At 35.1% G+C, this 72,089-nt stretch overlaps 1 protein-coding gene across 2 annotated transcripts; it reads left to right on the plus strand.

The window, feature by feature from the left end:
• Positions 1–24,236: 24,236 nt before the first annotated feature.
• Positions 24,237–50,075, plus strand: SULT1E1 (sulfotransferase family 1E member 1). 2 transcript variants are annotated; one of them, XM_007193558.2, is made up of 9 exons: positions 24,250–24,341; positions 24,964–25,033; positions 28,207–28,368; positions 30,414–30,539; positions 31,534–31,631; positions 41,499–41,625; positions 43,544–43,638; positions 46,829–47,009; positions 49,240–50,075. In XM_007193558.2, coding segments are annotated over exons 2-9 (903 nt in total). In that variant the 5' UTR covers positions 24,250–24,341; positions 24,964–25,032; the 3' UTR covers positions 49,353–50,075. The 2 variants fall into 2 exon arrangements, with proteins under 2 accessions (XP_007193621.1, XP_007193620.1); XM_007193559.2 differs by lacking the exon at positions 24,964–25,033 and having other exon boundaries at positions 24,237–24,341.
• Positions 50,076–72,089: the final 22,014 nt, after the last annotated feature.

Here is a 72,089-nt window from a genome sequence, read left to right on the forward strand (position 1 = left end):
ATAATCAAAACTGTATGATACTGGTAAGAAAATAGACACATAGATTGGAGGAACAGTATAGAGAGCCCAGGAAAAAACCCATGCTTATATGGTCAATTAATTTTTGACAAAGGAGCCAAGAATATACAGCAAGGAAAAGACAGTTATTAATCTGTTCATGTGAAAAGAAACCCCCAGCTTTGCAGTAGTTAAACTTTTTGTAATACTCAAATTCCATAAACTGAATTGTACCATAGGGAAAGATTTGAATTATAATTGCATCATTCTCTTTATACAATCCTAAGTCCTGCCTTTTGTAGAACAGCTCACAGCACATAAAATGCCAACAAGGCATGCAGCCAGTAGATGCCTGTAGCATTACAGGAGGAGCCGCCAATGGGGAGCTGAAGTTGCCAGGCACAAACCAAGGCCATGGTTACAGGGCGCCTACCACTTAACAGCCTGGGGTGTAGTGCAGGGCTGGCTTCTGGTGCTCCCTGCAATTTTTCCATGTCATTGATGTGCTGAAAAAAACCCTAGTCTTTCTGAATTTTGAAATCTTGCATTCTAAAAACTGCATTCTATTTGCTTCCTGGTAATGTTAAATTGTTCTTTTATCTCCCACTTATCTTGTAGACTAGAAGTTAGATCTAAAGTTTAAATTCAAGTTTATTATTTTTTTCAATAATACTTCATACATAATTATGTATGTCAAATTGTACCACATCAGATGACTAATATTATCTGGTTCTCTCACATTTGGTGATACTATTGATAGTGGGTTCAGGGGATGACAGATATTCTGTTTACATAATGGTGTTGCTTTCCTCTTAGCCTTAGAAAAATCTTAGCCTTGATTTAGGCTGATTTGAGAAATATTGATTTTTCTTATTCCACCATTCATACTGCATTTATTATGAAAAATTTCCTGTAAAGACAAACTTTCCCTCATGTGCTAAGTCTTTAGAGACTCTGAAATCCAGTTCACATCGAAAAGACAGGATACATGCAAGCGACCAAAGCTGTTCCCCTTTCTGAAGTGCTTAGAACAATTTGGTAGAAATTGAGATCAAAGGCTAGAAGAAAACACAGGAAATTATTTGACTAAGCTACGAGTTAAAAGCCATTAATATTTTAAATCAAATGCAAATTAATTCTATCATCTTACACTGTTTATGACCAAGTTATGAATTTTAAGACAATGTGATCTTGGATTGAGTACCAGTTGGACGAGAAAAAGAGGAGTGTGTATAGGAAGTATTGAGATAGGTTTGAGCAATTTGAATCTTGGTATTTTTTGAACTAGCTTGAGATAAAACTAAAGAACCTTCTTATTTCCTTTTTTAGTAACCTTTTTCTTCTTTATGGAGCAGTGTCTTTCCATATTTCCACAAGTCCACATATAGATTTTCATATATTTTATGCCCTTATGCTATCCTAAATTGTCTTAATTCTTATGTTTCTTTTCCTTCTTTGGACGTGTCCTAAGCTCAGAATGTGTGTTTTCTCCACTTTTTCAATCTCAGTCTTCTCCAGTAATTACTCACAGATATCTATCTATGAAATTAAGTAAAATCTCCTGAGTCAAGCAAAAAAAGCCATTCAGGGACTTCCCTGGTGATGCAGTGGTTAAAAATCCACCTGTGTGCCACAACTGCTGAGCCTGTGCTCTAGAGCCCTTGAGCCACAACTACTGAAGCCCTCATGCCTAGAGCCCATGCTCTGCAACAAGAGAAGCCGTCACAATGAGAAGCCCGTGCACCGCAATGAAGAGTAGCCCCCGCTCGCCGCAGCTAAAGAAAGCCCGTGCGTAGCAATGAAGACCTAACGCAGCCAAAAATAAATAAATAAAAATAAATAAATTTATTTTAAAAAAGCCATTCACAATAAGTTTCCATTTATCTCTCAAATCTTATCTCCTCCTACTACTAGTATTACTAGTAGTAATACTACTACTATACTATTACTAGTACTAGTATACTAATACTAGTACTAGTAATACTACTAGTATTTAGCAGCTTGTATTCTATGATACTCTACTGATTATTGTTTTAGGAAAATGCCCTTGATTTTTTATTTCCTTGCAGGATGTTTGGTCCTGTCCAAAATGTCTGTAAGACATTTGGTCCATAAGACATTTGGTCTACTGCAAAAGGTCCTTGATATTTGGTTCTATCCAAAACATCCATGAGCATATTTGGTTCCTGCCAAATGGTTTTGGATAGGACCAAATGTCTGCTAACCTTTCATTTCTGCAGTTGTTCATACTGTTTTCTTTGGCTGTAATTATTTTTCTACTCTTCTTGTCCTGTCAAAGTTCTACCCATCTATCAAGGGCATTTCAAGTTTATTTTTTCACAATAGTTTTTGCATGTCTTATACCTATAACTCTCAGAGCTCTGTTTTATATTTCCCTTCTTGTTTTATGTTCCTTCATATTGCAAAATATTTATATAATTCCCAGATATATTCATTCATTTGTTTGTCAATTATAGAATAAATTAATAAATTATACTGCTAGGGGAAGTGAAGCTGAATGTACATGGATTCTTTGTTGAACATGGAATGATTTACAAAATAGTAAGTATTCTTTTCAGAACTAAATAAAACAGACACCAAAGGCAGTCAGGCTAGAAAACACTATCAAAGTTGTTTTGTTTTTCCTTTTAGTGTATCAGGGTGCCTGACATGGCCATGAAAATGTTGCAGGGAGAATGATCATGGTATCTTTTTTCTGCTCTATGAGGATATCCAAGAGATGATGATAATCCTTAAAATGAGAGAAAAAACACAGGAAACTGTGAGGAGTACTTTCCAAAAGTAATGATAGGAAATGAATTCAGTTTATACTACTTTGCGGCAGTGGGATCTGAAGCTGGAGTTGATAGGAAATTATCAAGCAAGTGGTAGCTCTTCAACTTATAGAGTCAATAGTTTGAAGATAATTAAACACACAGCAAGAAGAAAAATGTTTTAGGAATTAAACATACATTACACATTATACATTACAAAGTATAATCAGATGCTTAAGGGATTCAGAATTCTACAGACATGGGCCAACAGACCAAGTCCTCCAATGGACATTGAAACCAGCTGCATTTTACTTCTTCATCATGTATTCAAAAGATTCTGTAACCAATAGGTCACTTCCCAACGCATTGAATCCAAGGTCGAAGCTCTCTTCTTTTGAGTCCTCAGGCAGAACAAAACTTTCCATAATTTTTGTGGCTGGATGGATTCGGATACAGGCAGAATTTATGCCAGAAAAGTTTCTTTGGTAGATGATAAGGAGTGAGGCAGTAAGTGTTAAAAACAGCTACTGATCCACTGTTCTACCTCCCGAGTAATTCAGTAATTATTCTTGTAAAAATGATTTACTAAAAGGCACAATGTAGTTTTTAGTTTATTGACTCCCTGAAAAATCAAGCTTTTATCTCTTTTTCAGTAAGATCCAAAGCAACAGGAACTTTCATTCATTGCTAGTGAGAATGCAAAATAATATGGACATTTTGAAAAACAGCCTGCAATTTCTTACAAAACTAAACATTGTCTTACCATATGACCCAGCAGTCATGCTCCTAGAGATTTACCTAAATAAGTTAAAGATGTGTAGCCTACTATCTCAACTGATGAATTCAAGTGCATTTTCCCTCTACCTAATCTCTAACCACTTGCAACAGCAATGTTTTATTGCACAAAATCAATATGGGGCATCTAGCTAATACCGAAAGAATGTTCCTTTTTTGATAGGAGGCCACAAGAGCCTTCTACCACCACAGATATTTAACTACACTCAAAGTTTCCATTGTTCTGGCTCTTCTATTTTTCAGTGTATAGGTTAAGTTGTAGTGTTGGGTCAGAGACCATGTTCTGGGCTCCCTTTCCAGGGACACATGTTTTGTCTGAATGAGCAATCATCAACAGGACTGTCCTCTGAGCAACAGTGACAAGGTCAAAGACAAAGTGGCTAAGAAATGCGGTTTTCTAAATGTCCAGGAAGGAGAGGAACACCAGGTATAAGGAAGTACCTGTATAGCCTACATAATCTCTCACTCAGAATACTCAGAAAGCTCTCTCTGTTTGACAGCCCCCCTAAACTTTTAGCATCCTTACCTACCAATATGCAAAATAAGCTGTTAAAATAAAATTGTATTAAATAAAAGTCAATGACGAATCATTCAGTTCTTTATTTACTAATTAAATAAATAGTTTAATACTTAATAATGTTAGACGCCTGGGTAGGTGTTTTGGGGAAAAAATATGAATAATTACAATTATTTTACTCAAAAAATAGTAACATATGAAACATATAAGTATCAAAATGAACATTATTTATGCTTTGATTCAAAAGTATTTATTGATCAATATTATGTGCTAGGTAATTACCAGAGAAACTGCTATGACTAATATATCTTCTACTTTCATGAAGCCTATATTTTATTCTGATGGAGGGAGAGAGAAAGCAAGCAAACAAACAAACATATTCCTACAAATGTGTAATATGCCATGTGGAGATAAATCCTATGAATTATCATAATGAAGAGTAAAGGACTAAAGTTTGGGGGAAGGTTGCTATTTGATATAAACTGATCTAGAAATGCCTATGAAAGTGATACTTGAGCAAAAAACTGAATGAAAGTTATACTTCATGAAGAACAGGATAATTATGTATATTATTATGAATAATAATTATGTATGCACATTTATAGGGTATAGAGTGTTATCTCTATGCTGGAATTCTCCCCTAAAAATCAACATTTACTACCCATCTCCATGTAGATATCTATTTGACCTCTCAAAATTAATGAGTCCAAAACTGAACTCTTATCCTCCCTTTCCTGTAGCTTGTATCCAAAGGAGTGAATTCCAAATAAAACATTCTTTGACTTGCTCAGCCCCCAAACCTTGGAATCATCCTTTACTTTACTCTCTCACTTAACCATTCCCAAATCCTGTAGAGTCTATGGCTACTTCTTACCAAATCCATCACTTTCATTTTCATCCAAGTCAGCATGGGCCATTGCCTGGATAGCTGCAAAAGCTCCTGCCAACTAAAGAATGTTGTTGGCCATCCAGCTCTACAAGGATTAGGTCATTAGCCACTGTGATTGCTGACCTTTAACACACCCTGAAAGGAGTTCAGGGTGGAGATTAGGAATGAGACACTCTGTGCTCTGGGAAAACTGGCAGAACAAATCTTCAGATAGTTAGGTACCTTCAGGAGAAATTCTTGAACCCCAAATCTTGCATCTTCTCATACCCAGAGAGGTACTAAAATCATTAATGGAGACATCTGCTCCCTGTGACTAGCAGCAACCTTCTACAGAGATGTGGACTTGGTTTCACGTACCCTCTTCATGAAAATCATGTATATATACTGACCTCCCCACTACCTCTTCAGAGAAGTTCCTCACAGCTATCTGAGAGGCTGTCTCCCAAGCTATAGTCCTCAGTAAGCCCCAAATAAAACTGAACTCACAGCTCTCACACTGTTGTGTGTGTATGTTTTTTAGTTGAAACCCCAACTATTCTTTCTGCTCTACTCTTGTCTGCACCTTCAACCTCACATTTATTTTCAGCGCAGTCACCAGGGTAAATCTTTTAAAATAGAAATCAGATCTCTCAATCCTCTGCTCAGATCTCTGTGATGAGTTCTCCCAGAACAACCAAAGATGTTACAGTAGACTGCAAACCCCTCTGTAATCTGGCTCTCCACTGCTGTTAACCTCTTCTCCTCCTACTTATCCCTTTTTCTCCTCCTTCCATACTAACAGCCTTACTATTCCCCAAACATACTTGGCACATTTGCACCTGCTGTGCCCTTTTTTCTGGAATGCTCTTCCCTAAAATATCTTTATGGCTCACTCACTTTTCTTATTCAGATCTCTGTTCAAATGCTACCTACTCAGAAATGAATTTCCTGATCACCATATTTAAAATAAACTACTCCTTACCCTATCATCCTGCTTTACTTATTAGAAATTAATGCTAATCACTATTTGGAATTCTATATGTCTCATTTATTTTGTCTATTGCCTGCTTCATCTCAACAGATTGTGGGGAATTATATCTGCTGTTATCCACTGTTGTACTTTGGTGCCTACTAGGCCCTCAATAAATACGTGTGAAACGAAAAAAGGAAAAATAATGTCTTTCAATCTCTGTTCTGAAAATGATGGGATTTAAAAAAAAAAACACCAGGGAGACAGACACCTTCAACCCTGCCACAAAAGTATGACGCTCGATGAAATTGAATAACAGTGCTGTGGTCAGTTTTTAATACCTATATTTGTTCATATTATCTGAAAGTAAACATAAAATTTCTGGAGCAGAGATCAGAGGTATTATTACTCACCGTCATAACTTTATTAATTCCTTTTTACCCTAATTCTTTCTCTGAAGTAATGTGATAACCAGATGGACACGCCTGCAAGTACAAATGCTGTTTTTGCATTACAGGAGTGGAACCTGAAAAATATAAATACGAGTTTATATACATGTTGCCTTCCTCTGGTCCAGAGAGAGGAAGGAAAGCTTAATTTCCCTAATTTAAACAAATTATAATTGGGAAATGAAGGAGAGGGTTTCAAGGTTCTTATCCTTTGGAATGTAAATGAATGTCTCCAGGGGTGTTGGAATGTGTCAAATACCTCCAGTTTTGCAAGCCCAGGAAAGTTTCCTGGATTCCAAATGTAAATGAATATGTCCCAGATAGTAAATCTCAGTCATCTTTTAACTGCCAAGGTTTGTTTCTTAACCTAGGTCCCAGATTTCTTTGTTCAGAAAGACTTAACTATACAAAAATTTAAAAATATTTTCTCTGCAGTCCTGCCATCCAGTCACCTTTTTATCTATGCTCTTTTTCTTCTACTGAGCATTCTTATTCTTTCTTCTCAACAAGTTTTTAATTTCCCAAGTAATACACGAATATACACACATACACACAATCCTACACCATCACATTTTATAAATTCAAATGATTAGAGAAAGCAAAGTCACTCTTTTGTACCACCCAATTTCATATTCTTTTTCAGAGATTCTTCCAAATCAGTTTGCAAGCATTTTGCCTGTATATATATATACAATCAGATATGTATACATATATTAAGAACTATATAATTGTTCATTTTACATTAGAGAGATGACACTTTATGAATTGTTTTTCTACCAGTTTTTATCACTCAAGAATGTCTTAGAGATAATTTCATATCAATATATCCACATCATTATTTTTAAGTACTAAATGATTAGATGTCTTACACCTGCTCTTCTCTCTAATTAGAATGTTATTTCTTCTCTTCCATTTTGTTCTTAAGAGAAATTTGACTCATCCTTTAAAACCTAGCTCAAGTATTGCCTCTTGTATGAAACATTTGCTTACCATTCAGGGTACGTTAACTTCTGTTCTAATGGCCCGAAAGGCTGGGAGGAGAAGAGGAATAACCCCTGAATTAAAGGACCTGACCCATGTGTAGGGTTCATCCCCTTGGAGGGGTATCATAAATTAAAGCACAAGGTCCAGTGGAGAGGGATAAACTGGAGTGTAATTGTGGACAGTATTCATATCTATGGGCAAAAAGAGTAATATTTACAAATCAGTGGGCAAGAGGGGGAAGGTTTGTACTGGGGTTCTAGATATTTTCCTTGTTTGAAATAGAATTTTTTTCTACTAACTAAAGTGACCAAGGAAAGCATCTGATCCTAAAGGAGATAGAATTGGGGTCTGTGTCAGGATCTCTTCCAGTTTGTCTGAAGTTCAGCATAGAATTCCAGTCCCACTAAGGGACTGTGGAAGAAATGGTTTCATGTGGATTAGTACACTTTTGAAATTAATGGAAAAGGTTGTAATAACACCATGAATAAAGAACTTTTCTGAGGAATGATCTTAAAATAAGAAAAATAATTTTAAATCCTTCTTTCCTAGCAGGCTCTATCAGGTTTGGTTCAAGAACTTGAGGGAATGACACTAGAAAAAAATGTTTTTTCTGAAATTGATTATGGATGGGAGAGTGAAGGCAAATACTCTTTCTCTCTGTACTACCTTTGTATGTTACTGTTATCTTTAATGACACTTTCTGATAGTTAATATAGTGTGAATTCCTTGAAAGTAAGATTTACCTATGATTGAACTATGTGTGTTCAATGACTAACATAATACCTGGCACTTAGTTGATGCTAAGACATTGTTTCTCGAATTAATTTCTAAATCACTAACTATTTGAATCGCTTCAAAAAATGAAACAAAAATTTATTTACTCTTAAAGAACTTAATAAAACAGCAGAAAATTAGTAGAATTGATTCTCTTTAAACTTTCTGATCATCTTTGATATTCACTGTGCTCCAAGCCAGAAATCTAAAAATGAACTAATGCTGCAGTCAGTCTAGCAGCAGATATTGATATGTGCCAATAGAGAGCAGCATGACCCTTTACTGCTAGTAGCACAAGGATTCTTTCCAGGACAAAACTTTAGTCGGGCTTCTCCGAGCCCTCTGCTCAACTAGGCCTGATCTTGGGATTATCTTAATACTTGTAGAGTCTAGTTTTGGCAGAATCCTGCTAAGTCGATTTAGCCAGAATCCCCCATGATTAATATCTGATCACCCTCAATATCTGCCCAAATTCCTTTATCCTCTACTATCCCCCAGGTAATATCTGATCATCCTGGCCTACCTTCAGCAAGAATCTTGTTAGGTCAGTTTAGCAAGAATAACACCTTTCCCTCTTACTAATTTTCCATTTATTTCCACCATGCCCCCTCTTATTTGCTCCTTGACTATAAATTTCCACATTTCCTTGCTGTATTCAAAGCTGAGCCAAATAGCTCTCCCCTACTGCACAATTCCATTGCAATAATCCCTATACGAAGTGCAGCAGTCCTGAATAAAGTCTACCTTCACATCTCTAAGAAGTGTCATGAATAATGTTTTCTTTAACACAAGCATAGTCTAAAACCTCAGAAAATTCTGGGGTTGATCAGCTGGTATAAAGTCTTCTACAGAAAGTTACTCTACTTCTTTATATAGAAATGTACTTTATAAATAAACAATTCAAATAATTAAAAGATATAGATTTTGCCCTCAAAGGGCTGATATTTCTACAATTAATAAGTGAAATTTTCTTTTTGTATTGACATTGCATCAATTTTGCTCAAACATTTCCCAGATAATGAGATTTAAACAAGAACCTTGGATATCTAAAGTTTGAAAGGACTTATATTTATTTATTCATATGCCTTCTTTTTCTACAATATATTTGAGACTACTCTAAAATAAACAAATATATGCATATACCACAAAAAAAAGAAAATTAATGTGATTATTTCTAGGAAGTGTAACTGATACTTAATATTCATTTCATCTATTACAATATTTTTGGTTTTATGGTTTGTTTTTTTCTTGGTACAATGGCTATATATGTCTTTTTAAATTAAAATGTAAATGTGGGGAAAACACTTAAGGTATTTGGTGTCAACTTGTTCCCTTGAGTTGAGATTGGCCAAATCTGATAGTGAAGAAGTGAAAAGAAGAAGGGCAGGAAGAGTACTAACTAGTGACCACCGTCAAAGTGGTGAAAAGCTCACTCTGAAATGCAACTCCAAGAGCTTGCAATTAATAAGGGAATCACCTGATAGAAGAGATAATGAAGAAAACTATTTACAAAAGCAGCAGTAATAACAAGAACAGCAATAACAGCAACAAAGATGAAACACCCTTCCCCATAAAGCTGGATTCATGTAAGACTTAAATGAAAAAAATCATGAAACCTACAGAAGGATGTAAACTAAGACCTGAGTAATTGAAAGATTCTGTGATTTTACATAGACACAAATTCATACAGTTAAGAATTCTTCCTAAGTTTGTTAATAAAACAAAAGTGATAAAAATACAGAGTTTGTTTTATATTTTAATTAGATATGCTGAATCTAAGGAAAGTCGTATAGAAAAGTCAACTCCTGTGAGGTGGCCTCTTCTCCAGCTCTCACTGGGTTCTCGTAATATCCTTTTCTCTAGCCCCTTCAGGCCAAGAGTGGTGATCGCTTTCTACTGAAGCCAGTCTCTGGGTTCCTCATTATTCCTTATCAGTTCAGGTCCCTTAATCTTGCCTGCATCTTTGGAAATAGCCTCATGAAACTCACTTTAGTCAAATCCTCTTGAGTGGAATTATTCTTCCTTAGCTACAATCCAGTTTTCTGAGTGATTAGGTGGTAAAACAAAACTTGCCACCCCAAAATGTGTCTCTTTGGCTTGACAGTTAGTTTGAGCTGATAGTTTTTAAGAATCAAAAGGCTCAGGAAGTCTTTCTTTTTTCCTCCCCCTTAACTGCCTAAAATAATTTAGATAAGGGGCCCTGTCCAGGAAGAGCCCTCTCACCAGAGATATCTGCAGAGAACATGGGCTACTGTGGTAGGGAAACTCAGCAGGGCCTGGAGACCAAAGTCCACTCTGTGTCCCACTGTCTCTATGGCATAGCAAACATTTGTTTACCAAAAATTTGTTTTTCCATCTCCATGTGAATTGACTTCCTCCCCTCTGAAGCCTCAAACCCCTACCCCCTTCTTCTCTCAGATGGCATATAAGCCTTGATTGCCTAACTTGTCCTTGGGCCTCATAGTCTTATGGAAACTCTATGCATATGCAGTTAAATTTGGTTTTTCTTCTGTTAATGTTTCATGTCAATTTAAGTGTTAGTCCAGTCAGAAGAACCTAGAAGAATAAAGTTTTTTCCTTCCCCAACAATTATAAATTGACTTCTGCAATTAGAGATTTTTTCAAATGAGGGTTCAACTTGTGTTGATGCGTTTACGCTGGATGAGAACAAACTATCGAGAGAATATTTAAATTTAGTAATAATTGAGTATGTCTTGATTTCCATTTAAATTAATTAAATACTAAAGCAGTATAGGATGCTGGTTTCATCAATAAAGTACACTCCTTACATGGATGCACGGATAATATATATAATCTCTCCTTTTCATTTAATCTTATTCTGATCCAATTTTCAATTTTCCTTTCTAAAAATAAAAAAAGGGGACTTCCCTGGTGGTCCACTGGTAAAGAATCTGCCTTACAATGCAGGGGATGTGGGTTTGATCCCCGGTCAGGGAACTGAAATCCCACATGCCGTGGGGCAACTAAGCCCACGTGACACAACTACTGAGCTCACGTGCCTCAACTAGAGAACCTGAGTGCTGCAAACTACAGAGCCCATGTGCTCTGGAACCCGTGAGCCACAACTACAGAGCCCACGCACCCTGGAGCCTGAACACCACAACTAGGGAGAAGCCCACACTCTGCAAGGAAGAGCCCGTGTGCCACAACTAAGACCCAATGCAGCCAAAAATAAATAAAATAAGTAAATAAATAATGTCTTTAAAAAATAAAAAATAAAAATGGAATAAATAATTGAAGAAGTTTGTTATAGAAATATACAGCTTCTGAAACTAGACACACAGTTTTCCCATGAAGGTAATCTTGGATCCTAAGGCCAGGGGTGCAGCCTTTAGAAAGACACTTGAGACCAAAGAGAAAAGCTCCCAAGGATTTATCTTTTTCTCACATCTGCTCTTTTCTTCTCTCCCTGTATGGCTCTATCTACTCTTCAATTTGCAATGCAAACAGAACTTTGCTGCTCTGGTGTCATAACTGAATTGTGTAAGAGCCCAACCCCAAATCCTACAGAACCTCTAGGTTTAGATTCCTGGTCATAATCTGATTGGCCCTACCTGGGGGAATATCTAATTCCTTCTTGATCATCTGTGACCAAAACGGTCACTTTTACAAAATTGACTTTTTTTTTTTTTTTAATTTTATTTTTATTTTTATTTATTTATGGCTGTGTTGGGTCTTCGTTTCTGTGTGAGGGCTTTCTCTAGTTGTGGCAAGCGGGGGCCACTCTTCATCGCGGTGCGCGGGCCTCTCACTATCACGGCCTCTCTCGTTGCGGAGCACAGGCTCCAGACGCGCAGGCTCAGTAGTTGTGGCTCACGGGCCCAGTTGCTCCGCGGCATGTGGGATCTTCCCAGACCAAGGCTTGAACCCGTGTCCCCTGCATTGGCAGGCAGATTCTCAACCACTGCGCCACCAGGGAAGCCCCTACAAAATTGACTTTTGAGGTTCTAAAGCTGTAGAGTTCAGAACATCATTTTTAGCTGGAAACATACCCAAAAAGGTTTATTATTTCCAGAAATGGTGATCATCTTTTTGAACATATAATTTCATATACTCTTCCAGAAACCCTGTACGGAAGTTACTATATGAACATAATTTATAGATAAACCTCAAGAAGCGTCAATCAATTGTTCGAGGTCACAACAATTAAGTGACAGAACTGTTATTTAAATTCAGGTCTGCCCCAAGTCTAGAGTTGGAGCTCTAAGCCACTCCATGAAACTCCTGTATCGAGTCTTGGCTCAATGAAATTATTCTGTGAGAAGACAAAATAAGCGAGTGTAAGTACATAGCTCTTTGATGGCCTGTCTTAATCCAAAAGTAACATTTTAAAATATCCAGAGAAACAGAATTCACTCCCTCAAACAGCTCTCTATAAATATTGCTTTTCATAACCTGGCTTTTGATATGTACTGGACAGCATAGAATTCAAAGTTGCTATCTCTGGCAAGCTAGACCTAATTTACTCTTTCCTGCTTAAGCAAGATGTGGAGGCAAGCTAGGGCGGAGGGAGCAGTATGTTCTAACAAACTAGCAGAGAGAACACTGGGCTCTTCCTGTCCCCTTGCACCTCTGCACCCACTCATTTGTTCAGCCAATATTCATTTTACACATATTAAACTCATGTCTGATGTTTTGCAGTTTACAAAGCGTTTCCAAAGATTTTCGTATTTGCCCCATTCCTTATAGTAAGAGAAGATGTGTTATTCTCTTTTATATTAAGAAATAGTTAAAATAATTCCCTTGTATTGCTCAGTTCATCACAAGGAGACCAGGTAGCCTCACTATCAGGTCTATTATCATTCATTATCTTGTTTGATATTCTATGGAGGGCACCATGAACTTCAAGGGAAAAAATTACATTTGATTTCTCAGTGAATTTATAATTTATAAATTATAATTTATAATTACATATTATATAATTTAATATATAATATAATATATATATAAATTATAATTTATAATTTTAATTTATAATTTATAATTTTATATAATATATATAAATTATAATTTATAATTTATATATTATATAATTTATATAATATATTCTTTATATTTAGAATTTATAATATCTCAGTGAATTTATAATTATGCTGACAATATTGAACTTTACCTGTTGTTCTCTGGAAAAAGGATTATTGCAAAGAAACACCCTTTCCTATATGACTTTGGTAAGAGTCACGGATGCCCCCTTGTTTACCGGTAACACAGACACAGTTACCCTCCACATTTACATTCTTGCCTTGTAAATGATTAACTGAACAAAATGTTTGTTGACTAAACTTTGGTTTTGATTCTTTCCTTCCCCCAGGAGCCTGAACTTTGTCCTACCATCTGCCTGAATCAATATACAACCCCATTTTATAAAATTTATTTTTTTTTTGAGATAACATTGGTTTAGAACATTATATAAGTTTCATGTGTACAACATTATATTTCTACTTCTGTATAGACTACACCATGCTCACCACCAAAAATTTAGTTTCCATCTATTACCATGCAGTTGCCTCTTTACCCATTTTCCCCTCTTCCCCCACTTATTCCCCTTTGGTAACCATTACTCTGTCCTCTGTATCTGTGTTCATTTCCGTTTGGTTTGGTTTGTTCATTTATTTTGTGTTTTTGTTAGTTTGTTTTTTAGATTCCACATATGAATGAAATCATACAGTATTTGTCTTTCTCTGTCTGACTTATTTCACTTATCATAATATCCTTAAGATCTATCTATGTTGTTGCAAATGGCAATATTTCATCTTTTTACATGGCTGAGTAGTAACAACCCCTTATTAACAACCTATCTGAGAATAGGCTGGCTTCAGGGTGAGACATTCTCTGATCGTCTATTCCATCACACCACCCTTCATCCCACTTCTCTACTCATGGTTCTTTCTAGCCTTGTTGACTTCTCCATATGAAAGAAAAAACCTTTTGCCTATCTCTCCCACCCCCAGCTTTCCTGAGGTATAACTGACAAATAAAAATTGTGTACATTTAAGTTGTGCAATGTGATGATTTGATATAAGCATGCACTGTGAAATGATTACCATGATCAAGTTAAATAACATGTCTATCATCTCTTACAGTTAACTTTGTCTGTGTGGTGAGAACACTGAAGATGTACTCTCAGCAAATTTCAAGTATACAATAGAGTATTATTAACTATAGTCACCATGCTGTACATTAGATGCCCAGAACTTATTCATCTTATAGCTTGAAGTTTGTACCCTTTAACCAACATCTCCCCATTCTCCCCACTAGCTCCCTGGTAACCACCTTTCTACTCTCTGCTTCTACAAGTTTGACTTTTTAGATTCCACACATAAGTGAGATCACATAATATATACCTTGCCTGACTCTTAAGATGCTTGCTGATCTATCAGTCAGAATGTTCTCCCTATTGCAGTGGTTCTTCCTCCACCCACCCCAATCCCCTGTCATCTTGAAATAGCTTTATTCTTTTAAATAAAGTTTCTTTCTACTAAGTCCAGATTTGTGTTTTCTGAAACTACAATATTACAATCTATAAGGGACATTCTCCATTTCACTGTCAGAGTAAATGTTCTTTTGAAACAGTAATCTGACCTTATCCTTATCAAAGGTCAGATATTCCCATGTTCTTAGCTCTAGGTATTGTCCAAGTCTCTTCATAATACCAACCCTAATTTTTAAAGCCTTTTATAGCTCTTCACTTCTAATTACATATGCCTTATGTCCTAGATAAAACAAGACACCTTTATTGTATTACAAAACCATATTTTTTTCCTTAAATCTGTGCAAAGGCCCATAATACTAGATTACTGTGCTCTGTAATATTTTTCTAAAATGCAGTATACTTCCCTTATATTAATCAGTATCATATATAGTATCATATATATCATGGCATGAATTAATTTGACCATTATTTGTTTAATCAGATTGGTTCATTTAGAAAGATACAGCTTTATTTTCTAGGATTTGCTCATTTGGCATTTATTGAAAGAACAGACAACTGCAAAACATCAGTGACTTATAATGAGAAAAATTAATTTCTTGCTCATGCCACTTGAAGGCTACAACTCAGTTATGGTGTAGTTGGGCTCTGCTGAGCTTCATTTTTCTTCTCGTTCAAAGACTGAAGATGAAGGAGGAGGTATTATCTGGTACATTATGTTCTCTTGGTGGAGGATAACAGAATCACAGCCAAAACACACAAAGACATTCCAAGCTTTTGCTCAGACATGGCCTATGTCATGTCTTATCATATTCTATTGGACAAAGCAAGTTACATGGTCAATTGTAAGATTATTGTAGTAAAGAACTATACTTCACCTTCAGGTAACAATGGCTGTGCATCTGTTTCCTAAGGCTGCCACAGTACCACAAATAGGAGGCTTAAAACAACAGAAATTTATTCTCTCATAGTTCTGGAGGTTAGAAGTCCAAAATCAAGATGTCAGCAGAGCCATATTTCCTTTGAGACTGTAGGTAGGATCCTTCCTTGCTTCTTCCTAGGTTTGATGGTGTCTGTCAGTCCTTGGTGTTCCTTGGATTGTAGATGCATAACTCCAATCTCTACCTCCATCTTCACGTGGAGTTTTTCCCTTATATCTTTACACTGTCATCTATAAGGACATCATTATATTGGATTAAGGCTCCTCCCTACTACAGTAAGATCTTAACTAATATTCTGAGGTACCAGGGGTTAAGATTTTAACATATATTTTGAGGGGACATAATTCAACCCATAACAAGCAAAGAGGGAACTCATTCTTACAAATTATAAATCTGCCACCATTTTTCTTCCTTTCTCCCTGTTCGTAACCTTTCAAGAATATACACTATAACAGTTACCTCAGTTACCTCCGAAATTGAGGAAATAGAGGAATGGATCAAGATTCAAGATGGAATTCTTTCTTAGAAGATGGCCAAAATAGTAGAAAGTAGACTGACTACAGAGTGGAGATCAGAGCAGAAACCCACAGTTGCAGTGGACCCGCATAGGTGCAAGCTATTTCTGTGGCTTCAGATCTTCAGGAATTGCCCCAGTTCACCAGTCCCCTGGTGTAGTTGACTATGAGATTCCTGCGAGCAAAAGGAATATGGAAATTACACCTGAGTATAATGCACAGAGGCAGAAGCCCTTAGGTAGGTTAGAATGATTATCCCTTTCAGAACTGGCTCAACTCTAGCTAGGCAGTCTTATCAGAGACAGAACTATTAGGAGCTAGTGAAAAAAAAGATGAAAATAAAGTAGGAATTCAATATGCTGATTAAAGATTAGAGAATTACTGTACTTGACTAAGCAATTGGGGGATATCTAAAAAACCGTCTCTTCTCACTCCCCCAAAATCTTTCTGGTTTCCACAGCTGTGGCATCTCCTCATACCCTGAAGCCAATCCTGCTAAGAATGAGGATGAAGTGAGAAGATGAAGCTAGAGGTGGTGCAGGGAAGTGAGGGGTACTTAACTGCTACAGTCCTTTGCCACAGGGTTCTTTGAATGAGCTTTTGAATCAGTTGGCTTGGGTTCAAATCCCAAGTCAGCCACTTAGTGGCTGTAAATTTTTGCTACTTACCTAACCTAACTGAACTTCTCTTCTTTTGTCTTAAAATGAGGATAAAAGCACTAATTGATGTGAGGAGAAAAAGAGATAATCTATGAAAAGCACTCAGCATAGTTCCTGGGATGAAATAAGCCCTCATGAAATTTGAGATAATTTTAGCAGTTTTACAAATCAGGTGAGGAACTCTGTCTTATGATAAAACCTGCATTATATCCCATTATATCCCAGGTTTCTCACTTTTCTTCCACATCTGAATCTTTATCTGGGTACCTTAAGTTCCTCTCATATAGGATTCAGACTTGTTTTTTTCTATCTCTCTGGGAATTAGTGCTGCTCCTGAGCTCCAGGTTTATAGCAACACCTCTATCATCTGCTCAGCTCTTTCTGACCCTGTTCTCCAATTCCTGACTCTTAATACTCACCTTTCTGTTACCTACTACCCCATGTTCCCTGAATTCCATTGTCCTAGCACTTTCTGCCTATCTGTTCTGTGATAACGTGGTTTGTTTTTTTTTTTTGATCAAGAAATCTAATTCAATTCTGAATCATTTTAAAGAAGAAGACCATGACTTCTGGAAAGAGTTTAAGATTAGCCTAGGTTTCTCTCACTCTCTCTTCACCATGATGCGTCTTTGTGTAGTTGGTTTCCAGTATCACAGGTGTGTCCTCCCACCTGCATATCTCAGGACATAGTTGTAGGACATACTTCCATTGGATAAATGTGACGATCACAGATAACTGTACACAAACTGAGTGGCATATAAATTCTGTAAATTTTACTATGTCCTCTTCTTATTGTCATTGTTGCTGCTGCAGACACATGAGTAGAGAAAGAACCCAATTACTAGATACAGGCTAGCAGTGGACCAGTAACAGGGCTGACTTACCATAAAAGAAATATAGTATTAATATTTTTTCAAAGTAATTTTTAATTTGCCAAGAATTGGGAGTAGAATGTTCAGGAATGGTAAAATGACGAAACTTGAACCTGCATATTGATATCATGTTTGAGAATTAGAGCCATCAAGAGGAATGGAATCAAAACAGTAAGAGGAACATATGATTTCACAATCTTCCTGGAAGCTGATACTTGCTTGAACTTAAGGTAAAAAATCCCTACAAAATAAAGAAATCCATGAAAAATAGGACTATAATGTAAGGATTTAAAAAGTATTTACCAAATTACCAGTGCCGTATTTAAAGTACAGCAATATTACACTAATAATGTCATGACCCATGTAGCAAAATACTATGAATTATAGTCTATTTTATATGTAGTTTATTACTTTCAAATGTACAACATTGTTAAGATAATTGGATAAGGCTCATTTGGAATTCACAGTACAATTTAGAGGCCAACAACTACTGTTTGAGCTTTAAAGGTAACTGTATCAAGTGGATAGCAGGTATATATCTGATAGGAATGAAAAATAAAGTACGAAATTTGATGTTGAAAAAACCTGAGTTCAAAAAGATTTTCTTTTACTAAGATAAACAAAGATGTCGAGTTTTGTAAGTCATTTAAAAATTTCTGGCATTCCAAGTATCAGGCATTTCAAAGAAGCTATCCGCTCTAATGAACGCTACTGAAAAGTTAGTGGTGATGTCTTTTTTCCCTGATAAGACTCTCAGGGGACTTTTCTCAAGTGGGAGAAGACTGTAGTCACTTTACATTTTTAGGCTCACAGAATATCAAAAAGTGAAGCCACATAGATGCATTAAAGTGCTGTCAGACTACTGGATTTGCTCTGACATATAAAGAGCATGTAAATAGTCAATCATATCCTCACAACAAGAAAAAAAAACCCCAAAAAAACTGAACTGGAAATCAACAATGCGTCTTAGATCCATCAGAGAAATGAGGTCACAGGGCAAACTGCAGCCCCCAAAACTGGAGAGACAGGAGAATACATAGAATGAGAGTCAGTGAAACTGAAAGCCAGTGGAGCCAGTAACTGGTAAGAACTGATGAAATGCTGGAGGCTCAGTGTGGATTAGTTTAAGACTTAAAAACTCCTGAGGGCCCAGTCAGAGAGAAGCCCCAGGCTTTTGTGAGTTTTACTTCCAAGAGTCTCACCAGGTTATCATGTTGAAGAACAAATGGAGAAAAATCCCCTGGGTTCAGGCAGAGAGAGGGGAAAAATAACCATCTAAAAAAAAAAAAAAACCTAAAGGGAAAAAATGAGAATGCAAATTTCAAAAGTACCTGAAATTAGAAGGCTTTGAAAAGTGTCTATAGTCATTAGTATCTTAATATAAACAGATGAAAGTAAAAATTCTAGTCATAGAGATACGGATGATAAATTGAACTTTGGGTCATTTATTTAGATGTTTGATATTGGGTAAATCCAGCCACATATTAAAGGAACTCTTATCCTTTGTTCTGCCTTCTTAATATTACAGTTACACAGATTTTCCAAGAGGAACATTATTTCATCAATATTTTGTTTACTTTCTACGCAAAGCTGACAATGTCTTCATGATTAATATGTACAGAGACAATGTCAAGGTATTTGATTTGTGTCTGTGTTTATTTTTAAAATACATTTAGGCCTAGTTCAAATATGAGAAGTCTCTTCAAACTTGAGGGTCATGGAAAAAAAGCATAGATGCATCTACTTAATAAAGTCTTCCTGAATGTTAGAGGATATTTTGAAACCTAAATCTGCTTATAAATAAAAGTTCCATCTGTGAGGAAGAATTGGAGATAAACAAAAAGAAAAATGTAGCTAAATATTCTGTCTAGTATTTGTACTGTTGAAAGATAATTGTCTTATTTTCTTCACCCTTCAAAATTCATTGAAAAATTTAAATATTTAAGGAAGTGTTTCCTAGAGTTATTCTTTTCAGAATTTCCATGGCTATTTTTGCTCTGTGTCTTTCAAATAAACTTTATAACCAACATGTTTTGCCGAAGAAAAGAAAAATAATAATAAAATAAACCTAGAGTGTCCTCCACAATAAGGGTCTACTCGTTAAAGAAAAAGATCTTACCATAATCTTATCTCACCCGGGGGAAGGGAAATACTCAATTACAGCCCCCTCTGGGCTTCCTGTCTCATAAAGGGGAGGAAAAAGACAGCAGAGGAGACCAAAGCAAGGACACTAGAGGAAATTCAAGTATGTGACACTATAGCAAACATTAAATACAGCCTAACTCTTAGATAATATCCAAAATTCTTACAATACCAAATGATGGCGAGGATGTGGAGCAGTAGGAACTCTGATTCACTGCTGGTGGGAGTGCAAAATGGTACAGCAACGGTGACAGTTTCCTACAAAGTTAAACATAGTCTTAACCATTCAATCTCACAATAACACTTCTACATATTTACTCAAATGAGGTGCAAACTTATTTCCACACAAAAACCTGCACATGAATTTTTTTTTTTAATCTTTATTGGAATATAATTGCTTTACAATGGTGTGTTAGTTTCTGCTTTATAACAAAGTGAATCAGTTATGCATATACATATGTTTCCATATCTCTTTCCTCTTGCATCTCCCTCCCACCCTCCCTATCCCACCCCTCTAGGTGGTCACAAAGCACTGAGCTGATCTCCCTGTGCTATGAGGCTGCTTCCCACTAGCTATCTATTTTACATTTGGTAGTGTATATATGTCCGTGCCACTCTCTCACTTTGTCACAGCTTACCCTTCCCCCTCCCCATATCCTCAAGTCCAGTCTCTAGTAGGTCTGTGTCTTTATTCCCGTCTTGCCCCAAGGTTCTTCATGACCTTTTTTTTTTTTTTCTTAGATTCCATATATATGTGTTAGCATACGGTATTTGTTTTTCTCTTTCTGACTTACTTCACTCTGTATGACAGACTCTAGGTCCATCCACCTCACTACAAATAACTCAATTTCGTTTCTTTTTATGGCTGAGTAATATTCCATTGTATATATGTGCCACATCTTCTTTAGGGTGTTTCCGTAGTGTAGTAGTTATCACGTTTGCCCCGCACATGAATCTTAATAGCAGCTTTATAGATACTCGTGAAAATTGGAAGCAGCCAAGAAGTCTCTTGATAGGTGAATGGATAAACAAATTTTGGTACCTTCAGACAATAGGATTACCTTCAGACAATAGGATATCATTCAGCAATTAAAATAAATCAGCTATCAAAGCACCAAAAGACATGGAGGAACTTTGAATGTACATCGTTAAGTCAAAGAAGCTGATCTAAAAAGGTTACACAAGCTGTATGACTTCAACTACATGGCATTCTGGAAAAGACAAAACTACAGATACAGTAAAAGAATCAGTGACTGTCAGTTCACAGGAGGGGAATCAGGATGAATAGATATTCTTGTGTGTCGGGGGGGAGGGGGTGGCATTGAAACTATTCTGTATGACACCATAATGGTGGATGCTTGACATTAAGCATTTGTCAACACCCACAGAAATGTGCAATACAAAAAATTGAACCTTAGTGTAACCTATGGACTTCATTTAATACTAATGTTTCAACAACGGTTCTTCAATTATAACGCATATACCACATTGATGCAAGATGTTAATAAATAGGAGAAAGCAAACAGGGGATAAGAGATATATCAGACCTCTCTGTACTATCTGCTCATTTTTGTAAACCCAAAACTGTTCTGAAAAATAAAGTCTGCTACTAATAATAACAATAAAAACCACTCCGTCACACAGCCACAGTTTTTCACTATAAATATCGAAATCTTGTCATTTATGAAACAAGTGTTAGGACCCTCAAATTAGATCTAAAAGAAGTAAGTGTGTCATACAGAAGGAAAAGAAAAAGCTAAACGCTCACAAATAAGGAAAAACCATTGTCTTGGGAGTATTTTGTCACACGGACATGCCAGTGCCACATTTGTTTTCAGTGTTGTAGAGTTTGACAGCGGTATGCTATCACATCTGCCCAAACTCTAAGAATCAAAATAAACATTTTAAAAATAGTTCCTTATTAGGGATTTATTTTCCTAGATCAAATGTACAAAGGAGGAAAGATCAAAACATGGACTCAAATGTTTTCTAACTTCCTCTATACTCACTGCTCATGGAGAAAGATGAAGGTTAACGTGGTCATTTTGCCTGTTGCTTTATTTTTATCAGCAAGTGAATCCTCATCATTTGAAAGATTTGTCAAGGCTAAATGTGTTTTGGACTTCAGTGGCTGCCAGCATCACATGGTTTAGAAACATTTGTAGTATCCTTGCAGCCAATTGCTTATAAGTGAAAGACAAGAGAGATGGCCTGAAAGAAAAGAGAGAAGGTTAAATCTGTTCAGATTAGCCTTTGCTCATACCCTGACTTTTTAGATGAAAGAATATCTTGGTAAACAATGAAGGAAACATCACAGATCCTTATCATTAAATAATGATAATTTAAAAATTAAATTAAACTACACAATAGTGTTAAATATTACAGTCCATATTAAATTTGTATATTTAACAATTAAATGTTTTAACACATTTTATTCAACTCAAATAAATATAAAAAATAAAATGACCAACTACATAAGACCAAATAATATACAATCTAAAAATAAGCCCCTGGTTAAGCCTGCTCTACTTTGATTTTCTATCATGAAGAATTACCATTTTTCAAAAACCACCTAACTGTTCATTTACTTTTATTTTTTTGTTTGTTTGGGTTTTTTTTGGTTTTATTTTTTGTTTGTTTTTGTTTTTTTGCTTTTTTTTAATTGGAGTAAAATTGCTTTACAGTGTTGTGTTAGTTTCTGCTGTACAATGAAGTGAATCAGCTGTGTGTATACCTATATCCCCTCTCTCTTGGACCTCCCTCCCATCCCCCCCACCAACCCACCCATCTAGGTCATCACAGAGCACCGAGCTGAGCTACCTGTGCTATACAGCAGGTTCCCACTAACTATTTATTTCACACACGGTAGTGTATTTATGTCGTAGGGCTGGATATTAATGCCTTTTACAATTAAAAACCACAGTTCTCTTAACTCCTTTTTTTTCTTGAACACATGAGCCACTTTCATTCAGTTAATATGTATTCAATGCCCAGCCTGCTAAATGCCATCCAGTGAGCTAATTACGGAATAGCACTCTGTTTTAAATGTATACACAGACTAATAAGGGAGTTGGACAAGTAAATTTTAATTACGGCACAATGAGATAAATGCTAAATAGGTTGCGGTGCAAGGTTTCAAAGGTCACTTGGAGGAATATTCAGTCTCGCAAGAGTCAGTAAAAGCCTTTCAAAGAAAGTGCAATCAAATTAGAGTCAAGAGACAAAGGAGAACCAATCAGGCTTTGAACTAACTGGGTTGGAGGTATTGATGGGGGTATAACGTGGGAGCAAAGGAGAATATCCTCAGCTGAAGACAGAGTAGGTGCAGAGACATGAAAAGAAAAAAATGTGAAGGATTCATGCATTCCAAAACCCTTGGACTTTTTTTGAATTGAAGTATAGTTGAGGTAAATATTATATAAGTACAGGTGTACAATATAGTGAGTTACAATTTTTAAGGGTTTTACTCCATTTATAGTTACCATAAAATATTGGCAATATTCCTGGTGTTGTACAATATATCCTTGTAGCTTATTTTATACCTAACAATTCATAACTCTTAATCTTCTATGCCTATCTTTCACCTCCCTCCTTCTCTCTCCCCACTGGTAACAGCTAGTTTGTTCTCTATATCTGTGAGTCTGCTGTTTTTTGTTATATTCACTAGTTTGTTGTATTTCTTTAGATTCCACATATAAGTGATGTCATATAGGATTTGTCTTTCTGTCTGACTTACTTTACTTAGCATAATGCACTCCAAGTCCATTTTTCTCATTCTCTTATCGAAATTCCAATGGTGCCAATGGTGCCAATGGTTAACTTTACCTGGAAATTTCACACTATCATTGAACATGTGATTGGGAGCAGAGAGAAGTGAGATTTTAAAAATAATAATCCAAAGGTGAAGTGCTGTTTACATTCTTTCCTTAGCTGTCACCTGTTTTTGATTTTCAGAGATGCTTAAGAGTTAAAGGCAAAGATTTTTAAATAGAAGGTGTTTTCCAAGTGACTTAGGACACAAGCAAGTACTACAATGCCTTCTTTGACAGGTCTCCCTAAACTAATCTAGATCTCCTGATCCAGGGTCCTCGATGCCCTCCTGTTTCTTCTCTGTTTCTTACTCCCCTAGTAAGTTTATTCTCTCAAAGGTCAAGCCCGCCCATTTGATTATTCATCAGTGAATGAGTAAGGGACGCTGTCTTCCAAGCTCTCTTATGTTCTGTTGCATCATGTTTACATTTTTCTCCCTCTTCTTTGCCTTCACTTCCTCTCCCTCCTTCTCCTCAACCCACAGATGGCTATTGGCAGATTTAGAAATTTGATCATGAACCAAGAATGAAAAATAACAGGAGAATTTCTACATCCCTGTATGAATAAACATGACTCTGTGTGGCTCACTGCATCTGCAGGTATGATTCCATATTTGTATTACTCCTTTGCAACACAAACTCCAGAAAGCCTAGCCCTGCAGATTAATCTCCGCCTCCTTCTCTGGAATTCAGAATAAAAGCTCACCAGAAACATTCCAAATGCACAGTAGTTCTCATCTTTTATTGCAGCTTGAAACCTGAGTGGAGATTTGAAGAAAACTGGATTGGATCACCAAGTTTCTTTCACAGGACCGTCTGGACAGGTTTTATCTCATTATTGCTGACATTAATATTTAGATTTTAGATATAGGAAATACAGAATGCAAATTATTTATTACAAAGCTGTTTTAAAAAGGAAATATAGAGATAATGAAGTTTTAATCAATACTTTAGTCACTTAATAATGTACATGTAAAGCTTTATTAAATCACTTATTTATCATTAAAAATAATATCTTGTATTTATATAATGCTTTGCTGTTTAAAGAGTTTTAACATAAAACTACAGTATCCTAATGGCCTTGTAAGTCCTGCATGTTGGACATGTTCTCTATTTTACTGATAAGAAAACAAAGCAACAGAGTAGAAAAGTTAGAGGGGAGACTGAATTCTAGTCAGGTGTTTACTTCTGTGAAATATGTCAGAAGCAGTCTATTACCACCAGAGACCTTGAAAATATTACTATCACTTTTAAGTGAGAGATATGAGATACACAAGAGCAGAAATCGAAGTCCTTGGTAAGTCGTTGACAGGTAGACCGTTGTCAGGATGGTACCTATTTTATCTAGGAGACTTTAGTGGAACCTAGAGAGCCTGAAGAGATTTGATCTAACAATTAAATAATTGAATTTAATGAGGATTTTTTAGCATCTATTTTGTGACACAGTGCTGAGGTTCTGGATAGAATGATGTACAAGAGGATATTCTCTACTTTCAGCCACCTTGCTCAAATCCAAGTAAGTCAAAGAAGGTGAGGCTGAAGTGAGGTCTTTGCATCTACACTCACCCTGGTATTCAGCACTTATCACTGTGCTTGGTAACAACAGAGGAACTCAGACAGAGAGTACTTGCTGAATGAAAGGCAGATTGGGAGTGGAGGAGGTGAGGATGGAGAAACACAGAAAGAAAAAGAGGAAGGAAAGAAGAAATAAAGAGAAAGAAGAAATATTTCTTCCTTCAACTGAATTTATGAATCACAGTTTTAATAATTTTTGTTGGTGTTTCTAGACAACAGTAACCTACATACTCAGGAAATGAAATTGACAATTTCTAACTGAAATAGGTCTTTTGAGAAAGAAAAAAGCAGCTAGAGGTGAATCTATACATTGTGACGTGAGATAATTTACTAAAAGAAGTTAAGTAAACAAAGCAAGAGATTTTATTATATGCCACCTAGTTTAACTCTGAGATTCAAATTGACCATGAAGGGTCAGCCAGAAGTCAGTCAACTGTTTGATAATAAATCAGCTACTCCCGATTGACTATAAGCCAATTCTTACAAACTTGGCAGAACATCAAGAAAGTTGTTCACATGAATAAACAAATCAACAGACAGGGCAAGGGATGCCTTCCGCACACATTTTTTTCTGGTGATTGTATGAAGAATAAACTTCTATGCAAACCATTAAGAAAGTTAAAGACAACTGGAAATACATGATGGGAAAACTACAGATATCTTCAATTTATAAATAAATAATAAATTACTAGCTGTACATCAGTTAGAACAAAACAACACTCTGATGGGCAAAATTGATCAAAATGATTAAAAGAACCAATAAATTTATGAAATATGAAAACATGAAAAATTATAAAATATCTATGAAATACAGATTTTAAATAATATATATTCTATTATGAAAGATTGCAACAAATAAATTTCCAATACTGATGATGCAGTGAGAAAATAGGCAATTTCATATACCGCGCAAATGTGCACACTCTTTTAGTGATTTGTTAAAGACAATTGCCAATTTCTTACGTGTGTATACCTTTTACTTTGGCAATTCCAACGTCACTGCAAAGATAAGTGTGAAAAGACATATGCTCGAAGAAATTTGTTGCAGTACTACTTATATTGGAAAAAAGGAAAAACAGGGATTCCCAACAATAAAGAGTTGTATCATCTATGTTACATCCATACTATGGATTGCTATGTGTTATTTATAAGAATAAAAACAGATTTTGTGTACCAGCACCAAAATATGTTCACATCATACAGTTCAGTGTAAAAATAGATTACAAATGAATGTAAAATAGAATACAAATTAAACTACATTCATAAGTGTATAGATTTTATATATATTTAAATATTTAGAAACATAAAAACAGCATTATTAGGAATGGTCATTTCTTATGTGTAGAATAAAGGGAGCACTATCATTTTCTCTATATCATGTAATGTTTTCAACGTGTCAAAAATAAGGATATTTATATGTGCATGTTTACATGAATGCATGAATATGTGCGAATTCATCCTTCCTTGTGTAAGACGGATATGGTTCGATCCTCAAAAAGTCTCCTGCAGGACAAACTTAACCTAATCTATAATGATGTCTGCTTTTTCATAAAACCTTATGACATATGCATAAGGTTTTAAAATAAAACTTTTCAGGTCTGGCAAAAAGTGTCTAATAAATAACATCCATTTTCTTTCCTAGGGTGGTTGTAGAAAGAAAATAGGCACTTCTAACAGTGAGGCCATATGGAAGGCTATTTTCATATTCAGTCAATGTTGAGCTTCCTAACTAGGGCAGTGACCATGAAGATAGAAAAGAGAAGAAAATAATGGAGATGGAAGCAATGGGTTTGAGTGCCTGGTGCTAGTGAGGGAGAGATAGGAGGTAACATCTGGAAGTTTTCATCTCTACTGTTTAGCCTGAAATGTAGTAGGGGAAATGCTACCAGAAGGAGCTTTCAGTGTAAGTCAGTGGTCTAAATACTTGGTTTGATTTGTAGGTCACATCTTTCTAAAATTTTACCATCAGTTATTTCTTCCTTTGGGTTAATGCATTTGTTACAATATCTGCTAGTTTCACTTCCTCTTTAGAGTGTACTTCTCATAGTTTGGGATGCTCTGTATTAAAGGAAACACATTAGGTGACTAAAAGAACTACTGCCTCCAAGAGGCTCCTGTTATGGTATGAACTTTCTGAAAAAGACAGTAAAAGCCACAGCAGTCACAAATGTATAGGGGTATAACAATTTATCTGGCAGTTTTTTGGGCAAGGGTGGATATTAGCTGTAATGCTAATATCAAAGAAGGACATTTGTTGAGATGCTATATCACAAACTCAGAACGGGGTAAGTTTGGGGAGTAAAAATGTAGTGAAAGAAGTTGAAAGCCAGTAAAGGAAAGTGTGCTTAATTAAAAATTTTAAGACTAACTCTGAACATGAAATGATTTAACATGGGATCAGGAGAGGAACTGTCAATGATAACCATGTTGTTTAACCTTATAATTGTCACACAAGTCACTCAATGGGAGTGTTGACTTCTTTACTGATCAAATGAGAGAGAAAAGTATAAGTAATGCTAGGGGTCACACAGGAATCTTCTCTACCCTCAAGAATCTGTGTCTTAGACATATCCATTACAGTGTCATTAATTTCATCTTCTTTTTAATACACTCAACTAGCATTTGATTTTTTTTCATTAAATGAAACATATTCAGGAACTAAGGAAGCTCTGACTTTGATATCTGGCAATAGCTATCAAATGTGACCATCAATCTTTATTGTTATTTAATGTATACAGAATTAATCAAAGTGATTCTTTGCCAAAGTATTGTTGTATTTTCTCAATATCTTAGCTTTTTTATATGCCCCATCAATTTTGACAGAGAAATCAAAGGCTCTGTTGAATGTATCACACATTTTGTACATAGTTTTGAAACATCTTACTTTATTGTGCTTTGTACTTATTCCTTCATATGTTAGACTTATTAATAGGATTAGAAACTCTTAAAACACCAAAGCTATGTTATATCCTTCTTTAATATGCCTTTATCCCATATGCTCAACAGCTAAGAAACGCTAGACATCCAAGAGAAACTCAATGTACTGGGCTATTATTAATGTTAAAACATTTTAAAGTACATACAAAGTGGAAAGCATACCTTTTTTTCTTTCAGTGTACCACTCTATGATGAATTCTTCCAAACCTGCCTATTTAGATTACTTTGGCAGAATCCATGGAATTCTACTGTATAAAGAATTTATCCAATATTGGCATGATGTGGAGGCATTTGAGGCAAGGCCAGATGACCTTGTCATTGTCACCTATCCCAAATCTGGTAAGTCTCTTTGTTATGTCAAAGTCGTTCCCTTTTCACCTAGAAATGACAAACCCACCTTGACTGGTAAATATTGACCCTTTCACCCCTCCCATACTCACTCTCTATATTAAATAAGGACAGATATAGCAGTTTTGGTATAGACATAGAAAAAGTGGCATACGCTAGCTCTATTCTAAGACCACAATCTGTACCTATAATTTGAGCAACACATTGACAAATGGGTATTGTTGGCCACTTTAGAAAATCACATAATATAGGTGGATGAATATGGAACCATAACTAAAATTTAAAACTACCCACTGTGTTTACCTTATGTCATTATTGTCATTGTTGTATAGACAAAGTATAAGCAATTTTCACAGATTTTTTAAAAATTAACACTTTTTCAGCTAACCAGCTCCTCTTTATAAAGTCCATCTCTGAAACTCTATTTGCAAGCAACGTCTTTTTTCTTGAAATTAGCTTGTTAGTCATAACTCCGGAGTCTTACAATCCTAGACCTTTAGAAATTAGAAAGGTCCAGTACAGACTTCTTCTCTATCTTCTCTATCTCTATCTTCTCTAACTCTAACTGTTCCAATTAGCACTTAAGTACGTCAAACACTAAATATATCTTTGGCTACTCTGACTGTAAAGGGCTCCTGCATTTCTCTTCCTTGTCTAGATCTATGTCAGCACAAAACCAGTCACATGAAGAGGACACCTGAGAGCTATTCCAGAGTCAATTTCTCTTACTCCTGCATCTCCCATATTCAGTCAATGTGTTTTGCCCATTTAGTCTCTTAGATATGACTCACAGTCAGTCTCCTACAGGTCTCTTGTCACCTTTCTTATTGACCCCTCACTCCATTGTTTTATTTACTTTGGCTCTAGAGGAGTTCTTCCAAAATATAACCATGATAATCTTGCTTTCTTGCTTAATGTATGCCAATGCCTTTGAAAAACTTTTAGAAAACAACTTGAACTCTAGAATGAACTACAAGGATTTTTAGGCTCAGTATCTGGTTGCTGCTGTAGGCTCATCTCCACCCATCCCTTCAGGTAGCCTCTGATTTAGTCTTTATAATCTACATCCAATTTGTTTCCTTGCCACTTTACTATTTGTAAGTATCTGGTCTTTGATTATAAAAAACAAACAAACAGATCTTCTCTCTGGTAGACCACTTTCCTACCTTACAAAACTTGTGAATTTATGCCAATAATTTGTTAAAGCTAAGCTCAATTATCATGGTCTTTTTTTTTTTAACATCTTTATTGGAGTATAATTGCTTTACAATGGTGTGTTAGTTTCTGCTTTATAACAAAGTGAATCAGTTATATGTATATATATGTTCCCATATCTCTTCCCTCTTGCGTCTCCCTCCCTCCCACCCTCCCTATCCCACCCCTCTAGGTGGTCACAAACCACCGAGCTGATCTCCCTGTGCTATGCGGCTGCTTCCCACTATCATGGTCTCTTGAAGGCATTTCTTGTGGAAACATCACAGCAGCAGCAGAAGCACACAAAGTTCCTCCTTTACAGTCCTTTGAATCCCTGTGACCATCTGTATTACAACATCTTAAGGAAAAAGAAGTGTTGTAATTATTGAGCATTCTTTCTGACTTTTCAGAGGGCCTGTGAACATCACAGGGCAAGGACCAGATTTATTCTTTTCTATATACTCTGTACTAGGACTCAACCTGAGGCATAGAAGCTATCCAGAAAATTTGTGGATGAAAGCATGCTTACTTTCTAGATGTAAACATTTAGTTCCAAGACTGTTATCAGCTTGTACAGTGTCACAATTCATCATCGACAAATTCAGATTTCTACCACAGGTATATCTTATTACAATGTTCTTCCTTATTTATTGATGCTATGTTTGGATCCTATAAGATTAAATTTTAGAAGAAATATTTCTTGAGTCCTGTGGTTATTCTGGCATCTTTCAAATACTATTGCATTGGTAACTTCCTACTTTATCCAACTAGAAATCTATCACTCACTGCACCATCAGCTATGCATCCTCAGTAGGAGACTCAGATTTGTTTAATTTTTTCAGGCACAACATGGGTTAGTGAAATTGTATACATGATTTATACAGAGGGTGACGTGGAAAAGTGCAAAGAAGATGCCATTTTTAATCGAATTCCTTACCTGGAATGCAGAACCGAAAAGGTGATGAATGGTAATGCTTAAGTTAATTTTAAAAGCTATATACATATATTTTAAGTGTGGGTGTAACTGGTGCAAGGAAAGAGACTATAAGCAAAAGTGGTAATTAGTATTATGTCTTCTACATAGGAAAGAATGTAAATTTAATTTTAAATCTTGACAGAGTTTATGGTATAGCATATGCCTGGAATAGAGTGAATAAGGATAGCTCTGACATGCTTTCAGCAGAGCCTAGTAATATGTGAGCATTTATCTCTTTATGGGATGTAGGCAACAGTACTTTAAATGCCAGGAAAATATCCATAAATTTTTCAAGGATGTATGCAAAAATATTTTTATCACAGATTCTTTTAATATTATGAAAAATTAGAAACAATATATATGTTAATCAACAAAAGAAGAGTTAAAAGTGATATGAAATCATTAAACATGTTATGATGTCATATGTTTCTTGACATTGAAGTTGCTATAATATATTGAGAAAAATGCAACTAGGGGACTTCCTTGTCTGTCCAGTGGTTAAGACTTCACCTTCCAATGCAGAGGGCGCGGGTTTGATCCCTGGTCAGGGAGCTAAGATCCCACATGCTTCACTGCCAAAAAACCAAAACATAAAACAGAAGCAATATTGTAACAAATTAAATAAAGACTTAAAAAAATGGTCCACATGAAAAAAATCTTAAAAGAAAAATGCAATCAGAAGATATTAAAAATTTCATCTGTGTGTGTGGTGTTTGTATGGCTGTAAGTCTGGGCATATAGACATTCTTGTATGGAAGGATGCTTACCAAAATGTTAAAAATGATTTTTTTCAAAGGTGAAATTTTATTTGATCTATTTTTTCTCTATAGTTTTCTCTACCTAAACTTCTGTCATAGTGAATATGTATTATTATTATGAAAACAATATAGAATATATAGTTACTTCTATTTTCTTAAATCTATGAAAATCCATATAAATATTTATAATTTTTGAAGTTGTCTAACTTTTGTATTTTTAAAAATTAGGAGTAAAACAATTAAAACAGATGGCATCTCCTAGAATAGTGAAGTCTCATCTGCCACCTGAGCTTCTTCCAGCCTCATTTTGGGAAAAGAACTGTAAGGTAACCAGAGTCAAGTGTTCTTAGAACTTCACCCAACTCAAAGAATTTTACAATGATAAAGTTATGTAACATCCTAACTGTGTCTTATACACACTTGTTTATTTATTCCTTCATTGAATCTATAGACATTTTTAAAATGTGGATCATAGTCAGTATAGTCAGAGAGTCCAGATTTCAGTTCTAACTCCAGAGGTGATTCTGAGAAAAATAGGTAAACTCTCTAAGCTTCAGTTTCCTCATCTATAAAAGAGGGATAATAATTGCATTCCACATAGAGTTGTTATAAGGATTAACTAAAATCATTCTTGTAAAGTGCTTAACATAGTACCTAGCATGTTATAAATAATATATGGTAGCTACTTTTGTATTTGCTGTTATTAGTAATTGCATTCAATGTACTCTTTTTGCAAACTATTGTGCTTGGCATTGTGAGGCATGCAAATGAACTAGACAAGGATAAACCAGAAAAAAAATATAATAATTATTTACTGAGTGCCTATCATGAGCCAGCAATATGACAATTAACAAGATGCATGTAATCCTTGTCTTCATGGACACATGGTCCACAGGGGGAAAGTGACAAATAAACAAACAATACAGAAGGTACTATGTCAAGAAGAGAAGAATTCTAGCCCAGACATTGAGGGCATAGAAGTTATCCAGGAGCAAGTAACATCTCAGCTGATATATGAAGGATGCATAAGAATTAGTCTATATAATCCCAGAGACAACCCAAGGTGGGATGTGAAACCAGTTTAATTTAGCTGGAAAGCTGAGTGTCCATACTGGTTGGATGAGTGAAGGGAGATAAGCTGGGTTTGTTTATAACAGATATGGAAGCCAATTTAGAAAGTTTGGGTTCCACTTTGATGATAATAAGGAGTTACAGCCATATTAAGCTGCTGATTTATATGATCAATTTTGCTTTTTAGAAAGAATAATACATGGAATCCTAAAGTACAGGCAAAACATTGTCTTAAAACACTGAAGCTGTTTCTCAAGACCTTACTAGCTTTATTAGGACACACTATGACACTATAATATAAGATATTACAGCACTATATGTAGTCATTACTGACAAAAAAGGGGATCTATCTGAGCCATGAAACATTTCCATTTTGTACTCTGACGTAACAGGGCATATATGACATTTTCTGGAGATCCATGGTGCAAAATTTTGAAGATTCCAATGTTTTTTGTTTGTTTGTTCGTTTTTATCATAGGCAATCTTAGAAAGATCACATACATCCTGCTGAAGTCATTCCATACATAAGAGCTCTCTCTTTAATAAACAGTATTTATGTATCTTTTGGGAAACATGTCATTACTATTTTTTCAAGAGATTTGGCCAAGTTACTTTTCTTCTTTGGAGAACGAGATGAAGCCTTGATGTTACCCCTTTATTTATTTATTTATTTATTTTAATTTTAAAAAATTAAAAAAATTTTTTTTTATAAATTAATTAATTTATTTATTTTTGGCTGTGTTGGGTCTTCATTTCTGTGTGCAGGCTTTCTCTAGTTGCAGCGAGCGGGGGCTACTTTTCATTGCAGTGCATGGGCTTCTCATTGCAGTGGCTTCTCTTGTTGCAGAGCAGGGGCTCTAGGCTCACAGGCTTCAGTAGTTGTGGCATGCAGCCTCAGTAGTTGTGGCGTGCAGGCTCAGTAGCTGTGGCACATGGGCTTAGTTGTTCCGTGGCATGTGGGATCTTCCCGGACGAGGGCTTCAGCCCATGTCCCCTGCATTGGCAGGTGGATTCTTAACCACCGTGCCACCAGGGAATTCCCCCCCCTTTACTTTTAAATGAAAATACATACTGTACCTTTATAATAGCCTCAGTCTTCACAAAACTGCTGATCATCTCAGAGATCATCAAAGACTAGGAGACAAGTGGATGGATTCACACCCTGAGTACTTCCAGGGTGATTCACTGGTAGACAAGATGAGAGGTGGATTGAGTGTTAGTAAAAGTGTGTTTGGAGCATTGGACTAGAAACTTTAAGTGATAAAAAAGAAAAAAGTAAAAAAAAAAGGGAACCGGCTAATAGATAAAAGAAACAATTGAGACCAATAAACTTGAGAACTTGGAGTTGTTGCAGAAGAGGTATATTCCTGATAAGAAAGAAAGAATAAATAAACAGGACTGTCTTGGAAGAAAACATGGTGCTCAAGGACAAGGCTTCAGAAACTTTAGGGTAATGACAAGTTTCAAGATTTGGCTAAAAATATTGTTAGCTGAAGTAAAATAGAGGTAATGATCAATGACCACATTAACCTAGAGAATCAGATGGATCATGCATACAGACACTAAAATTATACAGTGTGGTGAAAAGTTTTGTTATGGAGAGTAACACTATGAGGCAGGTGTTCAGATCTTCAAATAAAGCAAGGGAATGACCACAAGCTTAAAAATGGCTCAACTGGTTGAAGTATGAATTATTATAGGATCAGGGGTTTTTCAAGTGTAGGAATTTTAAGACAGATTATGATCCCAAGTGAATTGTGGGCAAACTAGAAACTTTGACTTGAGAGAACTGAGTAGAAAGACCTAGATTTACCTCGAAGGCAGGAAGAACATGTGCAGTAAAAAGTTAGGGAAGATAATAGGATCTTCCAAAAAAGAGATAAGACAAACTGATGGAAGTTTAAGGAAAGAGGAATTGCTTTAACTTCCCACCTTCCACCGCCCCACATCCTGGAGAATAAAAACTTTCATGGACGACCTGGAGCAAAGGTTTAAATATGGATAGTATTTTTTAAAATTTAATTTAATTAAATTAATTAATTTATTTATACAGCAGGTTCTTATTAGTTATCTATTTTATACATACTAGTGTATATAAGTCAATCACAATCTACCAAATCATCCCAATACCGCCCCCACCCCACTTACCCCTCTTGGTGTCAATACATTTATTCTCTACATCTGTGTCTCTATTTCTCCCTTGCAAACCGGTTCATCTGTACCATTTTTCAAGATTCCACATATATGCGTTAATATAGGATATTTGTTTTTCTCTTTCTGACATACTTCACTCTGTATGACCATCTCTAGATCCATCCATGTCTCTACAAATGACCCAGTTTCGTTCCTTTTTATGGCTGAGTAATATTCCATTGTACCACATCTTTATCCATTTGTCTGTCGATGGGCATTTAGGTTGCTTCCATGACCTGGCTATTGCAAATAGTGCTGCAATGAACATTGGGGTGCATGTGTCTCTTTGAATTATGGTTTCCTCTGGGTATACGCCCAGGAGTGGGATTGCTGGGTCATATGGTAATTCTATTTTTAGTATTTTAAGGAACCTCCATACTGTTCTCCATAGTGGCTGTATCAACTTATATTCCCACCAACAGTGCAAGAGGGTTCCCTTTTCTCCATAACCTCTCCAGCAATTGTTGCTTGTAGATTTTCTGATGATGCCCATTCTATCCAGTGTGAGGTAGTACCTCACTGTAGTTTTGATCTACGTTTATCTAATAATTAGTGATGTTGAGCAGCTTTTCATGTGCCTTTTGGCCATCTGTATGTCTTCTTTGGAGAAATCTCTATTTAGGTCTTCTGCCCATTTTTGATTGGGTTTTTGTTTTTTTAATATTGAGCTGAATGAGCTGTTTATATATTTTGGAGATTAATCCTTTGTCCATTGATTCATTTGCAAATATTTTCTCCCATTCTGAGGATTGTCCTTTTTGTCTTGTTTATAGTTTCCTTTGCTGTGCAAAAGCTTTTAAGTTTCATTAGGTCCCGTTTGTTTATTTTTGTTTTTATTTCCATTACTCTAGGAGATGGGTCAAAAAAGATCTTGCTGTGATTTATGTCAAAGAATGTTCTTCCTATGTTTTCCGCTAAGAGTTTTATAGTGTCCGGTCTTACATTTAGGTCTTTAATCCATTTTGTTTTAATTATTTAGTTTATTTGTGTATGGTGTTAGGGAGTGCTCTAATTTCATTCTTTTACATGTAGCTGTCCAGTTTTCCCAGCACCACTTATTGAAGAGACTGTCTTTTCTCCAATGTATACCCTTGCCTCCTTTGTCATAGATTAGTTGACCATAGGTGCATGGATTTGTCTCTGCACTTTCTATCCTGTTCCACTGATCTATATTTCTGTTTTTGTGCCAGTACCATATTGTCTTGATTACTGTAGCTTTGTAGTATAGTCTGAACTCAGGGAGCCTGATTCCTCCAGCTCCATTTTTTTCCCTCAAGATTGCTTTGGCTATTCGGGGTCCTTTGTGTCTCCATAGAAATTTTAAGATTTTTTGTTCTAGTTCTGTAAAAAATGCCATTGGTAATTTGATAGGAATTGCATTGAATCTGTAGATTGCTTTGGGTAGTCTAGCTATTTTCACAATATTGATTCTTCTAATCCAAGAACATTGTATATCTCTCCATCTGTTTGTGTCATCTTTGATTTCTTTCATCAGTGTCTTATAGTTTTCTGAGCACAGATCTTTTGCCTCCTTAGGTAGGTGTATTCCTAGGTATTTTATTCTTTTTGTTGCAATGGTGAATGAGATTGTTTTCTTGATTTCTCTTTCTGATCTTTCATTGTTAGTGTGTAGGAATGCAAGAGATTTCTGTGCATTAATTTTGTATCCTGCTACTTTACCAAATTCATTGATTAGCTCTAGTAGTTTTCTGGTGGCATCTTTAGGATTCTCTATGTATAATATCATGTCATCTGCAAACAGTGACAGTTTTACTTCTTCTATTCCAATTTGTATTCCTTTTATTTCTTTTCCTTCTCTGATTGCCATGGCTAGGACTTCCAAAACTATGTTGCATAATGGTGGTGAGAGTGGACATCCTTGTCTTGCTCCTGATCTTAGAGGAAATGCTTTCAGTTTTTCACCGTTGAGTATGATGTTTGCTATGTGTTTGTCGTATACGGCCTTTGTTTTGTTGAGGTAAGTTCCCTCTATGCCCATTTTCTGGAGAGTTTTTAATCATAAATTGGTGTTGAATTTTGTCAAAAGCTTTTTCTGCATCTATTGATATGATCATATTGTTTTTATTCTTCAGTTTGTTAATATGGTGTATCACATTGATTGATTTGCATATATTGAAGTATCCTTGCCTCCCTGGGATAAATCCCACTTGGTCGTGGTGTATGATCCTTTTAATGTATTGTTGGATTCTGTTTGCTAGTATATTGTTGAGGATTTTTGCATCTATAATCATCAGTGATATTGGTCTGTAATTTTCTTTTTTTTGTAGTATCTTTGTCTGGTTTTGGTATCAGGGTGATGGTGGCCTCATAGAATGAGATTGGGAATGTCCTTTCCTCTGCAATTTTTTGGAAGATTTTGAGAAGGATGGGTGTTAGCTGTTCTCTAAATCTTTGATAGAATTCACCTGTGAAGCCATCTGGTCCTGGACTTTTGTTTGTTGGAAGATTTAAAATCACATTTTCAATTTCATTACTTGTGCCTGTTCTGTTCATATTTTCTATTTCTTCCTGGTTCATTCTTGGAAGGTTATAGCTTTCTAAGAATTTGTCCATTTCTTCCAGGTTGTCCATTTTATTGGCATAGAGTTCCTTGCAGTAGTCTCTTATGATGCTTTGTATTTCTGCGGTGTCCATTGTAACTTCTCCTTTTTCATTTCTAATTTTATTGATTTGAGTCCTCTCCTTCATTTTTTTGATGAGTCTGGCTAAAGTTTTATCAATCTTGTTTATCTTCTCAAAGAACCAGCTTTTAGTTTCATTGATCTTTGCTATTGTTTTCTTTGTTTCTATTTCATTTATTTTTGCTCTGATCTTTATGATTTCTTTCCTTCTACTAACTTTGGGTTTTGTTTGTTTTCTTTCTCTAGTTACTTTAGGTGTAAGGTTACATTGTTTTTTTGAGATTTTTCTTGTTTCTTGATGTAGGAATGTATTGCTATAAACTTACCTCTTAGAATTGCTTTTGCTGCATCCCATAGGTTTTGGATTGTTGTGTTTTCCTTGTCATTTGTCTCTAGGTATTTTTTCATTTCCTCTTTGATTTCTTCAGTGATCTCTTGGTTATTTAGTAATGTATTGTTTACCTTCCACGTGTTTGTGTTTTTTATGTTTTTTCCATGTAATTGATTTCTAATCTCATTGCATTGTGGTTGGAAAAGATACTTGATGTGATTTCAATTTTCTTAAATGTATCGAGGCTTGATTTGTGACCCAAGATGTGATCTATCCTGGAGAATATTCCATGTGCACTTCAGAAGAAAGTGTAATCAGCTGTTTTCGAATGGAATGTCCTATAAATATCAATTTAATCTATCTGGTCTATTGTGTCATTTAAAGCTTGTGTTTCCTTATTAATTTTCTGTCTGGATGATCTGTCCATTGGTGAAAGTGAGGTGTTAAAGTCCCCTACTATTATTGTGTTACTGTCAATTTCCTCTTTTATAGCTGTTAGCATTTGCCTTTTGTATTGAGGTGCTTCTTTGTTGGGTGCATAAATATTTTCAATTGTTATATCCTCTTCTTAGATCGATCCCTTGATCATTATGTAGTGTCCTTTCTTGTCTCTTGTGACATTCTTTATTTTAAAGTCCATTTTATCTGATATGAGTATAGCTACTCCAGCTTTCTTTTGATTTCCATTTGCATGGAATATCTTTTTCCATTCCCTCACTTTCAGTCTGTATGTGTCCCTAGGTCTGAAGTGGGTCTCTTGTAGAAAGCATATAGATGGGTCTTGTTTTTGTATCCATGCAGTGAGCCTGTGTCTTTTGGTTGGAGCACTTAATCCATTCATATTTACGGTAATTATCGATATGTATGTTCCCATTACCATTTTCTTAATTGTTTTGGGTTTGTTTTTGTAGGTCCTAGTCTTCTCTTGTGTTTCCCACTTAGAGAAGTTCCTTTAGCATTTGTTGTAGAGCTAGTTTGGTGGTGCTGAATTCTCTTAGTTTTTGCTTGTCTGTAAAGCTTTTGATTTCTCCATCGAATTTTAATGAGATCCTTGCTGGGTAGAGTAATCTTGGTTGTAGGTTCTTCTCTTTCATCACTTTAAGTATATCATGCCACTCCCTTCTGGCTTGTAGTGTTTCTGCTGAGAATTCAGCTGTTAACCTTATGGGAGTTCCCTTGTATGTTATTTGTCATTTTTCTCCGATGCTTTTATAATTTTTCTTTGTCTTTAATTTTTGTCAGTTTGATTACTATGTGTCTCTGCATGTTTCTCCTTGGGTTTATCTTGCCTGGGACTCTCTGCACTTCCTGGACTTGGGTGGCTATTTCTTTTCCCATGTTAGGGAAGTTTTCGACTATAATCTCTTCAAGAATTTTCTCGGATCCTTTCTCTCTCTCTCTTCTCCTTCTGAGACCCCTATAATTCGAATGTTGGTGCATTTAATGTTGTCCCAGAGGTCTCTTAGGCTGTCTTCATTTATTTTCATCCTTTTTTCTTTATTCTGTTCTGCAGCAGTGAATTCCACCATTCTGTCTTCCAGGTCACTTATCCGTTCTTCTGCCTCAGTTATTTTGCTATTGATTCCTTCTAGTGTATTTTTCATTTCAGTTATTGTATTGTTCTTCTCTGTTTGTTTGTTCTTTAATTCTTCTAGATCTTGGTTAAACATTTCTTGCATATTCTCGATCTTTGCCTCCATTCTTTTTCCGTGGTCTTGGATCATCTTCACTATCATTATTCTGAATTCTTTTTCTGGAAAGTTACCTATCTCCACTTCACTTAGTTGTTTTATCTTGTTCTTTAATCTGGTACATAGTCCTCTGCCTTTTCATTTTGTCTGTGTTTCTGTGAACGTAGTTTTCTTTCCACAGGCTCAGGATTGTTGTTCTTCTTGCTTCTGCTCTCTGCCCTCTGGTAGATGAGGTTATCTAAGAGGGTTGTGCAAGCTTCCTGATGGGAGGGACTGGTGGTGGGTAGAGCCGGGTGTTGCTCTGGTGGGCAGAGCTCAGTAAAACTTTAATCCACTTGTCTGCTCATGGGTGGGGCTGGGTTGCCTCCCTGTTGGTTGTTTGGCCTGAGGTGACCCAGGACTGAAGCCTACAGGTCCTTTGGTGGGGCTAATGGTGTGCTTCGGGAAGGCTCATGCCAAGGAGTACTTCCCAGAACTTCTGCTGCTAGTGTCCTTGTACCTACAGTGAGCAACAGATGCCCCCCACCTCTGCAGGAGACCCTCCAACACTAGCAGGTAGGTCTGGTTCAGTCTCCTGTGGGGTCACTGCTCCTTCCCCCTGGGTCTTGATGTGCACACTACTTTGTGTGTACCCTTCAAGAGTGGAGTCTCTGTTTCCCCCAGTTCTGTCGAAGTCTTGCAATCAAATCCTGCTAGCCTTCAAAGTCTGATTCTGTGGGAATTCCTCCTCCTTTTGCTGGACCCCCAGGTTGGGAAGCCTGACATGGGGCTCAGGACTTTCACTCCAGTGGGTGGACTTCTGTGGTATAAGTTTTCTCCAGTTTGTAAGTCGCCCACCCCCCATTTATGGGATTTGATTTTATTGTGATTGCTCCCCTACTACCATCTCATTTCAGCTTCCCCTTTGTCTTTTGAGGTGGGGTTTCTTTTTTGGTGAGTTCCAGTGTCTTCCTGTCAATGATTGTTCAGCAGTTAGTTGTAATTCTGGTGCTCTTGCAAGAGAGAGTAAACACACGTCTTTGTACCCCTCCATCTTGAACCAATCCATGGATAGTATTTTGAGACGCAGAGAATATTCAAGACAGAGGGAACAGCATGAATAAAAAAAAGAGATGAAAATTATGAAGTAAATTGTTGGATATAGTGGCAAAGAGTTCCATTCAACTAATAGGCAAAAAGGACTAGAGAGAGTTTTAAGTAAGATTGGAAAAGATCAATATGGCTAATGATAGCTTTGATGAGAAAAGAAAGTTCACTTTATTTACTGTAGTATTTGGAGCTTTTTATAGTGGGACCTTAAAAATGAAAACCATACTTCTTAGAGTATACAAAAAGATTTCTTTAAAATTGTTTGAAAATGTATTAACTTGAGTAAGACAGGTTATGAGCCTAATCATATCCAGGAAAGAGTGGAGAGTCAAGAGTAGCCATTCCCTATGGCATTGCTCAGGTGCCTGAATGAGGAAGTGGAAGACCAGCTAGATGGAGTTTACTTTTGCAGCTCTTTTCCTGCAGCATTGAGTGTCTGACCTAGAAAAGACTGTAACGATCTGATGTAACTCATTTGTTTAGTAGATAGAAAATGTAGGTCCAAAATGATTGGTGCTTTGCACAATATGGTAGAAATTAGTGCCAGAACCAGCATCTAAAACCAAGGCTTCATGACTGTTCATTTATTGATGTTTCCTCACTATATAAAATGGAAACTCAACAAGGTGAGTGAAGATTATATTTTTTCACTGACAACAACATGCACTTAAAAAGAACCTCATAAACATGATTTTTTCTTCAAGATTGCAAGCAAGAAAATAACAGGACTTTTTTTTTTTTAATTGCTATAAGGAATAGTGGTGTAGTATAAAGGCCAGAAGACTTTTTACTCTCATTGGGTACATTTATTCTCAACCACGTATTCTGACTAAGCTTCAGTTTAGTCTCTTCACTTACAAATTGGGGATAATAATCTGCCTTATCCATTTAATATCAATGGAATTTGAGACACTCAAATGAAATATGTGAAATAAAAATGAATATGGCACAAAAATGAAAAGTGAGAACTAACATTGAACAACAATGCAAAAGATGCTGTCACTTCAGATTATTTAAGGAGTTTTCTTCTTTATAATTTTATATATATTTATATATTTTCCACAATAAACTTGTGTTATGTTTATAGTTGAAAACATAAACGTTTCCTTTTTAAATCTTGATGAGACTATATTTGAAAAATATTAGCTGATTTAATATCTAATTTCATCTTCTTAGATCATCTATGTTTGCCGGAATGCCAAGGATGTTGTTGTTTCTTATTATTATTTCTTTTTAATGGTGACTGCTAATCCAGATCCTGGTTCTTTTCAAGATTTTGTGGAAAAATTCATGGATGGAGAAGGTATGAACAGTTTCTTTTCCTGAATTCTTTCAAGGTAAATGATACAAGACAAATGGCATTTCTGGGCAAAAACTTTTGTTGTCTGTTCTGGTCTGTTATCCTTCCTGGTCCTTAATTAAAACACAGAAATTCTAGAAGACCTTGAACTTTAGAACAAGCATAGAGTTTCCAGATCAGATGGCAAATTGCAGAATCTGGATACTCTAGTTTGGTGCCCACAAATAAGTATACAGATGTATGTGTGTCCAATTCTCTCTCATCTCTTTTTATTACAGAAGCACTTCACAGTGTGTTATTACAACTTCAATGAACAAGAGGGGAAAAAGACAGAGGAGAGAAAATGTTCATTTGTTTCTAAGAAAAATTTCAGATACTACATGGGGCCAGAATTCACAAAGAAGTCTGAATATCTACAAAGTTCTTACTCATTCTAACCACTGTACAGACTGAATAATCCAACTAGATTCCTCAGAACAGTACAAGAGTTACTTGAGCAGAAATTCTGGGAAATTTTGTCTTTTTATTTAACTCCCAACTAAAGCAACTGAGTATTCAAATTTGAGAAAGAAAGGGTTCAGGAGAATCTAGTATTAACTAAAGAAGGTCATTCTAATCCTGTAGTAATAATTGTAAGGAAAAAAGATAATAACACCATTTTTATATCCACAAAATTTAATATTGACTCAATGAAAATGTGGTATATGTGCTTTACGCTTGTTGCTACATTTGGAAAATTTTATGCTAAAGCATCATGAATAAAATACATGCCTCAAGATCATCAAACAGGTGTAATAAGGCAGAGAAAGATAATGTACCTCTGCAAAATGAACGAATAAGATCACTATAAAAATCATTATATGACTTTTTCTGTAAAGAAAAAAATGTAACAAAACAGAAACAGACCTACCCACATATACAGAAAACAAACTAGTGTTTACCACAGGGGAGGGGGATGGGGAAGGGCAAAATAGATGAAGGGGATTATGAGGTACAAGCTGCTAGTTATAAAATAAATAAGTCACAGGGAAGTAATGGGCAACATAGGGAATATAGTCAATATTTTATTATAACTTTACAGTGTGTAATCTATTAAAATATTGAATCACTATGTTGTACAACCACTATAATATTGTAAGCCAACTATAGTAAATAAATAAATAAATAAGTAAGTAAATAAATAAATAAATAAATTGTTGGTAGAGTCAAAGAACAGAGAGGTATGTAACGATTTAATGCAAAGCAGAGTACTTTGACTCACACATCATTATATTATCATGTCAGCTTTTTACTGGGTAAAACACTTGGATATATGTGAGAGAAGATGAGGGAAGAGAAAGGAAGAAACCGTATTTGGTCATACCACATCATCTCCAAAATCTTCTAATTTTTTAGAGTGAGAATGATACTAAGGGTCCCTAAGAGGACACCTCTTACCATTTAAACTGCGAGTAGTGTAACAAAAATTATATAGCTGCTAGCTTCAGTTACCAGAGCTAGTTTTTAAATGGTATATTTGAGACCTGGACTGAATTCTGATCATAATAATGTTGATAATTCCACTACTCAACTCCTTTCACTAACAACCTGATTTCACACACACACACACACACACACACACACACACCCCATTTTCAAAAATGCTCTCATAAGCTCTGAATCAAATGGATGGAGTCTTCCTTCACTTTTCCCCTGAGTCATAAACCATGTCATAATAATGAAAGTTGAGAATATGTTTCTGTACATAGTTTATTCAACATGCTGTGCTGCTTTTGCTGCAGAGAAATCTGCTTCAGATGTGCAGCTGATCTCTAGTTTTCATTCCATGACCATTTATTTATATTTCTTTGTCTGAAGACTCATTTTCAAGTTATATAAAGATGATGCTATCTCCTCACATTGTTTTTGTTTCTAATTTTAGTTCCTTATGGTTCCTGGTATGAACACACAAAATCTTGGTGGGAAAAGAGAGAGAATCCACAAGTGCTATTTCTTTTCTATGAAGACATGAAGGAGGTGAGAAACTCAAAACATATGGCAACTTAGTAATTCTCAAAATGTTAGAATTTGACAACATGGTAAATACAAAATTCTGCCTTTAAATAAATGATGCAGCCAACTCCAAAAGTTAAAATAATCCAGATACCTTAGCACAGATTTGAAGCTAGTAAATAAAAACCTTCTGTAAATGAATACATATAAACCCAAGTCTCAAAAAATTACCAAAGATAAAAGTTGAAGGAATTTGAGTTCATAAAACAAAACAACAACAACACGTACACACATATGCACACAAGGAATCACAATGGGCAAGAAGAGTTAACTGGTCTCCAAATCCATAGATGTAGGAATTATCAGACAAGGACCATAAAATAACTATGCTGAACATGTTTAAAGAAACAAAAGAAGAAATTAAAAATTTTACAAAAAAACAAGAGATTACTAAAATTGACAAAGCAGATTTGGAAAAAACCCCAGCAAAATAGAATTTCTAAAATAATTTTTAAAAATTAAAATTAGAAAATTAAAAGATAGTTTAAATAAAAAATAAGACATAGCTAAATAGTGAATTAGTAATGAAGAAGATGATGCTGAGGAAAGACCACAGGATGTACCACAGTGAGATAAACAGAATACTTCAGAAGAGGTAATGAATATATAAGATAGAGTAATAAGGTCCCACATATATCAACTCAAACTTCCAGAAGAAGAGAGTAAAGAGAATGCTGGAACAACAATATGAAAAAGAGTGAGGACATCACAATTTCTTCATAATCTGGTTTTTTTCCCCCAGCTTTGTTAATAATCAGGGTAATTCAAAATAAAAATTACTAGGATGCCCTTTCACATCCACCAGACTGACAACAATTAAAAAGTCTGACAGGGGCTTCCCTGGTGGCGCAGTGGTTGAGAGTCTGTCTGCTAATGCGGGGGACACGGGTTCGAGCCCTGGTCTGGGAAGATCCCACATGCCGCGGAGCGACTGGACCCATGAGCCACAACTGCTGAGCCTGTGCTCCGCAACAAGAGAGGCCACGATAGTGAGAGGCCCGCGCACCACGATGAAGAGTGGCCCCCGCTTGCCACAACTAGCGGGGAAAGCCCTAGCACAGAAACGAAGACCCAACATAGCAATCAATCAATCAATCAATTAATCAATAAAATAAATCTTAAAAAAAAAAAAAAGTCTGACAATAATAAATACCAGTCAGGATGTGTATTAGTGAGAAGTAACACACTTCTGATAAGAGTATAAAAATATACAAACACTATGGAAACAACATGTTACCTAGGGAGGGCAAACATGCACATAATTTAAGACTCAGAAATTCCACTAGTAGATATATGCTCTTGAGAAACACTGACTTGTGTGTAGTAGTTTATATATACAGCAACCTTCATAGCAGCATTCCTCATGACCATAAAAATTGGAAACAACCCAAATATACATATATTCAGGAATCAATACATGATATATACTATTATTCTACAATTAAATATTATATTGCAATGAAAAGGAATACACTTCAAATGTGCACATCAATTGGGTAAAACCAAACCATATGTTGTCTAGGGATACATACATGAGTTTCAAATCTACAGAGTAAAGCCCAGGATTGATTAGATCAATTTCAGGATAGCAAGTTTGTTGTTGTTTGTGGAAATTGGAATGGAGAATGAAAAGAATGAAGTTGGAAACTTGCAAATGGAAAAACTCAACCAATTATGAATGTTTTATTGCATACATTGGGTAGTAGGTAAGGGTGCTATATTGATTTTTATTCTTTAAAGCACATATGTGCACATATCAAATAATTTTAAAATGAAAGACAAAAGACTGGGTCTTTTTATTAAGGGGTAAGAAATATCTTCTCTCATTCTTTATTAGTACCAAGAAAGCAATTGATATCCATGTCTTGTCCACATCTTTGCACAATTATTAAGATTCATGTGTCAGTAGTTCTAGATTTATTTTGATGAGGACAAATATGAAATAAAATCATAAGTATTATTTTAGAAACTGAATTATTATTTCTTTACAGAATTTAACACAGAACAAATTGGAATGAGAAGCAGCCATGATCTGTAGTTTATTTTATTACTTAAATTTGTGTTCTGTAACTAGAATATTGAAGACAGTAAATTTAAAAGGCACACGAAAAAATTTATTAGTTAATCCAACCATTTCACCCTTTCAAATTGTTCATGTCCATTTACTCTCTATTTTGGTCAATAATGGCCATGTTTAGGTTTCTTCTCTATTTGAGTGAATGAGGAACAGAAGAATAAATGTTTACTCTTGTTTCTACAACATATCAAGTAGAAGAGAAAAAGACAGTAACCTTGCTATGTAGAGATACTACCTTTTTTTGTAGAAAACAAGTAAATAAAAAACATGTGAGAATACATATATGGTACAATGGATTTATATAGGGATTTATGGGAGCAAAAATAGAGTTATCTAACTCAAATTGGAATAGTCGAGGAAGTCATCCCAAAGAAGGTGATACTTAAGCTGAAGTTTGACAGGCAAGCTGTAATTTGTAGGACAGAGAATTAGAGAACAGCATTCTGTGTAAAGGGAACTACACACCAGAATAAGCATTATAGTTGGTTTTGAGAATCGTTGCATTGAAAGATTAAGTTGAATAATAGGGTATGCTACAGAAGTGACTAGAGATGGGGATGTTTGTAGCTATGGTTCATAAAAATCTGATATTGTTCCATGTTGAGTATTTGACTTTTTACACCCTTTCTTAATCTTTCTGGTTCCTTTGCTTCTCACTAGTTACACCAAGAAATTAAAAGAAAACTGAAAGCTGTCTGCATATTTTCAACCCAAAACTTGATCTGTCAAAGGGGACTGTAGTCTTTAAGAGTGTATATTATATTCACAGATAGTATTTATTGAGCATGTACTATGCATAAAGGATGAAAATAAATATTTTATAAACACCATCTCATTTAGTGTTCTAAAAATCTTTGAAGTTTCTTTTATGTCCATTTTATGAATGAGGAAAATTATGCTTAGAGAAGTTAAAAAATACCACTTCCCCAAGAAATGTTTTTGCTCTAGAAGCCTAATTCCAATATCAGTGGGGGGAAGAGGAGGGAAGAAAAGTTTTCTTTCTGTGTCCTTTTTTATCTACAAAGTAATGTATTCAATTTTAGTAACTGAGTCTTCAAAATATTTTTTTCTTCTTAGAATATCAGAAAAGAGGTGATGAAATTGATAGAATTTCTGGGAAGGAAGGCATCAGATGAGCTTGTGGACAAGATTATAAAACACACTTCATTCCAGGAAATGAAGAACAATCCATCTACCAATTACACAATGCTACCAGATGAAGTCATGAACCAAAAAGTATCTCCCTTCATGAGAAAGGGTGAGATAGTCATGTTATTTACCTCCATTGCTGTAGGAAGTCATAAGTTGAAATAGTTATAGGCAAACATCTATTAAGGTCTGTTCATGCCTGTGAACCCTGCTTGTTTTCTTCAGAGCTGTTTCACATTTGAGTGACCAGTTCTGCAGAAGCATAAAATATTAGTACTACTACTAATACTACTAATAAATTACTATTACTTGTTGATTACTTGGTATATGCAGCAAATTATATTAAGAATGACCAACGGCCACCCCAGCCTCAGTACCAGCACTAATACCACACTCTACTAGCTATTACTTATTAAGTCTTTGTGCCTTGGTGCTGCATCACATACATCATATAAATTGTAAATTCTAATTTTAAAAAAAAATTCTAATGCAAAAGTTAAGAGAAACTTCTATTTAATCTAATTTTGAGATGAGGAAACAAGCTTAGAACAATTAGTCAGCTTTTCCTTAACCAAGTGGAAGGCATTTTTCAAGACTAAATGGCAAATATCCAAACTTATCAAATTGTATACATTAAATATGTACAGTTCTCTGTATATTAATATACCTCAATAAAGCTGTTTTAAAAAAGACTAAGTTTCAAAACAGTTAGTGGCAGATACAGCTTGGCTTAGCAAAAATATCAAGATACAATGAGGTGACGTCTATTGGGAGGAGGCATGGTGGTCTTGATGAGATATAGTCAGTTTATAAATCCAAAGGCATGTAGGATATGCAGAGTATTGGGACATCCAGTCTTACTGATACGTGAAACAGAAACAGAACAGAGAAAATCTTGCTTTTGGAACCAAATTGTCATTGAGAGGGTCAGGGATTTTTTTAAACAATTGGAATAACAAACCTGCCACTGGGTGAAAATAGGGCACACATGAAAGAGAGTTAACATGCAGAGTAAATTTAAGTTATTGAATCCTCAGATTATCTGTTTCTTTTCCCATAATGTCCTCATATATATATATATATATATATTTTTTTTAAAGTATTTGTTTATTTATTTATTTATGGCTGTGTTGGGTCTTGGTTTCTGTGCGAGGGCTTTCTCTAGTTGTGGCAAGCGGGGGCCGCTCTTCATCGCGGTGCGCGGGCCTCTCACTGTCGCGGCCTCTCTTGTTGCGGAGCACAGGCTCCAGACCCGCAGGCTCAGTAATTGTGGCTCACGGGCCCAGCTGCTCCGCGGCATGTGGGATCTTCCCAGACCAGGGCTCGAACCCGTGTTCCCTGCATTGGCAGGCAGATTCTCAACCACTGCGCCACCAGGGAAGCCCCGTCCTCATATATTTTTAAGATAAAACAACAAACTTAAAATAATGGCCATGTTTGTAAAGGGCTTTGTATTGTTATACCCTCTGACACCACATGATTCTCAAGACACACATTTTCTATCTTCTGCTTTTTGGGTCTTTTCATTGGGAAAGTTTAGATCTCCTTGAGCTAACGGGGCAATTGAACAATTGATTAATTTAAAATACAAGGTGACTTCCTTTTGTCAGGGGAGGGTTGGATGTGATGAAAAGCAAAAGAGAAGAGCCTGCTAGGCTATTGTAACACACAGGTGGGAAACGCGGAGGAGCTTCTCTGTCGGTGGCAGCAGAAATGGAGAGAAGGCAATGGCTAGGAAGAAAGTCTGAATATAAATAAAGAATTAGATACTGTGGTTGAAGGATAACTGCCAAGTTTATGCAGTGGCTACCTGCTGTTGCCATTAACCAGGTTATGGAAAAGGTCACCAAAAAAATGCAATTTTGTAGGGAAGGAAATGAATTTATTTTTAAACTGGGTGAATTTGAGATGCTCGTATGAAATGAAAGTGGTCACATTAGGTAGGCACTTGGATATGAAGACGTAAGTCTGGATTTTAATATTATCAGCATGAAGATGATATTTAATATCTTGGGAGTAGGTAAAACATGGATCTCAGGAGCCCCAACATTTCAGAGGAAATTGGAGAAGAAAAATTAAGTGAAGTATTGATAGCATAACAGGGGAAGGTCAGAGAAATAAATTTGCTGTTTTTTTTTGTTTGTTTTGTTTTAACAATCAGGACAAATCCTTGTTTGAGCTCTCAAATATATAGTATTTATGGTATATATTTTATTTCTATAATTAAGGATTACAAGAATAAAATTTGATTAGGTTAATGAAAGTGATGAATATTAGAAAATTTCATTATTCTGGCTGGAAGACATAATATTTACTGTTTTTTTTCTCTTTTGTTACAGGGATTGCAGGAGACTGGAAGAATTACTTTACAGTAGCCCTAAATGAGAAATTTGACACACACTATGAGCAGCAAATGAAGGGGTCTACACTGAAGTTACGAACCGAGATCTAGGAAGGGCTTTCTTGACACATCTGAGATTAAAGTGTTCTTCTCATCATTCCTTATCTCTTTTATTTTAGACTAGTAAAGAATGAGTCATGTGAAAGATCATGATCAGGTTCACATGATTATCGAGATCTTCGTATAAAAAAGCAAGAAAGATTTTTTCCCTGCTGTTATCTTTTAATTTTTTTTTCCTTTTCTTTCTTTATTACAAATTATTACACAAATCTATAACCTATGAGAATGATGTAGGAACACACAAATTATTGAAGTTGTTAAAGCCTCACCAAAAATAACCAAACATTCCAAATTCTTTAACTTTGTTGTTACTTTTTTCCATTTATTAGTACATTTAGTATATACATATTCATTTATATACATATATGCATAAATATATATATTTACATGGAAACTGAAAACCTTGACAGAAAGAACTAAAGAATAAATAAATATGAGGGTATAAATAGATCTGTTATTTCCTTCCTGATATTATCTTTCACTTTCTGCAAAATGGCTTAATTTGGAATTTACCTTAGTTTAATGTAAATTTGGGGCATAACAGAACTGATTTCCAGACGTTTATAAATAATCCCAATGAGTGTTATTTATGCTTGAATGTCTTTAGCTAATTTGAAATATTTATGCTTTAGTATTATTTCTGTCCTATACACAATATAATAAAATTAAGCTCTGTAAAGTTTTAAAGAATGTGATATATGCCAGTAAAATAAAATACAAACAAAAGTAAAAGAAGAATTATTATTTTTTTATTTAAACAATGTTGTTTTGGCTTATGTCTCCTATTTTTCTCTATTCTCTTGATCATTTTTTTCTATAGCATGTTTCTTTTAACAGTCAATGCTTCCTTTCTCTAAATCAGAAGACACACAAGATCTCAAAAAATTCACTATGGGTGTTTAGTAGAATAGAATGTCATTACTTCCTAAACTCAAAGATCAAATCTAGGGAGAAACTGATATATGTTTTCTTACTCTTTGGGGGAAAAGCTAGGAATTTCTCAGCCCCCTATTTAATAATTATGATTTTCAGAATAAAAGCTACTTTTTAGTGTAACATTGCTATGCATTATACAAAAATTGAAGAGTCTTGAAAACTTTTAAGATTTTGTTTGGGTTGAGGTGGGAATTAGAATCTCAGTCTCTGGAGGGAACAGCTCTTACATGCATACACACATGACTATACCTATACACACATTCAGACTCATTCATTATCATTATTCTTTTTCTGAACCATCTGAGATAAAGACATAATCACCCTTAAATATGCCAGTGTCTATTTCCCCCAAATAAGGCACTTTCCTGTATAATCACAACTATCCAAATCAGGAAATCAATATTGACACAGAACTACCGTCCAATCCATACATTACAATCACATCCATCCCAACTGCTTCATCAAAGGCTTTTTGTTTTTTCCTTCTGGTCCCGGATCCAATCTGAGATAACATGTTGCATTTTATTGTCATATTTCAGATTTCCTTCAGTCTCAACTGCTGCTCAGTATTTTCTGTGTTTCGTGACCTTTGCAGTTTTAGAATATAGACTTTTAATTTTGCACAATATCTTCCAATCTTGCCCATCTCAATTCTCAGGACATACAGAAAAATTGTGGCTCTCTCAGCACATCACATCAGAGGGCATGCAATACCAGCCTGTTCCACACTGGTGTTGTCAAACTTGATCATTTGGTTAAATTGGCATCTGCCCTTTTTCTCTACCATAATGTCACCTTTTCTATCTTTGTGATTGATTAGTATTTTGTGGGGAGATAATCTGAGACTATAATTCACTCCCTTGCATTTGGCATCCATTGATTACTTAGCCTAAATCTTTCACCACTAAAATGATTGCAAATTCTGTCAATAGTTTCTATTTCTGTCATTCTTAATTTATTGCATGGCATTATATTATAAGAAAGGAATTTTTCTTTCCCCTCATTTATTTATTCATATCAATATGAACTCATGACTTCCCATTTAATTCAAAAGCTATTATATGTCATATCAAAATTTATTTGATACTCAAATTATCTCAGTTCTGGTCAGTGGGAGTCCCTTCAAACTGGCTCTGTCCCTTCTTGACATTCCCTTATCATCTTTTGAGAACTTATTTTCTGACTTATGTATTTTCCTTACATCAGCCTTGGAACAAGCTATTTTTTCCAAGGAATTTGAGTTAATTTAGTGGAAGGTACCATTTAGAAATCAAGATCTGAGTATTTTGTGTGCTCATTGTTTCTAGACTGTCATTGCTTCTGAGTCACCTTAGTACACAGTTATGTCACTCTTCGTTTCTCAATATCTTTCTCTATAGATAGATAGACCTATAGATACATAGGGGTAAGTGAATAGATAAATAGATAAATCTCTCTCTATATATATGCAATTTGAATCGAAGTATATATACTATGAAAAATACAAGTTTACATCTACACCTATAACTTCAATAATATTATACAGTCTTTTCATTTTCCAAATTTCTAAATTATTTCCCATTATCTTTAATGTACTTATTTTTTTGCTTAATCACACCCCTCTTTCCCCATAGGTAACCAATCTCATGATCATGCTACTATCTGCTCTTGCCTGCCACCTACTTGACCCCTAGATTCACTGCCACTTTTTCCTCACCCAGGCATGCTGTTGCCTGCTAGACCCCAGTAACTCTTTAGTCCTTAGTAATGTTACCATTTTCAAGGAAAAGAAATATGAAGGAAAGAAATATGAATCTGAACTTATGTGGTCTTCAGGATTCAATTAAAAACACAGTGGTTATACAAGGCCTCTCCCCCATCTTTTTCTGGGGCCTAGAATCCAACTTTTATCTTCCTAAACCCACAGGCCTCTCAAAACCTATGCTCAGCTTCTCAGCCACCTTTCAGGAAATCAGAAGTCCTTATGGGATTAGCAGGGTTCGATTCTCTAGACTTCTGTTTCTTCTAGATTTCTGGAACAGTATTTTCATTATTTCACCAAAGTAAAATAAGCCCCAAAGAAGCAGAAGGAAAGAAATGTTTAAAATTTAAATCATAAAAAGTGAAATTGAATACAGAAAAAAACAATAGAGAAAATTAATAAACTAAAAACTAGTTCTTAAAAAAAAGTCAATAAAATTGACAATCCTCTAGCAAGAGTGGCAAAGATGAAAGGATACAAGATGTAAATCATCAATATCAGGAATGGAAAGAGGAGATGTTACCATAGATTACATAGCCAATAAAAGGATAATAAGAAAATACTATAAAAAATGTTATGCACATTTGACAACTTAGAAAATGATGAACCAATTACTTAAAAACTACAAGCTATCAAGACTCAGACCAGATGAAATATATAACCTGAATAGTCCTGTAACTATTAAAAATTGAATTTTTAATTAAAATACTCTTGAAAAGGAAATACCCATTCCTAGCTCACTTCGGTGCAGAATTTTACCAAACATTTAAAGAAGAGTTAAGACCAATTTTACACAATCTCTTCTAGGATATAAAAAAGAAAAGAATGCTTTCCAACTCATAAAACCAATATTATCCTGATACTAAAACCAGACATAGTACAAAAAAGAAAACCATAGGTCAATATCCATAATGAACTTAAACACAAAAATCCTCAACAAAAGTATTAGTGAACTGAATCTAGCAATATATATATTAAAAAAAACACACAATATGACCAATTGAAATTCATATTAAATATGTAAGGAGTTTTCAACATTTGAAAATCAACCTATATAGATCATCATATTAATAAGCTAAAGAAGAGTTATCATATGACCATATGAATTGATGTAGGAAAATCATTTGATAGAATTCATTGATAAAAACTCTCAGCAATTTGAGAATAAAGGAAAACTATATCAACTTGACACAGACTATCTGTAAAAAGCCTACAGCTAATATCACACTCAATTGTGAAAAGACTGAATCCTTTCATCTTAAAATCAGGAACAAGGCAAGAATACCTGTTCTCATCATTCTTATTAAACCTGGTAGTAGAAGCTCTGGCCACTGTAATAAGGTAAAAATAAATAAATAAATAAATAAATAAATAAATAGCACACAGATTGCAAAGGAAGTTAGAAAACTGCCATGTCATGAGTATACTCAGCAACCTTGTGGACATTCCTTCATGACAAAGAAATTAGGTCATTTGTCAATAACTGGAATGGAACTAAGCCTTCCTGTCAACAGCCATGCAAGTCAAAGAACTTAAAATTGAATTCTCCAATCCTAGACAAGCCATTGGATGACTGGAACCCCAACCAACAATTTGACTATAACCTTGTGAGAGACCCAGAGCCAGAACTACCTTGCTAAGTCATTCCCATATTCCTAACCCTTAGAAACTGCATAAGATAATAAATGTTTGTTGCTTTACGCTACTACATTTTAGTGTATGTAATTTGTTACACTATAATATATAACGAATCCAATGTAGAACTGGATATCGCAGATACTAAGTGTACCTCTCCAGACAGTGCTAATCAATTACAAAGAGAGAAATGGTGACATTAAGATGCACAAAACCTATCAGACTCCAGCTTGATCAATAATCAAAGATAACATTTATTTTGTCTCTCTCCAATCTAAATACAGTTAAACTCCATGAAGGCAGGGACTATGTTTTATTCACTGATCAATACAAAGCCTTGTGTACGGTGACTTGTGTACAGTATATATTCATGAATATTAGATGAATGAATGAATGAATGAATGTCTACCCAGGTACATATGTACATCTCTGTTATTAAAAAGAGTTTAAAAAATAAATTCCTTACTTATACAAATGAAAATGTCATTTTTCTCATTTATATCAACTCTTGAAACCATCGAACATTAATTTTAACTGAATTATATAGTACTTTTGTCCAAATCTCTAAATATTAAGACCAAAGTTGTCTATAAAGGAAAAGAGTTATTGTACATATTTTAGAACAACTACTCATAGGAAAAATTTTAAACCAGTCTCCAACTTAGTAACTATTTTAGGGAAGGTCTGTGAGAAGCAATTATGTTAGTCAGCTTTACTAAAGAAACCAAACAATCTGAAATCTCTCATTACGTACAATAACAGAGGGCTAGTCCTAGTTCATGTTACCTTTATACTGCCATGCATTTCCAGGTTTTAGACAGGCTGAGACTCTGATACATGTTTTTCATTCTGGGACCCAAGCTGAAGAAGCAGCCCTCTTGGGGTCCATGTTCATTCTCAAGTTAGACACAGTAAAGAACAAGAGATCCATTGTAAAATGCAAAGTCTCTTAAAGCATCATTGGTGTGTTCTCACTTCTGCTCACATTTAATTAGCCAAAGATATCATGGCCAAGTCCAAAGTTATTGGGCAGGAAAGTATATACTCCTTTCCCAGCAAAGTGTAGGACAGTGAATATTTGCCAAGATTAACGTCAACTTCCATGATCTTCTCTTACCTTTTTATAGCCTTCATAATCAGAACTGTTGCTATCTATTTGATATTCTACAGGAAGAATTGCATTATCAAGAGTTCAAGCACTTTCTAGTTTCATTCATAACCCCCTGCCATCCCTAAAACTCAGTTATTAATTTTCTTGTTAAGAAAATGCTGAATTTATCACACAGTACTCACATTAAGGCCTCTGAGTCTCCCAATATTTGGCCCAAAGTGTAAGAATCATTTGTGACTCTTGGGCCACAGTGAAAACATCAAATTGATCCACACCTTAAAGATCATCCTTGTTGCTTATCTATTTTATACATACTAGTTTGTATCTCTTAAAACCATACCTCTATCTTGCCCTTCCCCTCTTCCCTATCCCCACTGGTAACCACTAGTTTGTTCTCTATATCACATTGCACAGTACTGGGAAATATAGTCATTGTTTTGTAAAAACTTTAAATGGAGTATAATCTATAAAAATATTGAATCACTATGTTAAACAACTAAAACTAATATAATATTGTAAGTCAACTATACTTCAATTTTTAAAAAAAAGAGAGAGCAAATTAAAGGGAGGTATTAGCTGGGCTAAGGTCATGTTAGTCAACTTGCCTGAGATGATCATCTCTGTGGGAATATTTCCAGTGTAAAAAAAAAAAAATCATCCATAGTACATTATGCCAAATCTAGTGATTTGAAATCAAATCTAGTGATGAGAAACTAGAGATCTATGCTTTGAGATAATCTTACCCTTAGGTTCAGTCTTATCAAATCCAGGATAATGTTGGTAAAATCCACTGATATGATACTCTCTCTCAGAAACTCACAGTCTTATGCTATGAATAATTCATCTTTAGATTAAGTATATATTTCCACTTATTTCAATCTTGATTTCTATACACACACACACACACACACACATGTTCTGCAAACTTATAAGATTTATTCCTAAAGAGAATATTTAGTTACAAAATGTATCCCTACAGAAAAATATTTAACACATTTTTTCACCAATCAAATTGACAATGCTTTTTAGGAAAATAATAATTAGGGTTTTGTTAGGGTTTTCCCTCTGAAAAATGGGACAAGTTTGCTATGCTGTATATCTTTAGTTTACCCCTCCAGATTCATTCTCCACTTTTTTCCATCCTGTTCTGTGCCCTGGAGGCTGATGCATATGGATTACATCAGCAGGATTCTGGGCCCTCTGGTTTCTATTTGCCCGGAGATCTGAGGGAATAAGGATGGTGAAGTCAAGTTGATTAATTCCCGACTCTTTCCCATGAGGTCAAATTAAGTGAGCTGCATACTTCAATCAAATTAACTGGAAAAGTCTTACTAAAATGGAGAAGGACCCTGCAGGGGTATGCTTCATATATTTTGGGGACTTTGTTGTCTTGTGTGTATATATTTATATTTTTTTTATTACAAATTCAACTTCACTACTAGTAATTAGTATGTTCAGATGAGTTCGCTCCTACACTGTTGGTGGGAATGTAAATTGGTGCAGACACTATGGAAAATGGTATGGAAGTTCTTTAAAAAAACTAAAAATAGAGCTACCATATGATCCAGCAATCCAATTCCTGGGTATATATACAGAAAATACAAAAGCTCTACTTCAAAAAGATACATGCATCCCAATGTTCATAGCAGCACTATTTTCAATAACCAAGACATGGAAACAATCCAAGTGCCCATCAACAGATGATTGGCTTAAGAAGATTTGGTATGTATACAACGGAATATTACTCAGCCATAAAGAAGAATGAAATATTGCCATTTGCAGCAACATGGATGGACCCAGAGAATATTATACTTACTGAAGTAAGTTAGATAGAGAAGACAAATATTATATGACATCACTTATATGTGGAACCTAAAAGATAGTACAAATGAATCTATATACAAAACAGAAATAGACTCACAGACATAGAAAACAAACTTATGGTTACCAAAGGGGACAGGGAGGGGGAAGAGGGATAAATTAAGAGTATTGATAAGAATAGAGTAGGATAATTAAATAGTTTAGAAATCACACTAACAGATTAAAGACAGAAAGAGAATTTTAAGGGGGTTTGGGAGACTTATAATTTAATGACCACTCAAGAAAAGAATCCAGTAACCTAGAAACAATTTACATTACCTTGCAGGAAGACCAGGTGCAACCAAGCACCAGACACACTCAAACCACAAATCCTGATAAACAATAGGTAAGAGGTCTGAATCTTCTTACATGGTAAGTCAGGGAGTTAATAGTCCTTGAAGAGTAGCATTTCTGTATGTAGCCAAGACAGGAATATAGGTGAAAGGGGAAAACAAAAAAAACAAAAAACTAGGTGAAAGGGGACATTGTACTGAAACCTGAATTACTGTATATCAGTATATGTTACCACCCTTCGGTTAATATGCGTATGATTTAAATAACACCATGACAGTCTTGATTAAACCTTATAAGGTCAAAGGAGGAGCTACTGATGTAAGCCTTGATGTCTGCCCAAGAATAAGGAAGGAGGTGGTCTTCTCCCCCTCCCCATTTTTCTTTTGTTTATAAAAATAAAGTCCTCTCAGACCCAGGGGCAGAGCCTTCTCGCCTGCAGGCTAGTTTTTCTCACATGCGTCCTGAATGCTAATAAACTCACTCTTTGCCTGCCACTTTGCCTCTGCTGGATTCTTTCTGTGCTGAGACAAAAGAACCTGAGCTTCAACAAGTCGTGACACCAGATGAGCAGTTTCAATTAAAAAACAATGAGTTTGAGTCCTCTTCTAATTCAGTGATCATGGGTTCAAGTCCCAATCTGAGTTTTGGTTGGTTTCGAGTCCCACCTGAGAAGGAGTGTGGTTTCAGTATGAGATTAACAGATACAAACTACTATACATAAAACAGATAAACAACAAGGATTTACTGTATAGCACAGGGAACTATATTCAATATCTTATAATAACCTATAATGGAAAATAATCTGAAAAAATACATATGTATATATAACTAAATCACTTTCCTGTACACCTGAAACAAACACAATATTGTAAATCAACTATATACTTCAATTAAAAAAAAAAGATGTTTGGATTTGTTAAACGGACATCTTGTATCACATTAAAGGAAAAAATTATGCTGTGAAAATATACATATTTTTAGAGGTTTTAAGATCTGTTCATAAGTTTGCCAATCAAAAAATGCTAATATAACAAACAGTTCTTTGTTTGCACTAAAGATTAAAGTTTTTAAAGGTTAAAAATTGTAATACATATATAATTAGGAAAGCTGCTAAAAATAATAGTATTTCAATATATGAAAAATGTAAGATATATGTTGTCTACAAAAATACAATCTAAAAAGTGGAAATATTTTTGTTAAGAGAAAAAGAGAGTAATTTTGTCCTAGAGCTGGTTGTTTCTAAATGGGAAAGAAAATAAGGGACAAACTAAATATTAGTTTTCCCTCATGTTCGGTAATATTACCACAATTCCCTTGTTTTCATTATGACACATTTTCCTTAGCTATATCTAGTGATCCTAATGCCTGAATCCCTACATTGCAATTTTTCTAGACTATAAATCCCCAGTCTCCTGCAAGGAGAGAAATGGGGCAGACATGGGGCATGCTGAGAACCTGAGGATCATTTTCTGGTTACAAGGCATGTAGAGAGGCAAACTAGGAATGCTTTTCCCTTGCTTTTCAGACTAAACTGTAAAAGCATCTAATTGCCTCTAGTTGTTCTGCCTTTCTGTAACTCTGTAGCAGCTTGACATTCAAGTTGTTTCTTGTTTTCTTCCCTGAATCACAGGACAGAAAAAAATCTTAATCTAGATTTTCCCCAAGGGATTCAAATAAAATATTTGTATAGGATGTTCACAGAAGATGACAATAAAAAATATTTACATCTTCATATTTTGTTGAATGAGAGGTTTCAACTTCAAATTCCATTATTGTACAGATCTAAAAACTCACAGATTTTAAAAACTTTGCCCTTTGTCAGTATCATGATTTCAGCATCTAGAGATAAAAAGGAACCAAGTAATAGAAAATATTTTGGTCATATGGAAAATGACAAGAGTTTCAAACAAGTTTTTTTTCTATTTTGAATCAGGTGTTTTTACCACAGTCATCACTATTACTAGGTGACTAAGAAAGGTGATATAGAGACCTGCCTCTAGATGGTACAGGCATTATATAATATTCACACTATGCTCCAAATTTTCTTGGCTGTATTTCCTTTTCCCTTTGATCCCACACAGGGAGCATGCTCTTGCTTGTTGAACTTACACTGGTACTTCTAGAGGTAAGGATAAATCACGTTTAAGTGAGGGTTTTTAATAGAAGCCCTGAAGCCATGAAAGAGCATCTGTATTTTACTTGGCCTTTATTGTTGAAATCAGAAGCAAAAGTCAAAGCAAAAGTAAAGGGCCTTCATTTACTACACATAATCATCTGAGAGCAGTTAATTACAGTTGCTAAACTTAGTAGATTTCCATGGGCTCTTTGTTTCATTTTATTTACCACCACAAGAGACAACAAAAAAGCCTTCTGGTAAGCCTTTAATTCTTAAAATAACAACAGATGTTTTTACAGTTTAGTCATCAACTTCATACAGTTCTATAGACTTCCTTTTTTTGCCTTCTTAATGCATAGGATGGATTATCTCAGTTGACTGAAACAACATATAGAGTGAAAGCTTCCATTAACCAATTGCAGTAGAAACAAAATCTGGACCTTCAGTTTTTTAAACTGGCACTAGGTAAGTGATTTATCAAATCTGTCTTCAAAGAGCCTATATTTTCCATAAAACTATTAAATTCAACAATTGAAAAATTATAAAATGAGAAATGGAAAATTCTAGTATGGCTGTTTTGCCACAAAACGGGATATATTTGGGAATTCTTTAGATTTCCTATCATAAATTCACAAGATTATTTTTCATCTTTAAAATTGTGTTGAGGTAGTCAGCTCTACTAATTTTAGATTGGTAAAGCTATAAGAAAATTTAAAGTCAATTAGTCTTCCACCTTCTCAATATTTCTAGTTAGTTCTAAAGGAATATTCATGCATGGTCTGCTGCTAGGTTGAGTTCTTAAAAAAATCTGTGTGGGAATATGAAAATCAGATCTAGGCAAAGATAATAGTTCTCACAACTCTGTTTTTGTGTACTGCTCAAAATTCCCAAAGACCATGTATTGTTTAGATGCTAGATAAATGCATTTTCCATTGATAACTGCTTTTTTTTCTTTTTCAAAAAATTTTGGCTACATGGCATATTTTTCACTACAGTACATCTATGATCTTTTTTATTATAAAACCAGAGAACTACTATAATGATGTTTTCTTCCAATTTCTGGAAATTCATTACTTCCTAAAGGGTTTTGAAACAAGATTTGAGCTATTTTATTTTCACATATACCCTCCTATTGTCATTTTAATGATAACCACTTCAGTATGGTCTCTTATACATCCCTTAGTCTTTTCCCTGAGTTTATTACCAAAACAATATTCCAAAAACCCCACATCAGCACAAAAAGTTCTAATAAAAGAAGAGTCGCATGATATCATCGTCTATTGTAGTAATGAGAATATTTAACCTTATGTTTTAGCAACAAATGAAAAAAGGTTCAATACATTTTAAACCCAAATATTTTAAATTAAATAAAATTCTAGTATGTCAGATTCATCTATTTAGCCTAATGCCTGTGACCGGTCAATACAAGATTTTTTCAATGGATAAATGTTTCACAATTACTGTTTTATTTATTTATTTTTTAATCTAAATATTTTCCTCAGATACAGGAAAAAAATATATATGTTTTAAATTTATAAGCCAATGTTCCAAAATTGTATTTTTATTTTTAATGGCATATAGATTTGTTAACTATCAACGTATATACTAAAAGAGGTTTTCATGTGATTGAAAAAAAAACATTCATTTTGGGTCACATGACTCATTTAGTATTTCATGATGGCCCAGCATATTAAGAAGATGCTCTTCAACATCATTTTGATTCTTTGTTCTCCTTTGAGCATTAGCAAATTTATAACTTTGTTCATTGCATCTACGAGTGACTTCCTTTTGTGGTCTGAAACTTGATACAAATAACCATGAAAGAGTTTTTGAAAGTGATTTCAAAAGTTGATAGGAAGTAGTTTTCAAAAGCCTTTAAAATTTTGCAGAATACTGTTACCGAACCGAGGTCCAGCTGCTCACTGCTCAAAAGCCAAAACTTGAGAGACAAGTATTGGTAGGAAAGGAAAGTTTGCTTTATTTCAAAGGCCAGCAACCAGGGGAGAAGGTGGACTCCTGCCTGAGAACCAACTCCCAATTGCTGCTCAGGGGACAGGAGTTCTTAAAGGGGAGTTTCAGGATTGTATAAGTGGAGGGAGGAAGCAGAACAACATGGTCAGCTCTGACAGTCATCTCAAAATCAGTAATGCAGTGGTCTGATCAGCGTCATCTTGGTTGTTTTCAGTACAGTTAACCTTTAGTGCCCGGGTTTGTTCCCATTTCTCTGATGCCAGTTCTCAGAATTGTGTGGAGTGGAGCAGCTTATGTCATGGCTTCAATGTGGTCATCATGTAGTCATCTTCCTCCACCTGGTGGGGGCTTTGATATCTGCAAAACAGCTCACAGGATGTGGCTCAGAATATTACCTATAGCCCTTGAGGTATAACTAAAGGTCCTTGGCTATGCTTAATGACTAAACTATTATTATTTAGCCTTGTTGGACTGTTTTCCTTTGTTTCTTCATTTTTTCAACTCTCTGATTAAACTTTATTCTTTGGCTAAAGTTTTTCCATAGATGAAAGGCAGATGGAGGACATGGGGGGCAAGGACAATGGGGTCCTGCTCTTTCAGTACTTTCATGGACTTGTGGCCAGGCAGCAGAGGACTGGTGGCCAGGCAGCATCTAAAATGTTACAATCTAAGATACTCAAGTGGGTTAAAGCAGGTAGTCATCTACTTCTATGAAGAATTGAAGGACTTCTTTGTTAAGCTTCACAATGTACCTATCTCATCTAATCTCACCACATCCTGAAAGTAGATTTTAGAGAGGAAGAAGATAACATTAATCTTTCCTAGAGAAGAGAAATTTATTCTTTGGGAAAAGGTTCGACAATAAGGGATCTGCCATTGTCCAGCTAATTTTCTTTGGGTCTGATTCAGGCCAACATGGATCACTTTGTCCTTGAAAATGTGGACTTAAGGCTATCCCTAACTCTAGGTTTCTCAAGTTCGCAGATATTATCAAAGTTTTTAACCTATATACATATCATTATTTCTCAAAGAAAGACTGTATTTTGTATTCTATCTTCAAAAGAAACTCATGCTATAAAAGTTATAGTACTGGGGCTTCCCTGGTGGCGCAGTGGTTGAGAGTCTGCCTGCCAATGCAGGGGGCACGGGTTCGAGCCCTGGTCTGGGAAGATCCCACATGCCGCGGAGCAACTAGGCCCGTGAGCCACAACTACTGAGCCTGCGCGTCTGGAGCCTGTGCTCCGCAACAAGAGAGGCCACGATAGTGAGAGGCCCGCGCACCGCGATGAAGAGTGGCCCCCACTTGCCACAACTAGAGAAAGCCCTCGCACAGAAACGAAGACCCAACACAGCCGAAAATAAATAAATAAATTTAAAAAATAAAAATAAAAAAGTTATAGTACTGATAGAAGTTGCAGATGGGTAAGGAAGGAAGAAAGAAACATATTTTAAAGGAGAATAATGAAATACCTCTGTTAATAGAAGTGCATCTATATTGTCTAAAAATAAAAACTACATAAATATATTTATATACATATGTGTATGCATATGTACACATATATATGGATTTTTTTAAAGGATTAGTTGAAAAACAGATAACATATATAGACAAAAAAAAAAACCTAACAATACTATTGTCTCAAGACAGAGTTCAAAACAAAAAGAATTAAGTGGTAGAAAGGTGTATCTATAATAATAATTATTATATTCCATAATAAACATAAAACAATTGAAAATTTATGCTTTAAATAACACACTTTCAAAGTAAAAAGGAAACTCACATGCTATGTGTCAACTGAAAGGACCATGAAGTGTAAAGAGGCAAAAAGGCATTTTATTTGGGCTATTAGAACTTCACTCGAGGACCACAGATTCCAGAGGAACCCAGAATAGTGTCCCACTAGAGGAAAATGAATAGGGAATTTTATAGGAGAAAGGAGGAATTTAATGCTGACTTAACACAAGTTGTTTACCAAGAATTTGGATTGGAGGGTAAATTTACACATTATTGGGTTATGGAATGCATCTCACCTTTTATCAGGGAGAGGTATGTTTTCTTTAGTCCAAAAGAGTCCAGTTCTCAGCATTATTCTTTTCTTTTGGCAACTCAACAACTATCCAGAAGTTTTATTTTAGAATCTTCAGTGGAATTTCCGCATGGGTAACAAACATGGAAGTCCTCAGGTCATGTCTCAGTCATTCCTGACATAGTTCCTTTCACCTGTGTATGCCAAATTTTTGAGAAAAACTGATGGAAACATATGTGCAGAGGGTGATCTTAACACAATATTAATCTATCCAACTGATTAAATGTTTAAAAAAGATTTTGAAGATTTAAAAATATATTGCTCTTGAATTCATTTGTGTGTGTGTATATATAAATACACACATTTATGCTTATACTATCAATAGGTAATACAACTTGCAACATAATGATCATTTATTGGCACAAGAAAATCACTACCAAATCTAAAATGCAGAATTTGTGATGTTTGTATTCTCTAGACCAGCAAATTAACATATAGAGTCTAATTAAACATTATTGTAAAATGCAATTGATTAGAAAATTAAAACTAAACCAAATTCATTTTATTTAAAATAATTTATTGAGTCAGCAGTCATCATATAATTCAGCATAAATTATGTAGTGAATAATAAAAACTGGAAATATTAAAATCTCTGGGATTTGGGCAAAGCAGTGATCAGTGCCAAATTTAAAACCTTAAATGTTTTCATATTAGGTTAAAAAAAAAAAAGAAATTATTTAACTGAAAAAAAAAAAAAAAGAACACAATAGTCTCCAAAATCCATAAAACTGGTTAGGATTTTTTACTTCATTACATACTTGTTTGATTTGGGGAAATGTTCATAACTTCTCTAAGCCTGTTTCTTTTTCTGTAAGATAAGGATAAATAATATCCATCTCAAAAATTGCTATAAGGCTAAATTATTATTATACGTATTTTTTGTTGTTAATATTTTATTGATCTTTACTCTGCATCAAGCATTGCTCTAAGTACTTTACTAATTTAATTCTCACAACTATCCAATATGTTGGGGCATAAAATAATTCCCATTTTACAGATGAGGACATTATGGCAAAGAAAATGTCCATGAATTATTCAAAATCACACTTGAATGGTCCTTTTGAGAACTTGGCTGAATCTCTAGTAGATGCTGCTTAAATGTTTATTTCTCCACCAATCTTTCCTTGCCTACTTTTGATTTTAAAAAATAGGAAACTTTGGCTCAACCTGTGTTACAACCAGCTCTGCAGGATATTGTCTATTTCTCAATCTCCTACTTAAAACTTTAGGTAAAATCATGCAGCACTAGGGTGACAGGAAAACCAAATCATTAAAGAAAGAAACAGAGATAAAATAAAGTTAAAAGAAACCCACATATGCAAACACACACATACACAGTTATATTTTTAATGAAGATCCACATTTGTTATCCTATTTCTAATAATATATTTCATTTAGGCTGACAAACAAGTAAGGCCTATTATAAAGCGGAGTTTTTTATGCTTTCAGGAACCGAAATGATGATCTCACTGATCTCTTCCATTGCTATCGCACTGGAAAGCTGTTTTCTGGATTTTATTAGACCCCAGGGACCCCAAAGGAGAAGAGTATAATTAGCTCTTCACCATAAAATACCTACATTAAAAGACCCTGACAATAAGAGCGCCTAATAGCAAATGGCATACAGTACTTCCTGACTATATACAGTTAATTACTGAGTATATCAAAGAATAGGATATATTTAACCTTAGAACATCTGTATAAGATGAAGTGTGATTATCTCTAGCCAAAGGCTAAAGTCGCCAAGCACTAATAGGGTTAATGACTTGCTCAAGACTGTTTGTAAAGCAGAGATCAAATATAAAAACGTAGACCCATTATCTCTTTTTGTGTGGAACTGACTGAACGATGGAGAACTGTACTTTAGGTTAAAGGGAATGTATTTTTCTGCTGATTTGAGGCAGTGTTGATGTTAATAAAGAGCATGGACTTTGAGATTATGATGGTACCAGTGGCAATAATGTGATAATAATCCTGGTAATACTTAAGCTTATACTGAGTGATTTTTACATGCCAGACAGCATGCTGCATCTTTATACATGTTAAATTATTTCATTTATGAGATTATAACAATGAAAATGACACAATGACAATGGTTTTATGAATTGGATACTATCAACTAAAATGAAGAATTCTATGCTCAAAAAAAAAAAGTTCAGTTGCCCAAAGCTACATAGGTGGTAAATTTAAAATTTTTCTAACAATGGCCTTTCCAGCAACAACGCTAAATGCTTTCACCATTAGTGTGTTACTTCCCAAGACTTGAAGCCTGGTTTCACCATTCATAAGTTTTGTGTAGTTGAGCAGGTTACATTAAACTCTGAAAATTTCTAATGGTTATATGAATTTTAAAGCTATTATTATTAGGTTCAAGTGAAAATGTATGGTACAGAAATTATAATGCCTGTAAGTATTCAGTAAATATTAAGCTTCTTCATAGCCCATGGCGTGATGCTGGTCCATGTAGTTTTAGCCATTAAATTCGATAATTGTAATATAGCCTAAGATTATTTATAAGATACAGAGTGTGGGAAAGGAACATAGCCACATTTCTAGGTATACAGCAAGCAAAAAAAAAGAGCAAAAAACAACAGTTGAAAGTCACATAATTGAATTATTTTATTGCAGAGATAAACTACCAATGGTCATATGAAAAATAAATATGAGGTAAGCAGCTCAGGGTCATTCAGCTGGTTCATGGAAGAGCTGTACTAAATGCCTCTCTTCAGCTTCCCAAGGCTATGCTCAGAAGAGTCCTACAAATACAGCTTTCCTAGCATTAAAGTATTTTAGCTTTCACCTATTTAAAAAGGAGCTAATAAGATCTATCCTGTTAAGGTCAAAGATCTGCTGAACATCAAAGTATCACTTTCTAAAAGAATAATGTATTGATTATTATTAGTTTAATATTCATTTTTTATGATAAAGGCACATCATCATATCCTTAGGTAAAATATTGCATTTTTTTAATTCTTTAATGGACATGAGAGTGAATAGTTTTGTTTAAGTTAATGTGGTCTAACATTGACTTTTATCAGTGTAAAGGATACTAACTTATTTCCTAGGTCTTCTAATTATCCTTCAGATATAGTTATATTTCAAGGGACATTTTCAGAGGAGTAAACAAAAGAGCCCTAAAGGAAGCAACCATCTTTTTTCAACATTTCCTGAGCTTTCACCTACTCAATTTCTCTTCAACAGAGTTAGTTATACACCACTCAAGGGTATCATCCTTTTAATGATTTGCTGGCCCTGATTCTTTTTTTTTTTTTTTTTTTTAAAGTTTTACTTGATTTTATTTATTTATTTATTTATTTATTTATTTTTGGCTGTGTTGGGTCTTCGGTTCGTGCGAGGGCTTTCTCCAGTTGCGGCAAGCGGGGCCACTCTTCATCGCGGTGCGGGGACCGCTCTTCATCGCGGTGCGCGGGCCTCTCTCTATCGCGGCCCCTCCCGTCGCGGGGCACAGGCTCCAGACGCGCAGGCTCAGCAATTGTGGCTCACGTGGCCCTGATTCTTAACTTGAGGATATTCATTTAAAGCTCTCAGGAGTTTAAAGGTAAGTTAAATTTGACTGCATTTATTCTATGAATACTTTTTAGTTTTTTTAAGAGTCATAATGTTACTTTAGAATATTAAACTTATGCAAAATTTGAATCAGTTCAGGAAATATTAAAGTACACTGATGTGATTAGTTCACCTTCAATGTATGATCCATAATAACCAGATATTGGAAAAAACACAAATATTCCAAAAGTTACAAAAACCTGTGTATAAATTAAATTAAAACATTTCATTGTACAGTTTTCATACATGAAACAAGGTTAAAATGCATAATATGTCCCTTTAGAAATGGTTCTGAATGAAATTTTATATAATCAGGTAAAAATATATGAGTATTAAAGGAAAACAAATATTATTAAAAGAAATCATTAGTGTGATCCAGTTTTTCTAAAAGTCATTTCCTATGCACTTTAGTAGTCTTTTCCGTATATTTATGAAGCACTTTAGTGTGTGTGATATTGAGCAAAAAAGAATACCGTTTCTTTATTTTTTCTACCTTGAATATTTTTTGAATCTCTAATTAGGCAAACGTTGCGATCAAAATCAAATCACAGCTTGTACTAGAGATCTACCAACCAACCACCTTACCATAACTTGGCACTTCTCTTATATCATGTTGTATTACAATTTACCTCTTCAATGTTTATATTTAGAAGGTAGTGTAGAATAGTGATTAAGATTGCTGGCCCTGTAGTCAGACTCTGTGGGTTCAAACCCAGTCCTGCCACTAACTGATAATGAGACCTGGACAAATTACTTAAGCTTTCTCTATACTGATTTTCCCCTTGGTAAAATAGGGATAATATAACTTAAATTAGAAGATTTTTTCAATGATTGAATAACATAATACATGCACTGAAAGCAGGGTTGTGTGTGTATAGACATGTGTGTGTGAATGTGTATGTATTTTGAATAATGAATTAGAATGTAAACTCCTTGTTGATTGGGTCTATGACCTACTGATACTTCCCAGTATATCCCAAAGTGCTAACTTGATAATCAAAATTATAGTGGTAAGATAAAATAATTAAAACCCAGATTATTCCACCTAGAATATTACAGAAACTTCATTTCATTTCAATATACATTTATTAACCTCATTACAATAACGGCCTTGGAATTACAAAGTCAAATATATATTTCAATCTAGGGACAAGGAACCTAAATTCTAATCAGGGAAACACATTGTAAACAGATAATAACAACATACTAAAATATATAAAATAATATCAGTATATTTAGTATATGGAAATGGAGAAGAAAAAGTAACTAATTTTTCTTTAGGTCACCAGGAGAGCTTTTCAGAGGATGTGAAATTTGTACAAGAGTTTGAGAAAAGAAAGAGTTGCCTGGATAGACAAGAGAAATAAGAGTATCAGCTCAAAGACAGAAACATGCAAATGCAACAGCTAGATGTAAGGGGGTGGATCTATCGTTTTTAAAAACTAGAGAGGGTCAGAGAAGTTTAATTGGAAAAACCATGGCAAAGCTTTTTAAACTTTATCCTTTCAATGTGGGGTTGTGATCAGGTGTTACAGAGATCATGACAGTTAGCAGGAGAAAGGGAGGAACTGAGCTTAGAGATAAGGAGACTAATTTTAAGACTATTGCCCAAGTACAGGGTGAATGATGATAAGGACATAAATTAAGGCAGATTGTGGGGGATAATAATAATGATAATATTAATAATGGCTACCATTTACCAAATACACCCACTATGTTTTATGAACATTCATGTTACATCCATCTTCTGATTTCTCCATCACAATAGCTCTATAAAGTAAATAAGTCATTACCTCTGTTTTAAGATTGGGAAGTTGAACTTAAGTTTATGATTTGTCCAGAGTCCCACTGATAGTACATGACAGATTTGGCATAGAATTCTGAATCTGGAGACCTTAGTCTTAACCACTAAGTTAGTTCATGAAGAGAATCTGCTTTTCCCAGGGATACTTGAAAGATAAAAACAATCAGATTTATGAGCCAATTGGATTTGGAAGGGTCAAGGAGAAAGCAGAATCTAAGATGACTTCCAGCTTTCTGACTTAAGTGGTGGAGTGAATGTGGTATCACCAAAATATGAGGTATGTAGGGAATCTAGGACAAGAACTGGTTCACTGGAGAGCAAGGCTAATGAGTTAAATTTGTAATTACTGAATTAGACTTGGCTGAGGAACTCTGGGGAAAGACAGGCAGTAGCAGTAGCAGTTGGATATATAGGTCTGAAGCTCAGAACAGAAAATTTAAAAAAAAGATAAATTTATCTCCTGGAGGCATCAGCTTACAGGTGGTTGTTAAAACCATGGAAAAGTGTGTAAAATAAGGAAGTCAACCATGGGACTCAAAGGAAAAACAATACTTCTGGCCTAAATAGGTAGAAATATTTTTTTTGGAAATTGAGAATAAACAAAGAGATGGGAGATCAATGTGACAGTGGTCCTATACTATCCACAATATGTTTGGCTATACTACAGCAAAACAAAAACAAAAACAAAAACAAAAACAAAAAAAACAAACACCAAAACATCAGTGGTTTAACATGTTAAATAATTATTTTTCACTGCCACAGTATGAGGAAGATCATCTCCATCTTGTACCTAAGGATTCGAACACATAGACTCCAAGGGCTCCATGGCAGTGAAAGAGAGGACTGGAGGTGGAGGAATGGATTTACATCATCCACAGCCCATCAGCTAGAACTCAGTCGCATCCTCCCAATCTAGCTGCAAGGGAGTCTGAAACATAGTCTTTATGCTCAGAAAGAGATAAAGGTGCTGTGAATGCAAAGCACTTTTCCTGCCCCAGCCCCTGTTCTATCACCAGTGCCTGGAAATAGTATTTGGTATCCAGTAGTTTCCAGCAAATACTATTAAATAAATATATCAAAATATGTTATTTTGAAAGGAGGGTAAAGAAACAACTTCTAACTGTGCACTTTTTAAACTTTGCATTTCTTATGCTTTCTTTTCACAGTTAGGAATTCATGAAACTTAGCCAAAATCGACAAGAAATATTACAGTACCAGTATGATTAAACCATACCCCAATGTTGTCATAAATTTACTTTTGAGGTATAACAAACACAAAAGGTAACTTTTCATGATCTACTGGTATTGAAACTATATGGTCTTTATAAATCCCCAAACTTTTTGGTTAAAAAAAAAATAACTTATATCACTAATACCTAATTACATACTCCTCTCCCAGTGGTGCTCAGAAACATCCCAGAATCAGTTGCATATCACCAGGTTCTTACATGAGGCCAAACTGCTGTTGAAACTATGCATAATGGCAAGTTAGTGGACACCCCTATTCTGGTAGATTCTAACCAGAAACTCAGTATATCCCAGACACACTTAATCACCCTGAAATTTCTAGTTTCTTACTACATAATTTGGCAAAGTATTCACACGCTACTCCTCACTTTGTACACTCCAGGCACACAGACCTTACTACTTTCTCTCCTCTCACAGGGTCTTTGCACATGCTATTTCCTGGCTGGAAAGTTCTCCTCTTTTCCAGATTAACTCTTACTCATTACTCAGGGGAAACATTTCTAAGCAGCTTGACTCTGTCAATTTCCCTCAATTTGTGGATATACCTCTGCCTCATAGCAGTTACCACTGATGAAAATTTCAATTTATTGGCATGACTGTTTGATAAGTATTTATCTTTCCCACCCACTTTTCTTAGCACCATGAAGACAGCTACATTTTTCCCCCCTCATCATTAGATTCTCCAGTGCACAGTGACTGCCAGATATTAAATAGTAATATTCAATAGTAATAGTAATATTCAATCAATTTTTAATTAATTTATTTTGCTTTCATGACATTGTCCTTTATGTCAGTATGTATGAGCTTAGATAGAATAATTTACCAATCCACTCTGTAATCTAAGGGGATGGAAGTACTAACTTAGGTCACTCCTGATTTTACAGTTAAGAAGGTCCAGTGCAGTTAAGGGGCTTGTTCAAATGTCCGTTGTGATGCATTAGAGCACTGTGGTAAAGACAATTTCTCCTGACTCCAAAGTCCAGTAACTATTATTTAACATAAGCACATAAATGAAATGAATTGTGCAATACCTCTTTAGTTTTTATAATACCTTCTTTTTCCACTGATTCATAATGCACAGTACTGTGATCTAGGCTGCTAGATCTAGAGTAATGAAACGTTACTTTATTTGATACAATATAAATTGATTTTTAATTTGATTGATACTATTAAAATAAAGACCATTTAACCTGCTCCCGTTTGTTTAAAATCTAGTCTCTCCCACCAACAATGCAAAAGGGTCCCCTTTTCTCCACACCCTCTCCAACATTTATTGTTTGTAGACTTTTTGATGATGGCCACTGTGACTGGTGTGAGGTGATACCTCATTGTAGTTTTGATTTGCATTTCTCTAATGATTAGTGATGTTGAGCATCCTTTCATGTGTTTGTTGGCAATCTGTATATCTTCTTTGGAGAAATGTCTATTTAGGTCTTCTGCCCATTTTTGGATTGGGTTGTTTGTTTTTCTGATATTGAGCTGCATGAGCTGCTTGTATATTTTGGATATTAATCTTTTGTCAGTTGCTTTGTTTGCAAATATTTTCTATGGAGAACAGTATGGAGGTTCCTTAAAAAACTAAAAATAGAACTGCAATATGACCCAGCAATCCCACTACTGGGCATATACCCTGAGAAAACCATAATTCAAAAAGTGTCATGTACCACAATATTCATTGCAGCACTATTTACAATAGCCGGGACGTGGAAGCAACCTAAGTGTCCATCGACAGATGAATGGATAAAGAAGATGTGGCACACATATACAGTGGAATATTAGCAGTCATTTGAAAGCTGACCAGGTGAACTTCTGATCTCCACCTGTCCCAAACTGGTAAGATGTTTTCACTTATTTGTACTAGCTGATTAGTTACTGATCCATATGTGTAAGACCACTGGCCTGCAGATCACTTGACAAGTGAACACATGTAGCAGTTGTGGGACTGTTTTGTCTTAAATCACACAAACTCACTTCTTATTTTGAAAAGTCTGCAATTGGATGGAGGCTATATCTGAGGGAAAATTAATGCAATTGTCTTTTCTTTTTAAAGTCAAATAAAAAATTTAAAACTGCCTATATAAAGGATTTACATTAGAATATATACACACATATAAACTTTCTATACATTTTTTTTTTGGCCACATGTGGCATGCAGGATCTTGCTCGTGGGATCTTAGTTCATCAACCAGGGATCGAACCCGCTCCCCCTGCAGAGGAAGCATGGGGTCTTAAGCACTGGACCACCAGGGAAGCGACAAACATTCTATATCTTTGAATGTTTAAATATTTTGCCTATTTTAATATTTTAAACATATTTTGTATAATATTTTATTATTTCAAACATATTTTATGAATATG

The sequence above is a fragment of the Balaenoptera acutorostrata genome, chromosome 5 (genome assembly GCF_949987535.1).
Source record: "Balaenoptera acutorostrata chromosome 5, mBalAcu1.1, whole genome shotgun sequence".
NCBI classification, from domain to species: Eukaryota; Metazoa; Chordata; class Mammalia; order Artiodactyla; family Balaenopteridae; genus Balaenoptera; species Balaenoptera acutorostrata.

Bases quoted from the DNA above. Each gene is read 5' to 3' on its own strand.
- SULT1E1 (XM_007193558.2), top strand. The intron at 41,626-43,543 runs GTATGAACAGTT...TTCTAATTTTAG, and splicing joins AAAATTCATGGATGGAGAAG to TTCCTTATGGTTCCTGGTAT. The intron at 43,639-46,828 runs GTGAGAAACTCA...TTTTCTTCTTAG, and splicing joins TCTATGAAGACATGAAGGAG to AATATCAGAAAAGAGGTGAT.